We start from the raw sequence: 72089 nt of genomic DNA on the forward strand, positions 1-72089 counted from the left end.
TCCTCAAACCTTCCTTCCAGCTCTCTCCTCAAACCTTGTTGCCTCTGTTCCTGGGTTTCTACATTGATATGCCTCCACCCACACGCCAGCTCCTCTGGGAATTGTAGTCCCTCAATTAGCAGCCTTCTAACAAAGTCCTGCAGTTCAGCCTACAAAGTCCATAAAGCATTTCACCAGGATGTGTGCCACTGAGTTGCAGGACACTGCCACCTTGTGTCTCTTTTAACATTCTGCAGCCTGAATAATAGCAGGGTGTTACATTCAGGTCCGAGGTTTTCCCATCTGGATTCTACTGTTCAGAAGGTTGTATGACTCGCCATACACATTATAATCTGACCATACAATCTCTGTACAAATAACTTTACATCTTCAAAAACTTTGTAATGAGGACTTACTGAAACCATGCAATTAATCTGTTTCCAATCATGCAGGCCGCATCGCTACATAATTCCTGGAAGGTCTAAGGGTCCTTTCATATGGGCGTTCTGTTTTTTTCCCTCAGTTCAGACACATTTTTTTCAAAGAAAAAACTAATCAGTTTACATCCGTTTTTCATCAGTTTGCATGCATTTTTTGTCCATTCCGTTACTTTAACAGAAAAAAAATAGGGTTTTCTTCTGTTCAAAAAATTGGATGCTAACCACTTGCCCTCCAGAGGATTTACCCCCCTTCCTGCGTTACTTCCTGCATTACTTTGACAGTTGCGCAGTCATGCAGCGCTGCACCCAAATTAAATTATCGTCCTTCTTTTCCCATGAATAGAGCTTTCTTTTGGTGGTATTTTATCGCCTGTGCGTTTTTTATTTTTTGCGCTATAGAAAAAAAAAGACTGACAATTTTGAGAAAAAAACAATATTTTTGAGTTTTTTGTTATTAAACATGTCCAGTAAAAGAATTTTAAAAATCAAATCTTATCATAAATTTAAACCAAATGTATTCTGCTCCATGTCTTTGCTGAAAACAATCCCAATTTGTGTAAATTAATTCGTTTACTTGAAAATTATAGCGTTTACAAATGGCGGTATATATACTGGATTTATTTTTTTATACATAGTAGTAATGGCGGTGAACAGCGACTTATAGCAGGACTGCAGGACTGCGACGGGCATTCTGACACTAACTGACACTGACTAACTGCCAAATGGCAACTTTACAAATGGCGGTATGTATACTGGAATTTTTATTTTTACTAGTAATGGCGGCGATCAGCGACTTATAGCGGGACTGCGGCGGGCATTCTGACACTGGGGGGAACTGACTTAGTGTCATGGGCATCCCCAGTGACACCAATACAGTGATCAGTGCTAATAAAAAGCACTGACACTATACTAATTGTACTGGGCAGGAAGTGGTTAACATCTGGGGTGATCAAAGGAGTTTGTACAATCAGATTGTAACATGTGTGGTACGCTTAAAGTGCTGGTGTTCTGATAGATTCAGGCTTTTTCAGAAGCAGGGGCGGACTGACAACTCATGGGGCCCCCGGGCAATAAGGGATCATGGGGCCCCTGTGTCCTTGCCCAAACTCAAAAAAGCCTATGAAAAAGGTACCAGGGGCATCTTATGGGGCCCCCTACTGACCCCGGGCCCTCGGGCATTGCAAATGGTCAGTCCGCCCCTGTTCAGATGTTCTTAGCTTGTACAAAAAGTTTAAAATGTTCTTAGTTTGGATAAACAAGAAAACTAATGCAGCCAGCACATCTAAGGACTGAAAGTTGTATTACATTTTTGTTCTAGAGTTTTATCACTCAAAGCAGTTTTAACCCCCCAAACCAAAAATATATTTTCTTGCAGCTTACCAATCATTAGATGTGGTGGCTGCATTATTTTTCTTTTTTTTTACTTTTCCTGTTTTCTCCTGGTGGCCAGTATCACACCTCCTATATTAGAGAGCCCCCACTCTGGATGAAGGAGCAACAGTGACACCTTAAAGCGGAGCGCCACCCTAAAGGGGAAGTTCCACTTTAAGGACTGGTCCCCCGCTCCCCGTTAAGGATTGGCACCTTTGGGGAGTGGAGGGGGAGGGGTACTTGAACTTGACAGGTACCCGCTCCCACTCCTGCTGCAATTGCCTAGGCAATCGGAAGTGGAAGTTGTCCTCCTACCCTTCCTCCGCGTAGTCTTCTGGGACTCGTGACGGGTCCCAGAAGACTACGGGGCAATTCACAAAGTGCAGCGCTTCTTGCACATGTGCAGTGGGCACCCGGCTGTGAAGCCGCAAACTGCCACAGCCGGGTGCCCACACTGAAGATGCCGGCGCCAAGAGATAGGATGATCATTCAACCCGGCCGATGTGAGGACACTGCGGGATCGAGGGACAGGTGAGTGTCCCGTTTCTGTAGCTGCTGAGTTTTATTTTTTATTTTTTTCTGACTGGAACTCCGCTTTAAGGCCTGGTTCATACCAATGACCCTCTGTCTAGACAGTGCTGATTGGCCCTGTGCTGATCACATGCACTCTTCCAAGAAAAGAAAAAAACTCTCTAGCAATACACACCAAACTAGATTGTAAGCTCCCAGGATCAGGCCCTCCTATCCCTCTTGTATTGAACTGTATTGTTGCTGTATTGTCTCCCGTTATATTGTAAAGCGCTGAGCAAACTGTTGGTGCTATATAAATCCTGTATTATAATAATAATAACTGAGCATGTGCAGCTTGGCCTGAAGGCTCTGTACTATCAGCAGATGGATTGGGGACAGTAGAAGAAGGGGAGGATCAGAGAAGACAGGATCCAACAGCCTTTTTACACAATGCAGAGGATTAACCCCCTTTTCTCATCAGCAGTATATAGCAGTCTTGTCATTTCTATCAATGTCCAGCAGAGCACTGGTTAAATCTTGTAGGAGGATTTTTCATTTTGCTCTAGGAGGATGCAGGACACCTGACCTCTATCTGAACAGTGCTCATTGGCCCTGTGCTGATCACAAGCACTCTCCCAAGAAAAAAAAAACCTCTCTAGCAATACACACCAAATTACATTGTAAGCTCCAAGGATCAGGGCCCTCCTATCCCTCTTGTATTGAACTGTATTGTTGCTGTATTGTCTCCCTTTATATTGTAAAGCGCTGAGCAAACTGTTGGCGCGATATAAATCCTGTATTATAATAATAACTGAGCATGTGCAGCTTTCCCTGAAGGCTCTGTACTAGCAGAAGAAGGGGAGGATCAGAGAAGACAATATCAAACATCCTTTTTACACAATGCAGAGAGTTTTAATTTTGCTTTAGGAGGATGCAGGACCCCTGACCAGTGCTGATTGGCCCTGTGCTGATCACAAGCACTCTCCCAAAGAAAAAAAACAAAACCTCTCTAGCAATACACACCAAACTGAGCATGTGCAGAGTGACTTCACTCGATATCTCTTATCAGGAGATAAGAGGGGGACACTGGAAGAAGGGGAGGATCAGAGAAGACAGGATCAAACAGGGCTTTTAAACAATGCAGAGAATTAACCCCCTTTTCTCATCAGCAGTATATAGCAGTCTTGTCATTTCTATCATTGTCCAGCAGAGCACTGGTTAAAGCTTGTAGGAAGAGTTTTAATTTTGCTCTAGGACAGTGGTTCTCAAGCTTCCTAATGCCGTGACCCTTTAATACAGTTCCTCATGTTGTGGTGACCCCCAACCATAAAATTATTTACCCAGTAATTATAATTCATGAAGTGTCGTTTTACCTCCAATACTGCTGCTTTCAGCACAGTAGCTGCTTTCAGCACAGTAGCTGCTTTTACCAGAGTAGCTGCTTTCAACACAGTAGCTGCTCTTTACACATCGGAAATATGTGTTTTCCGATGGTCTTAGGCGACCCCTGTGAAAGGGTCGTTCGACCTCCAAAGGGGTCGCGACCCACAGGTTGAGAACCACTGCTCTAGGAGGATGCAGGACCCCTGACCTCTGCCTGGACAGTGCTGATTGGCCCTGTGCTGATCACAGGCACTCTCTCAAGAAAGAAAGAAAAAACCTTTCTAGCAATACACACCAAATTGAGCATGTGCAGAGTGACTCCACACGATATGTGTTATCAGGAGATAATAGGGGGACACTGGTAGAAGGGGAGGATCAGAGAAGACAGGCTCAAACATCCTTTTTACACAATGCAGAGGGTTAACCCCTTAGGTTCCACAGCGAGTATAACAAGCATGCTTTATTGCATCTACAGACTGATATTACTGCTGTGGGTTCAGTAACACTTTAAATGGTGTTTCTATTTAACTTGTCTAGAATTTAGCTGTAGTACAGCCATAGAAGGCAGGAATGTCTTTAATGTATATGAAAAGGGTGCAAGGCAGGGTCTGATGAAGATGGATGAGATGGGGGTGATTTGCAGCGGCTCATTTACACATAGCTAGAAGATATACTGCAGGTGTGTGACATCACAGTCATCGGCTCTCCTGGAATAAAGACAGATTTCACTTCATTCCTGCCCACACTCCGGAGGTGACTGCTGCTCCTTGCTGCACCGGACACATCCACATAGGAGGCTGCCATTCATTTCTTCTGCATTTCCTATTTCCTCATTATTATGACTCCTACTGTTCTGATTAGACATGCATTAGAGCCATTGACAATGAGAAGTTGTTCCAATAACTCTGTAGCCGGCTGAAGGCTGTGTTGGGTAGTCAGTGTTAGGAATAATGAGCATCGCTGACACCTTTGTGCTGTCTCAACAAGGAGGAACGCAGCTAAACGCATACGAGCCAACGATGCCGAGGTGCGAGGACGTAGATCTGCCGCTCTGACGCTTCCTTCCGACGCAATTATTTTGTCATTGTAAACTTTCGGATTAAAATAAAAAGAAATCTAGAAGAACATTTCTTGGCAACTTCCGATAAAGAAGGAAGGATCTTATTTTTATTTACCTTTTTTTTTTTTCTTTTTTTTTTAATTTTATTTATTTATTTTTTTTATTTTATACTTTTTTTTTTTTTTTAAGTGGATGCAGAATGTTCTCTCCTGTATATTAGAGCAATCTGTACACCGCAACACTCATTTCTTGCTGTAAGACCACCACATGTGACAGTTCTGCATTGCTCTGGCTGGCTGTGTCTTTCCACTAAGAGGTGAGTGAGGTCCGTATTATTTTTTTTATTGCTGTTGTACCAAATTGCATGTGGGATGGTTTTATGAAAGCTTGGATAAACTTTTCTCTTTATGGGTGGATGTAGGTCAATTTTTAAAATTTTTGCACACGTTCTAATTTGCATTTTGAGCTAGAAATGACTGCAGACCCCTCAAAAAGTATATATTTTCTGAAAGCAAAGACCCTGGAGCAGGGGCGGACTGACAACTCATGGGGTCCCCGGGCAATAGGGGATCATGGGGCTCCTGTGTCCTTGCCCAAATTCAAAGCACACCCGAAAAAGCCTATAAAAAGGTACCGGGGGCATTTCATGGGGCCCCCTACTGACCCCGGGCCCTCGGGCAGTGCCCGAGTGTTCGAATGGTCAGTCCGCCCCTGCCCTGGAGAATAAAATGGTGGTAGGTGCCATTTTTATGGCTATTTTATAGCTACTTATCAAAGCATATTTTAAAGCAGAACTCTGGTCAAAACTTTCTTTTCCCATGCAGTGGTTCAAGTGCTCGTATTGTCCAGGGACTCAGGGGGAAGCTGTACTTACTTATTCCTCCGATCCTCCGGAAAAACCACGCTCCCCCACGTCCAGCGGTGGACTGTTCCTGCCGTCCTCATGTCCAGAGCTGGTCTATGGGTGTGATGACATTGGGAATAGCCCATTCACAAGACCGCTAACGTGCAGGGGGGAGGGTGGCAGGAAAGTCAACCAATCGTGTGCTCAGAGGATCAGCAGATTAGGTAAGTATATCTTTGCTTTCTGAACCCCTAGACAAAAAAGAGCATTTACCCCCTCCCCCAATGCATGGGAGAATAATTTTGCCCGTAATTCTTTTAGGGAAAAAAACAGTAAAATGAATTTTAGCACAAACAGAAAATTATACAATTATTTGGGTAAAATATGAAAATAGGGTTGCGTCAAGTAAGTAGATAGCAAACATGTCAAGCCTTAAAGTGGTTCTAAAGGCAAAAGGTTTTTTTGACCTTAATCCATTCTATTCTACTTACCTGAGCTCCAGCCCGGTCCAGTGATGTGCATGAGAGCATCTACTCTGCTGGCTTTCTCTCCTCATTGGCTCGTACAGCAGTGGGAACCAGTGAGCCAATGAGGAGAGTGGGAGGCAGGGCCAAACCACGCTCTGTGAGTGAATGGACAATGACTATTCACAAGAGCGCAGCTTGGGAACGAGGTTTGCTATTTGGGAGCACTCGTCGGGGGAGGGGCCAAGACCACCGGTGGGGGACCCAAAAAAGATGATGATCAAGGCTGGTTTGTGCAAAACCATTGCACAGAGCAGGTAAGTATAACATGTTTATTATTTAATCGCCTCCCGCCCGCCATATAAGAAAATGACGAATGCAAGGTGGTTCTCTCGTTCTGGGAGGACGTCATATGATGCCCTCCCACTCTAACCGCGCGTGCGGCGGATCACCGTTCAACAGAAGGAGCCGAAGATGTTGGCTCTGTCATGTGATCAGCTGTGTCCAATCACAGCTGATGGTATGTAAATAAGGAAATGCCGGTTATCGGCATTTCTCTCCTCATGAGCTGTCACGCTGACGGAGGAGAGGAGAGGAGAGACGGTAATCGGCATTCCTCAGAGGGGACATATACACAGATCATCAGGGCACTGATGATCAGTGTGTCCTGATGATCAGTGTAGCCCCATCAGTGCCAACTGCCAGTGCCACATCAATGCCACATATCAGTGCCCATCTGAGCTGCCTTTCAGTGCCACCTATCAGTGCCAGTCAGTGTCACCTATCAATGGAAGTCAGTGCCACCTATCAGTGCTGCCAATAAGTGCTGCCTATCAGTGCCAGTCAGTGACGCCTATCAGGGCACATCAGTGCCCGCCAGTGCTGCCTATCAGTGTCGCCTATCAGTGGCAGTCAGTGCCGCCTATTAGTGCCACCTATCAGTGCTGCCTATCAGTGCCATATATGAGTGCTGCCTTTCAGTGCCCATCAGTGATGCCTGTCAATGCCCATCAGTGCCACCTACCAGTGCCTCATCAGTGCCCGTCAGTGCCCATCACTGCAGCCTCTCATTAGCGCACATCAGTGAAGGAGAAAAATCACTTATTTGCTAAATTTTATAACAGAAACCAAGAAAAAACTTTTTTTCTTTAATTTTCAGTTGTTTTTGTTTTTTTTAGCAAAAAATAAAAAACCCAGAGGTGATTAAATACCACCAAAATAAAGCTCTATCTGTCTAAAAAAAAAATGATAAAAATTTAATATGGGTACAGTATTGCATGACCGCGCAATTGTCATTCAAAGTGTGACAGCGCTGAAAGCTGGAAATTGGCCTGGGCAGGAAGGGGGTATAAGTGCCCTGTAGGCAAGTGGTTAAAGAAAAAAAATTACAACCTTTAGAATCGCTTAACCGCATCCCCGCCGCCCTAAAACACAAATATATATATACAGTATGTGTTATTTTGCATTTCCGGGTAGGAGGTGCAAACGTGCCACCCTACCAGCAAAGCCAGTGATCCAGGCCGGAGATTCCCCGCCGGCACCTAGGGATCGCCAAGGAACACTGAGAGGGGAGAGGTCTGTTTGTAAACCATACAGATTTCTCCCCTGTCAGCTCCAGAATGCTGCTTTGTTTTGCTCTACATAGCAGAACAAAGCAAAGCAGCATGCATACATAGTAAAACAGCACACAGTTAACCCTTTGATTGTCCCAGATGTTAACCCTTCCTGCCCAGTGCCCTTAGTACAGTGTCAGCGCCAGGGGCAGACTGACCATTTGGAAACTCGGGCACTGCCCGAGGGCCCGGGGTCAGTAGGGGGCCCCATGAGATGCCCCTGCTACCTTTTTCATAGGCTTTTTTGAGTTTGGGCAAGGACACAGGGGCCCCATGATCCCCTATTGCCCAGGGGCCCCATGAGTTGTCAGTCCGCCCCTGGTCAGTGCTTTTTATTAGCACTGATCACTGTATTGGTGTCACTGGGGATGTCAGTGGTAGTTAGTCAGTGTCAGTTAATGTCAGAATGCCCACCAGAGTCCCGCAATAAGTCGCTGTTGGCAACATTACTATTAAAAAAAAAAAATGCCAGTATATACCGCCATTTTTAGATGCTATAACTTTCACATAAATTAATTTACACGTATTGGGATTTTTTTTAACAAAGACATGGAGCAGAATACATTTTGGCCTAATTTATGATCAGATTTGATTTTTTTTTTATTTTTACTGGATATGTTTTATAGCAAAAAGCCAAAAATATTGTTTGTTTGTTTTTTTAAATTGTCGGTCTTTTTTTGTTTATAGTGCAAAAAATAAAAACCGCACAGGCGATCAAATACCAGCAAAGAAAGCTCTATCTGTGGGAAAAAAGGACATACATTTTATAAGTAACGCAGCGCCGTATCGCAAAAAATGGCCTGGTCAGGAAGGGGGGGGGGTAAATCCTCTGCAGGGCAAGTGGTTAAAATTGCACACATCCATAATATTGCAAGAAACTATGGTGTCCAAATTTCTCCATAGGTGATGTTTTAAAAGCCTTTACAGGTCACCAGTTTAAAGTTAACCATGAATTATGGGAATTCTAGGAAGACAGGTCCTCTTTATGGAGACTTTGGGGCTCAGCAGCTGTGAAATTGATTTAAACACTTGTCTACCATACTGTTTATAAAGTACCTTGGTAGACAAGTAGTAACTAACAGAAGGATTTTGGCTGGGTGGTATACCAGAGAAAATGATCAGAAGTTAGGGGGTGTATTTGAAAAAAACAATTTGCATAGCAGTTCACCCAATGAAAGTGCATGTCCATGTTTTTTTATTATTTATTTATTTTGTTTGTTACTGCATGACATTGCTGCTTGATGTAGCTTTTAAATATTCTGAATATTTATTTATTTTATTTGTTTGATTACAGTTTGCTGTAGCTTTTAACTATTATAGTTTTCATTTTAATTGATTACAGCTTGATGTAGATTTTAAATATTGTCAATATTTCTTTACTTTATTCATTTGATTAAGTTTGCTATAGCTATTAAATATTATGATTTTTTTTATTTTAATTATTTGATTTCAGTTTGCTTTAGCTCTGAAATATTGTCAATATTTCTTTATTTTATTAATCTGATTAAGTTTGCTTTAGCTATTAAATATTTAGATTTTTTTATTTTAATTGTTTGATTTCTGTTTTCTGTAGCTCTGAAATATTGTCAATATTTCTTTTTTTTTATATGTTTGATCACAGCTTGCTGTAGCCTTTTAATGTCAATATTTCTTTATTTTATTCATTTGATTAAGTTTGCTATAGCCATTAAATATTATGATTTTTTTTATTTTAATTGTTTGATTTCAGATTGCTGTAGCTCTGAAATATTGTCAATATTTCTTTATTTTTATATGTTTGATCACAGCTTGCTGTAGCTTTTTAATGTCAATATTTCTTTATTTTATTAATTTGATTACAGTTTGCTATAGCTATTAAATATTTAGATTTTTTTTTTATTTTAATTGTTTGAATTCAGTTTGCTGTAGCTCTGAAATATTGTCAATATTTCTTTTTTTTTTTTTATATGTTTGATCACAGCTTGCTGTAGCTTTTTAATATCAATATTTCTTTATTTTATTCATTTGATTAAGTTTGCTATAGTCATTAAATATTATGATTTTTTTTTATTTTAATTGTTTGATTTCAGTTTGCTGTAGCTCTGAAATATTGTCAATATTTCTTTATTTTTTATGTTTGATCACAGCTTGCTGTAGCTTTTTAATATCAATATTTCTTTATTTTATTCATTTGATTAGGTTTGCTATAGCTATTAAATATTTAGATTTTTTTTTATTTTAATTGTTTGATTTCAGTTTGCTGTAGCTCTGAAATATTGTCAATATTTCTTTATTTTTTTTATGTTTGATCACAGCTTGCTGTAGCTTTTCAATATCAATATTTCTTTATTTTATTCATTTGATTACAGTTTGCTATAGCTATTAAATATTATGATTTTTTTTATTTTAATTGTTTGATTTCAGTTTGCTGTAGCTCTGAAATATTGTCAGTATTTCTTTATTTTATTAATTTGATTAAGTTTGCTATAGCCATTAAATATTTAGATTTTTTAATTTTATTTGTTTGATTTCAGTTTGCTGTAGCTCTGAAATATTGTCAATATTTCTTTATTTTTACATATTTGATCACAGCTTGCTGTAGCTTTTTAATATCAATATTTCTTTATTTTATTCGTTTGATTACAGTTTGCTATAGCTATTAAATATTTAGATTTTTTTTTTATTTTAATTGTTTGATTTCAGTTTGCTGTAGCTCTGAAATATTGTTAATATTTCTTTATTTTTTATGTTTGATCAGAGCTTGCTGTAGCTTTTAAATATCAATATTTCTTTATTTTATCAGTTTAATAACAGCTTTCTGTTTTGTTTTTAAATATTTTTTTGTTATTTTATTTGATTACAGCTACAGAAATCAGCTTCCTAGCCAGTTGATCTTTTACTTGAATTACTAGAACTAGTCAGGGCAAGCTCTATCAAGTGCCTTTAGCTATTGGCACCACATATTCTGTATACTGCTGCTTACTATATACTACTGAGCTGATAATTGGACAAAATAATCTTTTGAAATGTTTATAAAAGTTTTCTTTACTGGAAATTGGCTTGGCTGGACATTACTTATCTGAATTAGTCTATTCTGCCATCCTTGATAAACACAACCTAAGCACAAGAACTACAGACAAACATAACACAATAAAAATGATCAGCCATTATAAGATAAAATAACAAAAACAGTTTGTGCTGCAATGTTCACCTTCCAACCAGAGATTTTGTTGCAGTACTTTTTTTCTCCCACTAGATGTCCTCAGTCTGATGGCCAGCATCATTCCGCCCACTTCCTCTGAGCCCAGGTTATCTTGTCATTGCACAGTAGATTGAGAAGCAGCACAGTGATGAGTTAATCTCTCTGTCACTCTGTTCTCTTCTCCTATCAGTACGCAACTTGACAAAGCATGAGCTGATTGGCTCCTTGTACTGTTTCTTCCTCTTACACCCCAGCCCTCGTGTACAGGGACTGCAAAGCGGCTGATATCAAATTGATTGAAAATACATTTAGTGATGTAGCAATGATTACAGACCTGCATTTATTTATATCTGTCTAGAGTTCAGTTGTGCTATTGAATTTATCTTCTACCGACTCATACATTATCGTGAGCCTGTGAGACAAATGGGAGCTGCCTGTGCTGTACCAACTTGTTTCTTTCTTCACCTAATGAGTAAAAGCATGCTGCCAGTGAAATCTACAGGGCTTGAGCTGCCAACCTTGCATGCTATGTTCTGGATCAGCATTTAATGGTAACATACCTAAAACGCAGAGCACCAAAAATGCACTGCACAGATGTGAACTGACCCTAACTGCCTTTTTAGCAATGTCCACACCCTAAACTGTAGCATGCAGCTCTCTGTTCTGGCTGCAGTCAGCCCGTGGTAGGGGGGGCGGTGTGGTGCGCATTTCCGCACATCACACAGTTTCCTTTTTATGTCATCCTTATTTGTATACAAAGTGACACTTCATTTATGTCACTGTACAGCAGCACGGAGCATTGCGCTTCCATAAGTGACATGCAGTCCCTTCTAGTACCATGTGATAAAACGATTTGCAGTGCATAGTTACATAGTTAGTCTGGCTGAAAAAAGACAAAAGTCCATCCAGTTCAACCAAAAAAAAAGTTATAATCCTATACCCACAGTTGATCCAGAGGAAGGCAAAAACACAGCAAAGCATGATCCAATTTTCTCCTGCAGGGGAAAAAATTCCTCCCTGATCCCCCGAGAGGCAATCCGATATTCCCTGGATCAACTTTACCTATAAATGTTAGTATCCAGTTATATTCTGTGTATCTAAGAAATACTCCAGGACTTTTTTTAAAGCAATCCACTGATCTGGCCAGAACTAACTCTTGAGGGAGTCTATTCCACATTTTCACAACTCTTACTGTGAAGAAACCTTTCCGTGTTTGGAGTTTAAATTTCCATTCTTCCAGACGTAAAGAGTGCCCCCTTATCCTCTGTGATGATCTCAGGGTGAATAACTCTACACTGAGTTCACTATATGAACCACTGATGTATTTATACATGGAGATCATATCCCCCCTTATGTATTATACATGGAGATCATATCCCCCCTTATGTATTATACATGGAGATCATATCCCCCCTTATGTATTATACATGGAGATCATATCCCCCTTATGTATTATACATGGGGATCATATCCCCCCTTATGTATTATACATGGTGATCATATCCCCCCTTATGTATTATACATAGAGATCATATCCCCCTTATGTATTATACATGGAGATCATATCCCCCCTTATGTATTATACATGGAGATCATATCCCCCCTTATGTATTATACATGGAGATCATATCCCCCCTTATGTATTATACATGGAGATCATATCCCCCTTATGTATTATACATGGAGATCATATCCCCCGTTATGTATTATACATGGAGATCATATCCCCCCTTATGTATTATACATGGAGATCATATCCCCCTTATGTATTATACATGGAGATCATACCCCCTTATGTATTATACATGGAGATCATACCCCCTTATGTATTATACATGGAGATCACATCCCCCCTTATGTATTATACATGGAGATCATATCCCCCTTATGTATTATACATGGAGATCATATCCCCCCTTATGTATTATACATGGAGATCATATCCCCCCTTATGTATTATACATGGAGATCATATCCCCCCTTATGTATTATGCATGGGGATCATATCCCCCCTTATGTATTATACATGGAGATCATACCCCCCCCCTTATGTATTATACATGGAGATCATATCCCCCTTATGTATTATACATGGAGATCATACCCCCTTATGTATTATACATGGAGATCACATCCCCCCTTATGTATTATACATGGAGATCATATCCCCCCTTATGTATTATACATGGAGATCATATCCCCCCCTTATGTATTATACATGGAGATCATATCCCCCTTATGTATTATACATGGAAATCATATCCCCCCTTATGTATTATACATGGAGATCATATCCCCCCTTATGTATTATACATGGTGATCATATCCCCCTTATGTATTATACATGGAGATCATATCCCCCCTTATGTATTATACATGGAGATCATATCCCCCCTTATGTATTATACACAGAGATCATATCCCCCCTTATGTATTATACATGGAGATCATATCCCCCCTTATGTATTATACATGGAGATCATATCCCCCCTTATGTATTATACATGGAGATCATATCCCCCTTATGTATTATACATGGAGATCATATCCCCCCTTATGTATTATACATGGTGATCATATCCCCCCTTATGTATTATACATGGTGATCATATCCCCCCTTATGTATTATACATGGAGATCATATCCCCCCTTATGTATTATACATGGAGATCATATCCCCCTTATGTATTATACATGGAGATCATATCCCCCCCTTATGTATTATACATGGAGATCATATCCCCCCTTATGTATTATACATGGAGATCATATCCCCCTTATGTATTATACATGGAGATCATATCCCCCCTTATGTATTATACATGGAGATCATATCCCCCCCTTATGTATTATACATGGAGATCATATCCCCCCCTTATGTATTATACATGGAGATCATATCCCCCCTTATGTATTATACATGGAGATCATATCCCCCCTCATGTATTATACATGGAGATCATATCCCCCCTTATGTATTATACATGGAGATCATATCCCCCCTTATGTATGAGAGAATACATTTAGTTCCTCTAATCTTTCCTCATAGCTGTACTTTCTCCAGTTCCCCAATGTTCTTTTTGTGAATTGGTGCCCAAAACTGAACTGCATATTCCAGATGAGGTCTTACTAATGATTTGTACCGGGGGAAATGATATCTCTCTCTCTGGAGTCTATACCTCTTTTAATACAAGAGAGGGTTTTGCTCGCTTTAGAACCCGCAGCTTGGCATTGCTGCCATTATTAAGCTTGTGATCTACCAGAACTCCCAGATCCTTCTCCACCATTGACCCCCCCAGTTGTACCCCCCCCCCCCAGTATGTATGATGCATGCATATTGCATGCATATTCTTAGCCCCCAAGTGCAGAACCTTACATTTATCAACATTAAACCTCATTTCCCACATAGTTGCCCAATTACACAGAGCACTGAGATCGGCTTGTAAGTTGGAGACATCCTGTAAGGACGTTATTCCACTGCACAGCTTGGTGTCATCTGCAAAGACTGAAATGGGATTTTTAATGCATTTTATCAAAGCTCACTGCATCACACCTCTGGGGCACACTACAGTGTGAACAGGACACACAGAAAACAATTGTTTTCTGTGTCCTAGCAGTGATCTTCATTCATCCAGTACGGTAAGGGCTCGTTTACACTTGTTTCAAAATGTGGCATTGGACACTGTTTTTTAAAGCACTCTGGATGCCAGTCAAAACACCCGTCACTAAATAAAGTGGGAAGCTTACAATCCTGTTTACACGTTGCGTTTGCTTTGCTTCAGAAATTATACCCCATGTTGCTTTCTTGGTGTTTCAAAGCATCTCCAAAGAATTCATAGAGGTCTATGACAAAGCTTGCTAACAGCACCTGCAACTTTTGAGAGGCTTTTGTTCACATTTCGCTTCGCTTTGTTTTTGAGGAATAGCAGATATGAGATCCAAGGATGCACTGGGAGACCAACAAGTGGACCAGAAAGACATCATCAGCAGTCACTTCCAGTTCATGTGTATATATTCTGGGAGTGTCTGGTGTAGATGTCATATCTGGTGTGCCATGAGGAGCAGTAGGAGGGGGAGACTGGAGCGGAGCAACTTGAAGACAGCACATGTGGTGTGTAACATGTGAGCGCTATAGCGGAAGGTGAGCAGGGACCGGATAGAGAGAGGACTGAGCGGCAGAGGATCAGCAGAGCTGAGGGACTGGAGCAGGAGAAACTACCAATGTCACACAAGGTGCACAGCATGGGGGCAATATAGAGGAAGATGAGCAGGGGCCAAGGCGAGGAAGATCAGCAAAACTGGGGTCACTACTGAGTGGGGGATTAGCAGAGCTGTGGGTAGTACGGAGCTGGGGATCTGCAGAATGAGGGTACTAATAAGCCAGGGATCTGCAGAATGAGGGTACTAATGAGCTAGGGATCTGCTGATCAGGAATACTGTTGAGCTGGGGTTCTACTGGGCCCCCTTAAAACAAATCAAAAATCAACACACACAGGGGGAATTTGCTATAGCTTCAAAAAAACATCACTGAAGCATCAAAATGCATCAAAAACCATACTGAAGTGGTGCTTTATTGTGTGTTAAAGTCAAAGCAAATCTAAATCAGCCTTAAGGCTAGGTTCACATCTGTGCGGGTGCTGCCGCTGCGGATCCGCACAAAAATCCATGCAGCCGCACCACCCGCACAGAAGAATGCGGACCCGCGGGCGGGTGCCATTAATTCTAATGGCAGGCCGCCCACACTGGAAATCGCAACTGCACTGGGAATCAAGGTTCCCGTGTGGGCTGCAGATTCCAAAGAAATGCAGGGACTTCTTCCTTGCATGTCCCAGGGCACGGGAGTCCATTCAAATGAATGGGTTCTTGTGCCCACGCAAAACACAGCCCGCACGTATGCATATATGTGAACCAGGGCTTAAGGCCCATTCACACAAGGTTTAGGAGGATGTCTATGGGAAGGTTTGACCATTCTTCCAGAAGCACATTTGTGAGGGTCAGGCACTGATGTCGGACGAGAAGGCCTGGATCACAGTCTCCACTCTAATTCATCCCAAAGGTGTTCTATGGGGTTGAGGTCAGGACTCTGTGCAGGCCAGTCAAGTTCCTCCACCCCAAACTCGCTCATCCATGTCTTTATGGACCTTGCTTTGTGCACTGGTGCGCAGTCATGTTGCAACAGGAAGGGGCCATCCCCAAACTCTTCCCACAAAGTTGGGAGCATGAAATTGTCCAAAAGGTCTTGGTATGCTGACACCTTAAGAGTTCCTTTCACTGGAAGTAGGGGCCAAGCTCAACCCCTTAAAACCAACCCCACACCATAATCCCCCCTCCACCAAACTTTACACTTGCCACAATGCAGTCAGACAACTATGACCAAACCCAGACACGTCCATCGGATTCCCAGACAGAAAAACGTGATTGGCCACTCCAGAGAACACGTCTCCACTGCTCTAGAGTCCAATGACGGCGTGCTTTACACAACTGCATCCGACACTTTGCATTGCACTTGGTGATGTGAGGCTTGGATGCAGCTGCTCAGCCATGGAAACCCATTCCATGTTGCTCTCTTTGCACTGTTGTGTAATCTGAAGGCCACATGAAGTTTGGAAGTGTTCAGCTATTTACTCTGCAGACAGTTGGCAACGTCTGCGCACTGTGCGCTTCAGCATGCGCTGACCCCGCTCTGTCATTTTACATGGCCTACCACTTGGTGGCTGAGTTGCTGTTGTTCCCAGTTGCTTCTACTTTGTTATAATACTATTAACAGGAATATTTAGTAGCCAGGAAATGTCACGGATGGACTTACTGCACAGGTGGCAACCTATCATGGTACCACGCTTGCCAGTCTGCATGCCTAGGTGCTTGATTTTATACACCTGTGTCCATGGAGGGGATTGGAACACCTGAATCCAGTGATTTGGAGGGGTGGCCCAATACGTTTGGCAATATAGTGTACATCCCTTATTACACAGGCGTTATCTTCTCTTCTCAGACAATTTAGAATGATACTGGGTACATCAGTTTAGTAAAACACATAAGCTGTTCAAACTCTGTGCACAACACGTTTGCTTACAACCCCTGTAGGCCAGAGAGCTGAAAAAAAAAAAAGCAGATTCCTCCAACACATGTGAGTTTCATGGAGGAATCCCCCCTGACAAAATGTATTTTGATAGCAAGACCCTCCACTGTCAGAATATACTGATCAGTAGTTGCAGCCGCTGATCAACAAAAATTTTCCAGCCTGTCTCTTTGGCAGAAATCCAGAACTGAATCAAACGGTCAGTTTACAGAAAGCTTTATTTTTCTTTTGTTCTGTCAGCAGGCTGAAGGACAAAAAAGGAAAAGTTTATCAAATACTTATCATGATTTCCCTTTCCTAGCACCAATCCATAGCAGCATACTACCAAATGTATGCTGCCGTGTTGGCTCCAAGAAAAATGGATTCTTCCATCCACACAAACAAGGCGGATGGAGGAATCCCCACCGGTGGGACATTGTATTCTGACAGTGGGATCCAGCTGGGATCAGCTGATTGGATATAGCTGCTGATTGAGAAAAAGTTCCCAACATGTCCACTCAACAGAAGTTGATGAAATGATCCTTACTGAACCAAAGCTGAATTTCAATCAGTGTATAACCATCTTTAGCCCTAAGGGTCCTTTCACAGTAGTGCGACTTGTCACGTGACTTTGGAATGGCACCCATTCTAATCTATACGATGTAAAGTTGTAGTGACTTTAACCACTTGCCTGACAGGCACTTTCCCCCCCTTCCTGCCCAGGCCAATTTTTAGCTTTCAGTGCTGTTGCACTTTGAATGACATATGCACGGTCATGCAACACTGTACCCAAACAAAATTTTTATAATTTTTTTTAGACAGAGCTTTCTTTTGGTGGTATTTAATCACCACTGGGGTTTTTTATTTTTTGCAAAACAAATTAAATATGTCTGAAAATTTTGAAAAATAAAATGTTTTTCTTAGTTTCTGTTATAAAATTTTGTAAATAAGTAATTTTTCTCCTTCACTGATATGCTCTAATGAGGCTGCAGTGATGGGCACTGATAGGCTGCACTGATGGGGACTGAAAGGCGGCAATGATGAGGAGGCACTCATAGGCATCACTGATGGGCTCTGAAAGGCAGCACTTACATATGGCACTAATAGGCGGCACTGATAGGTGGCACTGACTGACACTGATATGTGGCATTGATGGGCACTGGTATGTGACATTGATGGGCACTGATAGGCGGCACTAACTGGCACTATGTGGCATTGATGTGCAGTGATGGGAACTGGTATGTGACATTGATGGGCACTGATAGGCGGCACTGACTGGCACTGATATGTGGCATTGATGTGCAGTGATGGGCACTGGTATGTGACATTGATGGGCACTGACTGGCACTGATATGTGGCATTGATGTGCAGTGATGGGCACTGGTATGTGACATTGATGGGCACTGACTGGCACTGATATGTGGCATTGATGTGCAGTGATGAGCACTGGTAAGTGACATTGAAGGGCACTGATAGACGGCACTGACTGGCACTGATATGTGGCATTGATGTGCAGTGATGGGCACTGGTATGTGACATTGATGGGCACTGATAGGCGGCATTGACTGGCACTGATATGTGGCATTGATGGGCACTGACAGGTGGCAATTATGGGCACTGAAAGGCAGCACTGATAGGGCTACAGTGCCCTGATGATCAGTGTAGATGTCCCCTCTGAGGAATGCTGTTTACCGGCTCTCCTCTCCGCACGTGCTGTCATCGTGAGGAGAGGACTGCCGATAACCAGCATTTCATATTTACATGCGATCAGCTGTGATTGGAGACAGCTGATCACATGATAGAGCCTACGTCATCGGCTCTTTACCGATCGCCGCACCACGTGCCATACGAGGACGTCATATGATGTCCTCCCAGAACAAGAGAGCCACAACCAGCCCATCATTTCCTTATATAACAGGCGGTAGGAGGTTAAAAAGATTCCTGCACTACTCTGATGTGGCTTTCTTTAAAACTTGAGTACCAAACAGTGCAGTCACATGAAAGTTACGTTGAAAATCACACGACTTTGGAGTCGCACTAGTGTGACCCGAGCCCCATACACACCTGAACTTTTGTGACTTGAAGCTCAAAATTCCAAAACACTGAAGAAGCTGATTATTCAGATGCCTGTATCTAAACACCTTTTTCTCCGGGTACAAGAGCTATTTATGAAGAAGTGCATGGTATCTTTGGCCCTATTGACATCAATAAGAGATGTCAGGAGTCAGCGCAGGAGATGACCTAATAAATGTGTAAAGAACCTCCTGCGCTCCTAGCTAAGTCCCTACAATATTAATATAAGAGGTACAGCTGCCAACATCCAATCATGTACCTAATGATCTATATGTAAATATTACAAAAAATGATGTGGCGCTAATAACATGTGAAACCCAAAAACGTGAATACAAAAATAAAGCAATATATAGAAAATAATAAAATATATATGAAACATAATACAAAGTGATAATAATGACAGGTGTCAAACACACAGAAACGCGTGTGTACATATAATGAATAAAAGTGCCAAGAAAGAGTCCAACTGGGACCAATTAAATTAATAGTGCCCAAAAAGATCCTAAATGGATCTAAAAGTGATGTAAAAGACAAACTAAAACGTATGACAAGGAGTCCAAAATAGGACTGCACACAAAAGTGCTACAACCCCCCCAAAAAATGCACTGAAGGCATAGATCCCAATCCACATACATGCATATGTTACAGGATTATCATTGATCTGAGTGAGAGGTATGCCAAAGATGCAGTCTGCAGTATCCGTATCAAGAAGAGAGCACAAAACAGATGTTGCTCACTTGCTCATTATGAGTTTAATTTGTTAAACAGAAATGGATCACAATATACAAATAATTACTTTCTTTATAGTGGCCTCGCAGGCCACATGCCTCAATTTATGTTGGAGAGTTACCATTACTAACATAGGATACTAAACAGAGAAAGTGAATGTCAGAACAAACTCAAAACTAAAACAAAGATAGCACAAACCAAGTGTGACTAGCCTGTATCAAGAGGAGAGCACAAAATACATGCTGCTCACTTGCTCATTCCGAGTTTAAAGCGAAGCTCCAGGTTCCCCCCCAAAAAATTAAAAGTCAGCAGCTACAAATACGGTAGCTGCTGACTTTTAATATAAGGACACATACCTGTCCAGGAATCCACTGATGTCCTCACCCAAGCCGATTCTTCATAGCATCTACAGTAAGAAAAATTGGAAGTGAAGCCTTGCGGCTTAACAGCCTTTTTCCTTTTGTGCACGTGCGAAGCGTGCTGCGCTTTGTAAGTGGTCCTGCAGTCTTCTGGTACCTGTGAAGTGTCTCAGAAGGCTGTGGGGGAAGGAGGGGGCTGAACTTTGGGCTCAGATTGCCTCGTTGCATCTGACCGGAAGTGGGAACTAGTACCTGTCAAAACCAGGTACCCACTCCTCCCTCTCTCAAAAAGTGCCAAATGTGAAGGTGGAGGGGGGTGGGAGGAGGCAAACAAGTGGAACTCCCTTTTTGGTGAAGTTGTGTTTTTATGTGAGCTTGTTGGTATTAGTCTCCTGCAGTCACACTACACATCATTAGGACTCCCTCTAGCTACAGCCTAATCATAGCATTCCTGGGAAGTCCATTCATATTTGCTACACATAGAATGCATGAAGGTAAAAAGAAACTTCACCCTTTACAACCACTTTATGTAGATTTTTGGGGAGATGATGTTTTTGCATGTACTAATACCAACCAGGGGCGGACTGACAACTCATGGGGCCCCCAGGCAATAGGTGATCATGGGGCCCCTGTGTTCTTGCCCAAACTCAAAAAAGCCTATAAAAAAGGTACCAGGGGCATCTCATGGGGCCCCCTACTGACCCCAGGCCCTCGGGCAGTGCCCGAGTTTCCGAATGGTCAGTCCGCCCCTGATACCAACTGTTTATTTAAAACAGTCATGGATTAATCCACAATATCCTCATGTATTTCTATAACATTTGCTCTAAAATCTATGGTTATATGGAATTTACAGAGTTTCAAGTACGTAATATACATATAAAAAATAGAAACACTTGTTCGGTAATCCTTGGTGTAAATTAGGAGTCAAAGTCAGGCAGCGAAATGGATTTTATAGATCAACCAATTTAATAAATACGTTCTGTGTGTTTGTACGTTGTACGAGATTGTATTGCTGCATGCAGTAATTTCAGCTGTAAGTATAAACATGTAGTGCACATCTGTGGCACGCCTGATAGGTTGTATCACCGTAATTGCTTTGTGTATGTAGAATACCAATGACTTTAATTCAGGAGTACAAAATCCAATGAAGAAGGTACTGGTCATTTACAATGTACAGGGGAGACTAGAATACACAGAAGTCATGTTTAGGCTAGGTTCACACCTATGCAGGTTTCCTCTGAGCCGTTTCTGCACTGCGTTTTGCATTTTTGCACTTGCTTTTTTGATGCGTTTGTGCCATGTTTTTGATGCGTTTTGCATTTTTTCTTTTTTTTTTCTTGTTGCTGGGCAGATTTAAAACGCAAAACGCAGCAAAAACACATTACATGCTTTTCTACAGCGTTTACATTGAAGTTTATAGAACCGAAAACTGAACTTTTTGCATTCAAAAAATTCCCTGACCCTTTCCAAAAAACACACCGGGTGAAAACGCAGATCATGTTAAATGGACTGTACTGCATTTCTGCAAAACGCTGCAGAAAATGCTTAGGTGAGGAACCTAGGGTAAAGCTGAATTCCAGCTACGGCATTGTTACATTGCAACAGCTTGGACCAATGTGAGTATACAGTGTATGTACTATACCTGAGGGTTCCCTCTAGAACTTTTAAATCAATGTAGTAGTCCCTGCTACTCTAGTGATCCCCACTTGCTTTCGGGTCTTGTGCTGAGTCTGCTGCATTTTGAACGCATGAGGTCAACCACTTGGCACTGGCCCCATTCAGGGAACACTCTGCATTTTCTCACTAAAGGCAAATCATTTTCTGATTGGATGAGGTAGAGAGGCAGAGCTGTGACATCACACTTTCTACTTCATCCAATCAGAGAATGCTTTGCATTCTATGAATAGCGGAGGGGGACGGCAAGCGCAGGCATAGTGGGCACTTTTGACAAGTCCCTATGAGAGCTGCATATTATTATTATTACTATTATTATTATTACTATTATTATTATTACTATTATTTTTACTATTATTACTATTATTTTTACTATTATTATTACTATTACTATTATTATTACTATTATTACTATTATTATTACTATTATTATTATTATTATTATTATTATTACTATTATTATTACTATTATTATTATTATTTTTACTATTATTATTACTATTTTTATTATTAATAATATACAGGATTTATATAGTGCCAACAGTTTGCATAGCACTTTATACTTACATTGGTCCAGTGTAACTAATGCCCCGTACACACGATGAGAAAATCGTCCGAAAAATTTTGCGCAACCACTGATCGAATGATTTTCTCTTCGTTGATGAGCAGGATATTTTAACCGATAACTTTATTGTGAACGAAAAAATCCAGTTGAACAACAGTGAAAAATTGTGTTGTGATACATACGAACGACCGTTTTTCTATGCGGTGGTATGACGGCCATATGAAAAAATCTATCTAGCGCTATCACGCATGAGCGGGAACAGAAGATGACCCGGATGTTTATGTCCAAGGAATCTCCGTAAACATGAATGAAAAATCCAAATGTTAAAAGTAGATTGGCCTAATGAGATGATGAAACCAGAATTCTGCAGATTATATTTTATGTATCACTATTTATGTATATAGGTCATGTAATAAACGATAATATACTCATTGCTGGTCATTGTTGTGTATATCACTCGTTCTGGCCGGAAGGGCATGGCTACAAGGTCACACGCACACCGCATCACTTCCACTTGTATGGAAGACGTCAACACTACGTATTGCCCGACGAACGATTTTTTTAGATTGGTTAATGTGGGCCACGATTTTGACCAACGAATGAATGCCTCTTGGTCATCGGATGACCGATCGGTCGATTTTCTAATCGTGTATTCCCAACTTAAGTATAAAAGACCATACTTAGAATCCTTCTTTAGCGTGACTTCTGTATATACTCGTCTCTCCTGTACATTGTAAATGATCAGTGCATTCTTCATTGGATTTTGTAATCCTGAATTAAAGTCATTGGTATTCTACATACACCAATCAATGACGGTGTATTGACTCCTACAGCACCGGAATTACTCACAATTGCCCTAAAATCACCCATTTCCCAGTGTCTTCACTTCCATCTGGGCTTTTTTCTTTGAAACTCAAAGCATCTGATGCAATCCAAACCTTCTACAAATTGTTGCTGGGACTATCATACTTCATCTATCCAGAAGCACGACCCAAATCAGATGTAAGGAAAGTAAGAAAGAGAGGTCAGGGTTCTACAGGTGCAGCATATGACTGCAAAGCTTCAAGCATAATAATGGGTAAGTCTAGTTAACCTCCTCGGCGGTATGATTCTTTCCAATTTTTTTGTGCTGAAAGCGGTACCATTTTTTTGCATGGAAATATGTAGTTTTTTATTGTAGGCTGTAATTTTTAGGAATAACTCACTAAAATCTGTCCGAACAAGAGTCTAGTAAACATCCCGGGTATGATAAAATTTGAAACACGAAATCATAAATTATAATTTAATAAATAATCATAAAAAATAATAATATAATAATAATAAATTTAATTCAATAATATAATCAAACCAAAAACACTGAAATTTGAAATACAGAGGCAAATTCGCACATCGCTGAGCAAAGTCGCAAAATCGTTTTCAGTGTCTGATGACGAATTTCCCCACAAATCATTATCACTCAATTCTGCAAGTGGTTCTGATTTACTATCGCTGTTCTCTAGCCGGTCTAAAACCGCTTTTGACGTAAAGGGACGCTTTTTGGACACCATGGACTTTTCTAAGTTTCCAGGCAGAAAGAACATTCAAAATGCAGGCAGGGCACAGGACAAAGCAGTAGGGACAAAATATATGTGAAATGCATTGAAACAGCAATGACAGGAAAAATGACATTTTTTTAAAAAATTCAAATTTCCTGCCGGTTCCGGCGCCTGTACGTCCCGACGTCACAGGGACCGGAACACAGAAGCCGGATGCCGGCATCGGCCGGAGGAGATGTCTGGGGATGCTGTAGGGGACACATCGTGGGAGCGAAGGACAAGGTAAGCCCTGCAGGGACCCCCAGAGCAGCGCCGCATGGTAAGCCTGAGTGTAGCTCGGGGTTACCGCTCTTGGTATAGAAATTTTACCCCAAGCTACACTCGGGAATACCGCTAGGGAGGTTAAAGAATATGTAAGCCCACCATTTCGTATTCCTGATATGTGCCTCCTGTGCCATGTACTTGCATGAAAAAGTCTCCTGTTCTCTTTGTATTGCATCCTTTGTGTGAAATCCCTGGTGTTCCCGCCAGTCCCTCTGCTATTAGAAACTGACCAAATAAGCAGGAAAGCACAGCACAGTAAGTCTTCTAGCAGTGCTGAGAACTCCAATGATCAGACTTGTCCTAACACCCACCCTGCACAGCCATTCACTGGGAGGTTCAGTGTGATGCTGTTTCTCTTCCCCCATCTCTCTGAGGGAAAAAGGGTATTTATATCTATCTATCTATCTATCTATCTATCTATCTATCTATCTATCTATCTATCTATCTATCTATCTATACACAAATGTTTTGCCTTTCATTTCTATTTTAAACTTGAATGTATTGTTTTACAAGGTGAGGGTTTACATATACATGTAAGTCAAAGTCCAAGCTGGCCCAAACAAGCTATTTCTCTAAGATATTCTGCCACTGGCAGCGCTTTTTCATACTGTAGTAGCATCTGCTAGATGGTTGGCATCAAAGCCTGCAGCAATGCACAGTGGTTCAGCAGCTCATGTGACCTGGATGTAAATATTACTTCAACAAATGGAACTCACACCCATTTTCAGCTGCCCACCTTCTCCCCGGCAGCATGGTAAGTCTTCTAGCAGTGCTGAGAACTCCAATGATCAGACTTGTCCTAACACCCACCCTGCACAGCCATTCACTGGGAGGTTCAGTGTGCTGCTGTTTTTCTTCCCCCATCTCTCTGAGCTCCTTATGCAGCTGAGAACATAAGGTATGCAATCACATAGAAAAAAAGGGAAAAAAGGTATTTATATATTTTTTTTCTATTTCTATCTATACACAAATGTTTTGCCTTTCATTTCTATTTTAAACTGAATGTATTGTTTTACAAGGTGAGGGTTTACATATACATATAAGTCAAAGTCCAAGCTGGCCCAAACAAGCTATTTCTCTAAGATATTCTGCCACTGGCAGTGCTTTTTCATACTGTAGTAGCATCTGCTACATAGAGTATGCAGCTTTGTGTTCTGGCTGCCGCAACTTAATCCAGTTGAGTTGAATGCTTCTCTTTCAGAGTTTTCGCTTCTCTGCAACTGGAGTCTGTGTGATACCTGCCGCCACACCACACTTCACCTACCCACAAGCTGATGCTACTATGGTATGATTATTATTATACAGTATTTATAAAGCGCCAATAGTTCGCTCAGCGCTGTACATTATAAAGGGGGACAGAACATGTGACAGAACAATACCAATACAATGCAAAACATGAGGGGATCGAGGGCCCTGCTCTTTCGAGCTTACAATCTAGGAGATTGATAAAGTAAGTCAGAGGCAGAATAACTTAGTTATGGAAATAGTTTAATTGGGCCAGCTTGGCAAACTATTCAAAGTGAAAGGAAACTTGGACTTTGATTTAACTAGACATTCTATGAATGAACCTTTGCAGTCAGATACTGCATCTGTGGAATCCGAACTCCTTTCTTACTTCCCCTGAAAATGATTTGGGCAACGATTTGCAGAAGGGAAGGTCTGGGATGGGTTTGGGACAGCTTGGCTTTAAAAACAGGTAAATCTGAATCAGCAACACTTTTTGACCCTCCTCTATGTATTCATGAAGACTTGTCCAATCTGCAAAAAACATATGGTTGCTTGGATCCCTGAAATTTGTGATTATCAGCAGATCAAGTCAACCTGCCAATATTCAAGATCAAAAAGTTATGATTTGGATAATGGATTGGATTTGAAATGGATTGAATAATTTGTCTGAATCAGTCATTGCTATTTGTGCAACTGTTCTTATAGTGGACTACTCCCCCCCCCCTTTCCCCCCTTTAAAGTAGTTGTAAATCTCAGACATGAAACAAGAATATGAACAAAACATATCTCTCTATAGTGTGTATGTGTCTCTATCTAGAGCACTGTGTCATTTTTGTCCACTGCCTCATTCATCTGCTATAGAGTCATGAGGCATTCCTGAAGAGGTTTCCTGACACCAAGAGAAAAAGAGTGACAGGGGAAAGCACAGTCTGTGATTGACAGCCTCAGCTCTGTTCCTGTGTGCAGGAGGGTGTGTCCCTTGCCTCCAATCAGCTCTCAGAGCTCTCCTCACTGAGTGTAACTTTAGCTCCCGCCCCCCGCTATTCAGAGCAAAGGGATCCTGTGTAAATTCTGCACTTTGAATGGAAGTAGAGAAAGACAACTGTAGATAGATAGGTACAATTTATGAGTTTGTTTAATCTGTGTATCACCTACTTACAACCACTTTAAAGTGTTACTAAACCAAGGCCCCTGCATTCACTATATCTGGTCTTCCCGGACCCTGCATTCACTCTATCTGGTCTCCCCGGACCCTGCATTCTCTATATCTGGTCTCCCAGGACCCTGCATTCACTATATCTGGTCTCCCCGGACCCTGCATTCACTATATCTGGTCTCCCCGGACCCTGCATTCACTCTATCTGGTCTCCCCGGACCCTGCATTCACTCTATCTGGTCTCCCCGGACCCTGCATTCACTATATCTGGTCTCCCCGGACCCTGAATTCACTATATCTGGTCTCCCCGGACCCTGCACTCACTATATCTGGTCTCCCCGGACCCTGCATTCTCTATACCTGGTCTCCCCGGACCCGGCATTCACTCTACCTGGTCTCCCCGGACCCTGCATTCACTATATCTGGTCTCCCCGGACCCTGCATTCACTATATCTGGTCTCCCCGGACCCTGCATTCACTATATCTGGTCTCCCCGGACCCTGCATTCACTATATCTGGTCTCCCCGGACCTAGCATTCACTATATCTGGTCTCCCGGGACCCTGCATTTCCTATATCTGGTCTCCCCGGACCCTGCATTTCCTATATCTGGTCTCCCCAGACCCTGCATTCACTATATCTGGTCTCCCCGGACCCTGCATTCACTATATCTGGTCTCCCCGGACCCTGCATTCACTATATCTGGTCTCCCCGGACCCTGCATTGACTATATCTGGTCTCCCGGGACCCTGCATTCACTATATCTGGTCTCCCCGGACCCTGCATTCACCATTTCTGGTCTCCCGGGACCCTGCATTCACTATATCTGGTCTCCCCGGACCCTGCATTCACTATATCTGATCTCCCCGGACCCTGCATTCACTATATCTGGTCTCCCATAGTACACACAACATGGAAATGCAATTATTTTAGTAAACATAAACTGCTAAATACCTTTTCTCATCTGCAGTATATAGCAGTCTTGTGACTTCTATCAGTATTCAGCAGAGTACTGGTTAAAGCTTGAAGGAGGAGTTTTCTTTCTGCTCTAGGAGAATGCACTCTGTCTGGACAGTAGTGATTGGCCCTGTGCTGATCACATGCACTCTCCCAAGAAAAAAAAAACCTCTCTAGCAATACACACCATACTGAGCACGTACAGAGAGACTCCACATAATATGTCTTATCAGGAGGTAAGAGAGGGATACTGAAAGAGGGGGATGATCAGAGAAGACAGGATCAAACAGCATTTTTACACAATGCAGCGGATTAACACCTTAGGTTCCACAGTGAGTATAACAAGAATGCTTTACTCCATATACTGATTTTACTGTTGTAGGTTCAGTAACACATTAATGTTGATTGAGAGAGTTTAGTTCCACACCCGGCTGGCGAAACACGCAGTATATAGAAATAACAATTTGTCTGTTATATATATTCCTATATGTGTAAGATGAAACAATGAAAGTAATTTTTTTTAATTTTTTTTTAATTTTTTTGTATAGAAATGAATATCTCTAAAGAAGTTGGCATCAAAGCCTGCAGCAATGCACAGTGGTTCAGCAGCTCATGTGACCTGGATGTAAATATTACTTCAACAAATGGAACTCACACCCATTTTCAGCTGCCCACCTTCTCCCCGGCCGCCAAGGCGCGAGTGATCATTACATTTGTCATTTTCACGCTGTCGGCCTCCTGCAACTTGGCTGCTCTTTGGGCAGCTGCACGGACAAGCAGAAAGAAAAGGTCACATGTACGAATCTTAATCCTCAATCTCACCACCGCCGACTTGCTGGTAACATTCATCGTGATGCCGCTGGATGCTATTTGGAACATCACAGTGCAATGGCATGCTGGAGACATAGCCTGCAGAATACTGATGTTCCTAAAGCTTCTGTCTATGTATTCCTGTGCTTTTGTCACTGTGGTAATCAGTGTGGACAGGCAGTCTGCCATCCTCAACCCACTGGCCATTAACGATGCCAAGAAGAAGAACAAGATCATGTTGACAGTCGCATGGTTAATGAGCGTTGTGCTCTCTCTCCCACAGGTAAACACACTTTTCTGCTGAATTTACTAGGAAATTACAGAATTAAAGTGATGCTAAAGGCATTTTTTTTTTCAAAAATAACAAGCATGTTATAGTTACCTGCTCTGTGCAATGATGTTGCACAGAGCAGACCCAACACTCCTTTTCTTGGGTCCCCCTCCTCGCGCTCCTGGCCCACTCCTTTCCCGTCAAGTGTCCCTATAGCAAGCTATTTGCTGATATTTCTGCCAATTCTTCATAATTAAAAATGTCTTGCTTCTGGCAAGTTTTTGCAATGGTGTATCATCTACAGTCCCTAAAGTCTTATAACTAACTTGCTGGATAGACACAGACCAGCGTCAGGACAAAACTGGCACCTTACACAATAATGAAGTTTCACCAATGGCTACATTTTGAAATGTAAGCAAAATCCCTTTATTCATTCCTAATTATATTCACACGAATTCATGACTAAGGTACTTGCTTTAGTAAAGGTGGTGGAAAAGTGCAAATCATTTCTTTATACCGCTGTGGCTATAATATATAAGTATGTCTACAGGACAGCTGTACTATAGAACAGACATGGCCTACATAAAGACTAAACAACATATTGGGGTTGATTTATTAAAACTGTCCCCGCAGGCCAGGGTACTTGGTGTCATTCTGGACTCCATTCTATCCTTCCAGCCCCAAGTCCAATCTTTAACAAACTCATGCAGACTCCACCTCCACAACATCGACAAAATCCGCACGTTCCTAACCCCAGAAACCACTAAACAGCTCATCCACTCCCTCATCATATCACGACTCGACTACTGCAACTCCCTCCTCACTGGCCTGCCTCGCCGCTGGCTATCCCCGCTTCAGTCGATCCTGAACACGGCAGCCAGACTCATTCACCTTACCAACCGTTCCGTTTCGGCCACCCCCATCTGCCAATCCCTCCACTGGCTTCCGATTGCGCAACGGATCAAATTCAAAATCCTTACACTGACATACAAAGCTGTCCACCATACTGCCCCGAACTACATCACTGACCTAATATCCAAGTACCACCCAACACGCACACTCCGCTCCTCACAAGACCTCCTTCTCGCTAGTTTCCTACTCTCCTCCTCCCATGCCCTCCTCCAGGACTTCTTCAGGGAGTCACCCATACTCTGGAACTCCCTACCCCAATCCATCAGACTATCACCTACTCTCCTCTCCTTTAGGCGCATCCTGAAAACCCACCTCTTCAGGGAAGCCTACTCCACCCCCTGCTATTTCCCGACCTCCTCCACTCTTCCTACCACTCCATCCCCCACAGCTATTTCCTCCTGTACCACTATCCCCTCCCTCCTAGATTGTAAGCTCCAAGGAGCAGGGCCCTCGAACCCCTTGTGTATCACATTGTATTGTTATTGTACTGTCGCATGTTCTGTCTCCCGTTGTAATGTACAGCGCTGAGCGAACTATTGGCGCTTTATAAATATTGTATAATAATAATAATAATAAAACTGGATAGTACAAAATCTGGTGCAGCTGAGCATGGTAGCAAGTAAATGAATAAACCTCCCAGTAATGCTATCACTAATCTGCAGCTACAGGGAGCTCTAATGATTTCTATTTTGACCTCAGGAGACTAATGCCAACAAGCTCACATTAATCTTGGAATAAGCAAGTGAGCAACATGTGTATTCTGTTCTCCTTTTGATACAGGTTAGTCACACTTGGTTTATGCTATCTTTGTTCAGTTTTGTGTTTGTTCTGACACTTTCTTTGTTTAGTGTCCTATATGTTAGTAATGGTAGCTCTACACACTACAGACACCTCCCCAGCCTGAACCACAGGGAGATAGACCCTTCACCAAGTCACTTCATAAATATTTATATCCTCCCTCAACATGCCCGTGGTCAATAAGCTTCTCAGTAGTTGGCCAGGGGAAAAATAAATATTCAAAATCCAGCATCACAGCAGCCTCCCTGTCTCTTGCCAAGGATGCTGGTAACACCTATGGGCGGCTACCAGGAACAGCAGCAACACTGAGCTTAGGGGAAAGCCAAGTGAGATGCTACAAATAACCATTGGTAGATTATCACCAGATAGAACTAAATTTAACTAGATTGTAAGCTCGAAAGAGCAGGGCCCTCGAACCCCTCGTGTATTGTATTGTTACTGTCTTGTCTCATGTTCTGTCCCCCTTGCTACTGTACAGCGCTGAGCATACCCTTTGGCGCTATATAAATACTGTATAATAATAATAACTAGTCACCAGGTTCCACTCAGAACAGGCCTCACCATGGGCAACCAAAGAAGCTGAGTGCACGTGCTCAGTGTCATATCCAAAGGTTGTCTTTGGGAAATAGACGTATGAGTGCTGCCAGCATTACTGCAGAGGTTGAAGGGGTGGGGGGTCAGCCTGTCAGTGCTCAGACCATATGCCACACACTGCATCAAATTGGTCTGCATGGCTGTCGTCCCAGAAGGAAGCCTCTTCTAAAGAAAGCCCACAAACCGTTTGCTGAAGACAAGCAGACTAAGGACATGAATTACTGGAACCATGTCCTGTGGTCTGATGAGACCAAGATCAACTGATTTAATTCAGATGGTGTCAAGCGTTGTGTGGTGGCAACCAGGTGAGGAGTACAAAGACAAGTGTGTCTTGCCTACAGTCAACCCTGGTGGTGGGAGTGTCATGGTCTGGAGCTGCATGAGAACTGCTGGCATTGGGGAGCTACAGTTCATTGAGGGAACCATTAATGCCAACATGTACTGTGAAATACTGAAGCAGGGCATGATCCCCTCCCTTTGGAGACTGGGCCGCAGGGCAGTATTTCAACATGATAACGACCCCAAACACACCTTCAAGATGACCACTGCCTTGGTAACAAAGCTGAGGGTAAAGGTGATGAACTGGCCAAGCATGTCTCCAGACCTAAACCCTATTGAGCATCTGTGGGGCATCCTCAAACGGAAGGTAGAGGAGCACAAGGTCCTGAGGGTTAAGGCAGTTCTGGAAAATAATGGTGACCACACAAAATATTGACACTTTGGGCCCAATTTGGACATTGTCACTTAGGGGTGGACTCACTTTTGTTGCCAGCGGTTTAGACATTAATGGCTGTGTGTTGAGTTATTTTGAGGGGACAGCACATTTACACTGTTATACAAGCTGTATACTCACTACTTTACATTGTAGCAAAGTGTCATTTCTTCAGTGTTGTCACATGAAAAGATAGAGAGAACTTTTTTTGGTAATTACTCATACAGAGCATGGTAACATTATGTTATTCTACGATCTGTTTATTTAACCACTTGCCGACTGTGCTATAGCCAAAAGATGGCTGCTGCGCGGTCATCCAGTTTTGGGAAGGCGTTCATGGATATGATTCTCAGTGCAGCTCCATCATCAGTTCCTTCTATCAGTGCCCATCAGTGCTGCCTCCTTAGTGCTTATCTTTTTTTTTTCAGACTTCTCAGTCTTTTTTCATTTCTTTAGCAAAAAATAAAAAACTCAGTGGTGATTAAATACCACCAAAAGAAAGCTCTATCTGTCTCAAAAAAAAGATAAAAAATTCATATGAGTACAGTGTTGCATGACTACACAATTGTCATTAAAAGTGTGACAGCGCTAAAAGCTGAAAATTGGCCTGGGTGGGGAGGGGGGAAGAGGTGAAAGTGTCTGGTACTGAAGTAGTTAAACCAGTCATCATTGCGAGATCATCTCAGTATATCAGGTAAAACAGCATTACGAAGGAGCTCTTTCCTCCAACAAACCCCCCCCCCCCTGAGCCATCCTGTATTATATTATTATTATTATACAGTACTTATATAGCGTCAAAGGGTATGGTCAGCGCTGTACAATAGCAAGGGGGACAGAACATGAGACAAGACAGTAACAATACAATACATGAGGGGTTCGAGGGCCCTGCACTTTCGAGCTTACAATCTAGGAGGGAGGGGAAGCTGGTACAGGAGGAAATGGCTGTGGGGGATGGAGTAGTGGGAGGAGTGGAGGAGGTTAGTTGTTAGGTGAGGTCGGGTGTTAGGTGAGGTTGGGGTAGGCTTCCCTGAAGAGATGGGTTTTCAGGGTGCGCCTGAAGGTGAGGAGGGTAGGTGACCGTCTGATGGATTGGCGTAGGGAGTTCCAGAGGATGGGGGAAGTCCTGGAGAAGTCCTGCAATCGGGCATGGGAGGAGGAGACTAGGGAGCTATAGAGTAGGAGGTCCTGTGAGGAGCAAAGGTGGTATTTGGGTATCAGGTCGGTTAGGTAGTTTGGGGCGGCATTGTGAATGGCTTTGTAGGTCAGAATTAGCAGTTTGAATTTGATGCGCTGGGCAATCGGGAGCCAGTGGAGGGATTGGTAAAGGGGGGTGGCGGATGTGGAGCGGTTGGTGAGGTGGATGAGTCTCGCCGCTGCGTTCAGGATCGACTGGAGTGGGGATAGCGTTCGTTTGGGTAGGCCAGTGAGAAGGGAGTTGCAGTAGTCCAGGCGTGAGAAGATGAGGGAGTGTACGAGTTGTTTAGTGGTGTCTGGGGTGAGGAATGTGCGTATCTTGGAGATGTTGCGGAGGTGGAGCCTGCATGATCTTGATAGTAACTGGACGTGATGTTGGAAGGAAAGGTTTGAGTCCAGGGTGACACCCAGGACTTTGGCGTGTGGGGTGGGAGTGATGGTGGCGTTGTTAGTAGTGATGGAGAGGATAGGGGGGGCGCGGGCTGGGGGGAAGACCAGGAGCTTGGTTTTGGACAGGTTTAATTTGAGGAAATGGAGCGACATCCAGTCTGATATGTCATTCAGTAGGTGGGCGATGCGGGTGGCGAGTGAGGGGGTGAGGTGGGGGGTGGAGAGGTAAATTTGGGTGTCGTCGGCATAGAGGTGGTAATTGAAGCCATGGGAGTGTATTAGTTTGCCGAGGGAGGAGGTGTAGATGGAGAAGAGGAGGGGTCCGAGGACAGAGCCTTGGGGGACTCCGACAGAGAGGGGGAGAGAGGGGGAGGTAGCAGTGTTATAGGTGACGCTGAAGGAGCGTTGGGATAGGTAGGAGGAGAACCAGGAGAGAGCAGCGTCCCTGATGCCAAGGGAGTGCAGTTTAGTAAGGAGGAGAGGGTGGTCGACTGTGTCGAAGGCCACGGAGAGGTCAAGGAGCAGGAGGACAGAATAATGGCCAGTAGATTTGGCGGTTAGCAGGTCGTTGGTGATTTTAAGTAGGGCGGTTTCGGTGGAGTGTAGGGGACGGAAGCTAGGCTGTAGTGGATCAAGGAGGTTGTTATCAGTGAGGTGGGCGCTTAGGCGATTGTAGGCCAGGCGCTCAAGGAGCTTGAAAGTGAATGGTAGCAGGGAGATGGGTCTAAGGTTGTTTAGGTCAGTGGGGTCAAGGGAGGGTTTTTTGAGTATGGGGGTGATTTAAATGTTAAAAATGGATGACTAGAAGGCAAAAGCTAGCTAAAAACAGGTCCCACAGATCACATGCTTACAGGATTAGGCCCATGTTACCTGCAGGGAAGTGCCTTTTGCCTCTTTTATTACATAGAAAATACATGATAAAAAAGGGCATCTTGAGCCATATTAGGTTGTAAGATTACATTTTCTCAGACTTAATGATTTTCTGTCAATTTGTCTACAGTGGCTGAACTAAATCTGTCATTTTTTATTATGTACATTATTCCAATATTTCTTATGCAGCAAGACAGATGAAGACGTTGATCATTTGATTTTTGTAGTTTACATGCTTCTTAGTCTGTCCCTGTCCAGTATAATCGCATCCTAGCACATCGCAGTGTATGACTGGAGTGGGCACAAAACCAGATTTATTCAGCTGGTGAAATTCATAATTGCTGTTTTCCATCCTAGCAAAACCAGGGAACTGTAAGCGCTACATAAAATGATCACAAAGAGATAGGGGATTTGTACCTAAACTGGCAATCTCTGAATTGAAAAATGTAATGACCATAACGGGTAGCCCCATTTTCGTGGTAAAAAAATTAGCAAAAAAAAAAAAATAATAATATAGCGTTTACAATTTCGACTCAAAGCTGCCCACAGTTAGGTTGCCGGTGTCTGGAACCCCGAGGCTAGGGAAGAATTAGCCCAGGTCAGGACGGTGCTGGATCCTGGGACAGGTAAGTGTCCATTTATTAAAAGTCAACAGCTACAGGATTTGTAGCTGCTGACTTTTAATTTTTTTATTTTTTTACAGACTGAACCTCCACTTTAATGTGAAACTTGGGCTGACTTTTCTTTCTGCACAGATGCTTAGTTCTGGGTGTAACTTGGAATATGCGCACACAAATTTTATCTTCAACTGGAATTAGACAAGGGTGTCACCAGGGCAGAGCACGGGGGGGGGGGTCACCAGGACATAGCACAGGAGAGTCACAAGGACAGAGCACAGGGGGTGTCACCAGGACAGAGCACGGGTGGGGGTCACCAGGACAGAGCACAGGGGGGTCACCAGGGCAGATCACAGGGAGGGTTACCAGGTCAGAGCACAGAAGGGGCACAAGGACAGGGCACAGGGGTGTCACTAGGTTAGGGCACAAGGGATGTCACCAGGACAGAGCACGGGGGGGGGGGTCACCAGGACATAGCACAGGGGGGTCACCAGGGCAGATCACAGGGAGGGTTACCAGGTCAGAGCACAGAAGGGTCACAAGGACAGGGCACAGGGGTGTCACCAGGTTAGGGCACAAGGGGTGTCACCAGGACAGAGCATGGGGGTCACCAGGTCAGAGCACAGGGGAGTCACCGGGTTAGGGCACAGGGATATCACCAGGTCAGGGCACAAGGGGGTTGCCTGGTCATGGCACAGTGAAGTCACCAATTCAGGGCACAGGGGAACTGCATTACTGTTTTTTTTCCTCCACATGCAGAGTTGCGCAGTGAAGCTGCTGATCTGTTTTGGCACGCTGATCCCCGACAGTATTCTATGCCTGCTTGGATCAATAGCCATTGATGACAGAGGTAGGCAAGATGCTTCTCACAGGCTGCGTGCTCTCCTCTTGTCCCACTCTGCCCTCTGCACAGTAGCCAGAAGTATAGTGGAGACACAGGGTATCAATACGCCTTGACAGAACTCGCTGTCTCCCCTAGCATTTCTAGCTGTGGCCATCTTGAGTAAGGGAAGATGATTCATGTAGCAATTACTTCCTGAAATTCATCTGCCCTTAGCCAAGGCATGCAGGCAGAAGAGTGTGCTTAGTTGATGAAGCCCCTCCTCTCCTCTTCCAGATGATGGAAAAAAAATGCCCATGAAGACTCCTGGGATGTATGACACAATTTTAGCCTAGGCCAGAAACCAGGAAGCGACTGAAGAAATGTAAAAGAAAAAATTAAAACAATGGAAATGTGATCTACCTTCCTATGGATTTTACTTCTGTTTTCAGGTCCACATTCAGTATTTGGACTCTAGTATCTGACATTTGCATAGCTTGAAATGAGTGTTGAATGGCAGACATTTTCAATGCAAGCCCTGCTTTCAGACATCCACCTGTGAAAACTCAAGTAACTAAACGTATTACTTATCATTTCTACCAATGAGTCAGAGAGGAAATGACATTACTATACTATGATCCATTTATAAATTATTTCCCTGGAAAAGGCACACAGCTGGTATAAGGGAACACCTTCTTCCTGGCAGAATCAGATAAAAGCCATTCCATATAATGACATTGTGTAAACCTTTACGGCATACACCAGCCAAGTAACTGCTGGCAATGCAGGGTCCAGGAGAATGATACAATCAAACAACAATCCTCCAAAAATATAGAACTGTACTACTTGTGGGAGGTGATGAAGATTTATTTTTGCACTGATTGCTTTTACACCCATATAGGATGTAAATGAAATCATTTCTCTTTCTCTCTGTGTGCATTCTTGCACTTATTGAGAAGTACAGAGTGAGCTGTGATTGGTCACAGCTTGTCACATGGTACAAGGCTGTTGTGAATAGCCTTGTACCATGTGACCTCTGTGATCATTCACAGATTTCACACGTAGTAAGCAATGATGTCACAAGTGACATCTTGCTTACTACTTTGCATGTGATCACTGATTGGCCAATCAGTGATCACATGATCGGGACCTCGTACAGAGGTCCTGTCCGACGATCGGTGTTTCACTGTGTCCGGAGGACACAGCGGGCACCGGATCGCGGTGCTGCGCGCTCCCAGGGAGCGCGCACAAGCAGGGTGCGGGGAGGCCGTTTATAAACAGCCACCCGACCCTGCAGTGCCACCGTCCGGCCGTTTATATGCAACGGCCGGTCGGGAAGTGGTTAAAGATGATTTCCATCTTGCAACCTCAATTTTGGACTACAAGTGCATTCAGCCTGAAATCCAACACGTTTCAAATACCTTAGTACAGATTCTTCCTCAGGGGAAGGATACCACTCTAAAACAATAATTAGCAGTAATGAATCCTTTATACATTATAATATCAATGTGCAGCGCTAATAAAAATGTGTGTTATAATCAATGATAATCAATGACCAATGTAATAGTAAAAGAGAAAGGAAACATCATAAAAAAGAAATTGCGAATAGTGAATACTCCAATGAAGAAACAAAATGGATGATATAACAAATGAAAATATATAAGTCCTCTAAATATCATAATAGTCCCAAAAATAGTGATGTGATCAAATCAACAAAATGTAATGACTTCTGTGACTTCCGCGCTGCACCTCCACCATAATGCACTCACCAGAAGTAAGTAGCAAGCAAGCCCAGAGCAGAATGACACTAAGGGGTGTTCCTGCTTGTTCCTCCTGCCGGTGACTTGGTTGAAGGTGGGATCTCTCCAGAAGCCATTGATACACCAAATGAACAATCAAAAGTAGAGTAGCCAAGTCTCCATCTCCAGCCCACAGTGAACCAAGGAAAGGGATTCCTCCTAGAGGGCAAGCTCATTGACCGAGCCCGAAGACAGTATCATATAGTATAGTATGTTTTATTAAAAAAATAGCAACCACGTGGAGCATAAAATCATCAATATTTATTTATTTCAGGTACTTATATAGAGCTGTTAATTTATGCAGCATGTTACATATATATTGTACATTCACATCAGTCCCTAACCCTCAAGGGGCGTACAATCTAAGGTCCCTAACTCACATTCATATACAAGGGCCAATTTAGACAGGATCCAATTAACCTACCAGCATGTCTTTGGAGAGTAGGAGGAAACTGGAGTACCCGGAGGAATCCAACACAGGCACAGGGAGAACATGCAAACTCCAGGCAGGAGGTGCCGTGGTTGGGATTTGAACCAACGACCCTAGTACTGCCAGGCGGAAGTGCTAACCATTTAGCCACTGTGCTGCCCCACATTAGATAAAAAGCACTTACAAAAATGGCTGCTGGACCATCACGTGGACGTGGTGGCGTGACGTCAGCACGTAGGCTCCTCCCTGATGTGTCCGTGCACACGCGAAGGGATCCACATTGATATTATAGTGTTTTGTTTTGGTGGAGACAGAGGGTTTGCCATGTTGTGCTAGCTGCTTCACTTTTTCCTATTTTGTCTTGTGCTAACCATTTATCGTTTGATTAATCCATATTTCTCTATAGTTGAAAAATTGAAAAACCAACCATATACAGTCATGGCCGAAATTGTTGGCACCCTTGATATTTTTCCTGAAAATCAAGTATTTCACACAAAAAAGGTATTGCATTAACACATGTTTTGCTATACACATGTTTATTCCCTTTGTATGTATTGGAACAAATATAAAACAGAGGCAGAAAAGCAAATATGACATAATGTCACACAAAACCCCAAAAATGGGCTGGACAAAAGTATTGGCACCCTTAACTTAATATTTGGTTGCACACCCTTTGGAAAACATAACTGAAATCAGTCGCTTCCTATAACCATCAATAAGCTTCTGACACCTCTCACCCGGAATTTTGGACCACTCTTCCTTTGCAAACAGCTCCAGGTCTCTCTTATTGGAAGGACACCTTTTCCCAACAGCAATTTTAAGATCTCTCCACAGGTGTTCAATGGGATTTAGATCTGGGCTCATTGCTGGCCACTTCAGAACTCTCCAGCGCTTCTTTGCCATCCATTTCTGAGTGCTTTTTGACGTATGTTTGGGGTCATTGTCCTGCTGGAAGACCCAGGATCTTGGACGCAAACCCAGCTTTCTGACACTGGGCCCTACAGTGCGACCCAAAATCCTTTGGTAATCCTCAGATTTCATGATGCCTTGCACACAGTCAAGGCACCCAGTGCCAGAGGCAGCAAAACAACCCCAAAACATCATTGAACCTCCACCATATTTTACCGTAGGTACTGTGTTTTGTTCTTTGTAGGCCTCATTCCGTTTTCGGTAAACAGTAGAATGATGTGCTTTACCGAAAAGCTCTATCTTGGTCTCATCTGTCCACAAGACGTTTTCCCAGAAGGCTTTTGGCTTACTCAAGTACATTTTGGCAAACTGTAGTCTTGCTTTTTTATGTCTCTGTGTCAGCAGTGGGGTCCTCCTGGGTCTCCTGCCATAGCGTTTCATTTCATTTAAATGTCGACGGATAGTTCGCGCTGACACTGATGCTCCCTGAGCCTGCAGGACAGCTTGAATGTCTTTGGAACATGTTTGGGGCTGCTTATCCACCATCCGGACTATTCTGCGTTGCAATCTTTCATCAATTTTCCTCATCCGTCCACGACCAGGGAGATTAGCTACAGTGCCATGGGTTGCAAACTTCTTGATAATGTTGCGCACTGTGGACAAAGGCAAATCTAGTTCTCTGGAGATGGACTTGTAACCTTGAGATTGTTGATATTTTGCCACAATTTTGGTTCTCAGGTCCTCAGACAGTTCTCGTCTCCTCTTTCTGTTGTCCATGCTTAGTGTGGCACAGACAGACACACAATGCAAAGGTTAAGTGAACGTCTCTCCTTTTTATCTGCTTTCAGGTGTGATTTCTATATTGCCCACACCTGTTACTTGCCCCAGGTGAGTTTACAGGAGCATCACATGCTTGTAACATTCTTATTTATCCGCAGTTGTGAAAGGGTGCCAATACTTTTGTCCAGCCCATTTTTGGAGGTTTGTGTGACATTATGTCGAATTTGCTTTCTTTCCTCCCTTTTTTTGTTTTGTCCCAATACACACAAAGGGAATAAACATGTGTATAGCAAAACATGTGTTAATGCAATACGTTTCGTGAGAAATACATGATTTCCTGGAGAAATATCAAGGGTGCCAACAATTTCGGCCATGACTGTAGCTAGCAAGCTCATGCAGGCTCCACCTCCGTAACATCTCCAAAATACGTTCGTTCCTAACCCCAGACACTACTAAACAACTCATTCACTCCCTTATTATCTCACGTCTGGACTACTGCAACTCCCTCCTCACCGGCCTACCTCATCACAGACTATCCCCGCTTCAGTCTATCCTGAACTCAGCGGACAGACTCATCCACCTTACCAACCGCTCCGTATCCACCACCCCCCTCTGTCATTCCCTCCACTGGCTCCCGATTGCCCAACACATTAAATTCAAACTACTAACACTGACATACAAAGCCATTCATAACGCTGCCCCAAACTACCTCACCGACCTGATACCCAAATACCACCCAACCCGTACTCTTCACTCCTCACAAGACCTCCTACTTTCTAACTCCGTGGTCTCCACCTCCCACGCCCAACTGCAGGACTTCTCCAGGACTTCCCCCATCCTCTGGAACTCACTACCCCAATCCATCAGACTGTCACCTACCCTCCTCACCTTCAGGCGCACCGTGAAAACCAATCTCTTCAGGGAAGCCTACTCCACCCTCACCTAACTGCTGATCTCCTCCACTCTTCCTACCACTCCATCCCCCACAGTCACTTCCTCCTGTACCACTATCCCCTCCCTCCTAGATTGTAAGCTCGAAAGAGCAGGGCCCTCGAACCCCTCGTGTATTGTATTGTTACTGTATTGTCTCATGTTCTGTCCCCCACTATAATGTACAGCGCTGAGCAAACCTTTTGGCGCTATATAAATACTGTATAATAATAAAAACTATAAAATGTTATATAAATATAATATAATATAAATACAAATAAATAAAATATAATATAAATATAAGATGTGTGACTTACATACCACCAAAATTGTAAAGGTATTCTTAATGGCGTGATGTGGCGTTCTGCATCTTCTATGTAACCCAAGGTTGCTGTTTGCACAGGTGTCAGATGGTTTATAAAAGGTGCCATGGCGGTGGGTTTTCCAGGTATTTTTGTTTGGCACCTGCAGCATGAATTTTTAACATGGAAGCAACTTTGACCGTATCACATACCTGCTCGGCATCCCTGTAGCCACTTGCAACATTTTCACTTTCACTGTTAGGCTAGGCTTACACCTATGCAGGTTCTGGTGCATTTTGCAGTATGGATTGCAGTTTTTCACAAGCATTTTTCATGCTCTTTGTGTTTTTGGGATGTGTTCGATGTTGCTAGAGGGAGGTGTTCATTGCCATACAGAAAACGCACAAAAAGCGCATGTATATGCACAGATTTGAACATGAGCCATAGGAAATCTAAGAAATCATGTTAAATGGGCTGCAGTGCTTTTTTGCAAATCTGAAAATGCACTGGTGTGAACCTAGCCACAAACATCATGAGAAAATATCCCGTGTCTGTGCCAGCATGCCTTATTCAAACAAATATAACAAAAATGGGACTTCCACAGATACCTTCTAGATGCAGTCAGTGCAAAAAGAACCATCTAAAATGTCATCCTTTTTTATTTTTTATTTTATACATTGTATACGATAGTTGTACACATTAGTGCCCAGTCATACCAATGCAATTTCAGGTGCGATTTGGGAATTGAAATCACACCTGAAATCGCATCTAATGAATGTGAATTTCAGTGTCTTAACATTTGTGATTTGCTGCAGCGCGATTTCTAAAGTTCATGCATTACTTTTTCTGTAGTTTTCTTGCAATTTCACATATGTAGTAGGGTAGCACAGTGGCTAAATGGTTAGCACTCCCACATGGCAGTGTTAGGGTCCTTGGTTCAAATCCCAACCATGGCACCACCTGCCTGGAGCTTGCATGTTCTCCCTGTTCCTGTGTGGGTTTCTTCCGGGTACTCTGGTTTCTTCCCACACTCCAAAAGACATGCTGGTAGGTTAATTGGCTCCTGTCTAAACTGGCCCCAGTATGTGTATGTATGAATGTGAGTTAGGGACCTTAGATTGTACGCTCCTTGAGGGTTAGGGACTGATGTGAATGTACAATATATATGTAAAGCGCTGCATAAATTGACGGTGCTATAGAAGTACCTGAAATACATAAATATGATGGAAATTGCAATCTGTGGTGTTGCACAGAGCAGCCCAGATCCTCCTCTTCTCTGGTCCCCTGCTGGTGCTCCTGGCTCCTTCTTCCTGTTGGGTGCCCCCATAGCAAGCATATTGCTATGGGGGCATCCAAGCAGGCATACTCCCAAACCTCTACTTTATGTGTCCCCCACCCCCTTTGTCTCCTCATTGGCTCACTTGCTGTGATTGACAGCAGCAGGAGCCAATGACCTCCAATGAGAAAGCAGAGACCTGGGACAGCCCAAGGTTCTCCTGCACATCGATGCATTGCGATGCTGCTCAGGTAAGTATTAGGGGGGCTGGGGGGACTTCTGCAGACAGTAAATACAAATTTCTTCCTTTCCACAATTTAAAAAGAAGCCACCTGTCGTTTACAGGTGGGTAGGTGTAGCAGTAGTGACAACATAGAGTCCGGTTGCAGATAACTCAGAAACTTGTATTGAAGAGTATGCTCATCTACAAACAACCCGAGTGGGAGAGCACCGCATTGGGAAAAAGTCACAGTTGAGTGCAGAGAGGCAGCAGGTAAGATGCACCATCAGAGTCTGTCCTCAAAATGTGTCCTGGCCGGTCCAATCCCATAGGGGAGGCTTCCATGCAGAATCCCTACTCACCAGGAACCTTTCCGTGCCACTAATCACATTCCCAGACAGACGGATGATCTTGCCCTACTCTGGGCACTTTTCAAAAGCACGCCAAAGCCGGGAGGCATGGATCTATACCGGCTCTGCTGACCCAAGATGACCGCCAGGGGTCACCTGAATGCAGCGCAGCTAGGGGCGGACTGACCATTTGGAAACTCGGGCACTGTCCGAGGGCCCGGGGTCAGTAGGGGGCCCCATGAGATGCCCTTGGTACCTTTTTCATAGGCTTTTTTGAGTTTGGGCAAGGACACAGGGGCCCCATGATCCCCTATTGCCCGGGGCCCCATGAGTTGTCAGTCCACCCCTGAACTTAGCCAACCGGAACCCTGCCCTCAGGGACTAGGAAACCATAGAGAAACCAGGTGTCTCCTGACCTCCTCTTCACCTGTAGCACCACTCCAGTTGAGCACCACCTACAGAGGAGCAAGCTAGTGGCTGATGGTAGTAAGATCATACTTGTACATCCAACTGACTGCTCAGAGAGGTCTTACAGCACTTTGGGGGAATATACTAAAGGGAAAGCACAGTTGCTCCATAGCGTAGTAAATGAGGGGAAGCTCTGCTGACTTCCATCATCCAATCAGGTACAAGTAAAAATGCTTCTTTTTTTCCATGCGTGCGATTGGGTATTCATTGCAAAGTGAAATGTCACCTCATTTATCAAGCTCTGGAGCAACTGCGCTTACAAAGTGCAAAGTCTTTTTGTTAGGGATTCACTGAAATTTCAGTAGTTGAAACGTTTCGGCCGAAAACACCTCTGTCGTCCATTGGCCAATATGAAAATAAGCACCAATACAGGTGCCAAAAATAACCCTGCCCCCCTCGCTGCCCGCCACTGCCGCCCCTCTCCACTGTCCACCCGCCGCTGCCACCTCTGACCACCGCTCAGTAGTTCTTAGCCTTACATGAGAAACCACTGAACAATCCAGTTGCTGGTCATAGAGATGAGTGAAGGAAAGATGGTCTTCACTCATCTCTATGCCCTTTGAGGACCGGAGCGATGTCACTTCCGGTTCCAGATGCATTTTTTTTTTAAGGCACTAGATCAATGATTTTTTTTAATCTAATGCTTTACATTGTAGAGGAGAGAGGTGGGGTCTTATTTACCCTATATCTCTCCTTAAAGAGGACCTGCCACTACTTTTTTCTATCACAAAAGATGCATGCATTCCTTGTGATAGGAATAAAAGTGATTACATTTTTTTTTTTAAAGGTATAGTGCAAAAAAAAAAGAATAAAAAAGTTTAAAGCACCCCCCCCCATGCTCCCATGTGAACACATATGTAGGCCAAACCCACATATGTAAATGGTGTCCAAACCACACATGTGAGGTAACGCCACACACGTCAGAGCAACAGCAATCATTCTCACTCTAGACCACCTCTGTAACTTTACACTGGTAACCTGTAGAAATTTTTAAAGCGTCACTCGTGGAGATTTTTAAGTACTGTAGTATGACGCCATTCCATGAGCGTTCGCAATTTTAAAGCATGACAGGTTGGGTATCTATTTACTCAGCGTAAAATCATCTTTCATATTTTACAAAAAAATTGGGATATATATTGGGGGGGGTTATCATTAAAGTGTATTTTTTCCAAAACAAATGCATTTGAAAAATATAAACAAATTTTAAAAACTGTCCATTTCGGTTTTCATCCTGAATTTTTGGTTTCGGCACCAGAATTTTCATTTCAGTGCACCACTACTTTTTGTCTTTAATAAATCCACCCCCTTTATGTTCTCAGTGTAACTCTGAGAAACATGGATTAAAGTTGACCCATACTTCTTAGTATTTCCCTCTCTTAGAAAGGTTTTCCATCTAAAGATAACTTTTGACACAGAGAATGCACCAGAATTTCAGCATTGTCCATTTTGATGCCACATTCTCCAGTTTCAAATGAGGTTCCCAAACTTTTTAATAATATTGCTATAACATAGAGGCTAGGCCTCGCTCCCTGCTTTCTCCTCATTGGACCACGGGCTGTGATTGACAATGGCTCCCACTGCTGTGTCTCAGCCAATGAAGAGAGAGAGACCCGGGACAGTTGAGGCTCCTGTATATATCGATGAATGGAGAGGGGCTTAGATTTTTTTTTTAAACAAATAGAGCTTTCTTTTGGTGGTATTTGATCGCCACTGGGTTTTTTATTTTTCATTATATAAATGAAAATAAAAACAATATTTTTTGCTTTCTGCTATAAAATATATCCAATAAAAAAATTTAATTTCTTCATAAATTTAGGTCAAAATGTACCCTGCACTGGGGCCCCCGGGCAATAGGGGATAATGGGGCCCCTGTGTCCTTGCCCAAACTCAAAAAAGCCTATGAAAAAGGTACCAGGGGTATCTCATGGGGCCCCTTGCACTGACCATTTGGAAACTCGGGCACTGCCCGAGAGCCTGGGTCAGTAGGGGGCCCCATGAGATGCCCCTGGTACCTTTTTCTTAGGCTTTTTTGAGTTTGGGCAAGGACACAGGGGCCCCATTATCCCCTATTGCCCGGGGGCCCCATGAGTTGTCAGTCTGCCCCTGCCCCTGCAACATGTCTTTGGTGAAAAAAAAAATCCCAGTTAGTCTATATTGATTAGTTTGGATGAAACTTCTAGCATCTACAAACAATGGTACAGTATATACTGTATACTGGAATTTTTATTTATGTATTTAATTTTATATTGGTAATGGTAGCGATCAGCAGCGGGCAATCTGACACTGTGTGGGAACTGACTAACTGACACTGACATCTCCAGTAACACTAATACACTGATCAGTGATAATACTGTACACTGTCACTGTAGTAATGACACTGGCTGGGAAGGGGTTAACATCTAGGGGCAATCAAAGCGTTAACTGTGTGCCTAACAATGTGAGATTTGTATAATGTGTGCTGCTTTTACTACTAGATGTGTTTGTTTTTTAATCCTGCTTTGCAGGGACAAAAAACAGACACATGGCTGCTCCCATGCACAGAACCATGTGTTCTTAGAAAGCCAATCAGCAGATCACAATAAATCATTGGCTGGAACCTGCTGACTTGTGCTGTAGTGAACGACAGCACAGATCAGGTGGTGGGCACGTGTACCCCCTATCTGAGAATGTTGGTTGTATGTGATCCAGTGCAGCGGGGTCATTCTGCTGCAGTAAAACTGTGGTAGGCAATCCGCAACTGGTTAATAATATCCAATCCAGTTTGTTTAGTACAATGCTGTGTATTTGCTGCACATAAAATATATATAGTTCACATTTATCATTGATAGGCAGCTGTTGTCATAAAATTGTCAGTTTTACTCTAAGGGATAGTGAAAATGCACGTCTTCAAAATCTGCCTTAGGCCATATGAATACTTTCCATAAAGAAGCTAGGCATTCTTGTTGGGCATAAGTATTTCTGTAGGTCCCATATGAGTGCTCTTGCGCTTAGTCCTTGTTAGTACAATGTGTAATTTTGTCCACAACAGAAATAATTGCTCTCTTTGGTGAGAGTAGGGGTCAGTGCTTATTCTATTTCATTGTTTGCTGCCTGAAGCTCAAGCAAAGAATGAAAGGACAGTTGCAAAACTGTCAAGGAGCAATGATCATCTACAATAAATAAATCTAAACACGGGGGAACAGTAAGGTCAAGAGTCTCAGATAAGTGTATGTAAACCCCAACAAAAAACTATTTACATCCCTGTGGCCTGTTATATAACATTGAACATACACTATATTGCCAAAGGTATTGGGCTAGCCTTCCAAATCATTGAATTCAGATGTTCCAATCAAAGTTTGTAGAAGCAGTCTGCATGCCTAGGGGCTTGATTTTATACATCTGTGGCCATGGAGGCCACAGATGTATAAAATCAAGCCCCTAGGCATGCAGACTGTTTCTACAAACTTTTTTGAAAGAATGGGTCGCTCTCAGTAGTTCAGTGAATTCAAGCTTGGTGCCGTAATAGGTTGCCACCTGTGCAATAAGTCCATCTGTGACATTTCCTGGCTACTAAATATTCCACGGTCAACTGTTAGCGGTATGTAACAGAGTGGAAGCAACTGGGAACAACAGCAAAACAGCCACCAAGTGGTAGGCCACATAAAATGACAGAGCGGGGTCAGCGCATGCTGAAGCGCACAGTGCGCAGAAGTCACCAACTGTCTGCAGAGTCAATAGCTAAAGACCTCCAAACTTGGTGTGGCCTTCAGATTAGCACAACTACAGTGTGTAGAGAGCTTCATGGAATGGGTTTCCATGGCCGAGCAGCTGCATCCAAACCTTACATCACCAAGTGCAATGCTAAGCGTCCATGGACAGGCAGTGTGTTAGTCGGGGATCAGCCTGTCCATGGTTGCACGGCAGAGGAATCCCGGGATTTTGGAAAGAATTGGATCTGTTTTCAAAACGTTCCCTTAATGGGAACTCTGGATAATCCTGGTTCATCACCCCTAAATCCAAGGATCCATCCACTTTAAGAGGAGGTTTACTAGATTCCTACCTTATCCTATGATGACCATTAGATGACATCAGGATGTATTACAAAAACCGCGCACTATTTTGCGTGTTCTGGTGAGTGCGCATTTCTTATACACCTATATGCACATTCACCGCTTTCTTGAAGTCACAGGAACATTGAGCACTTCAGTCACCTTATGAACTTTTTTATAACTCTTGATATTTTAACCGTATGATCTTTATTCTGATCAATATTCTATGCTGTACGCCAATTTTTATATATTGATTATATCTATTTAGCGCTGCACACCATCATTTTTATTGCTCATTTTAAGGGTTTTTTTATTACATTGTGCACAGCTGCTTCTACTCATTTTGTGCTCTCACTTATATCTACCTTATACGGTGCTTAGTAATAAAAGCAGCTAGTACACTAAAAAGGAAACCGTAAGCCTTCTAAATAACAAATAGGAAGAAATGTGCAGCGCTAAAATGAATATATAAATAAATATAAATACCAAGAACGCATAAAGTGCTAAATCTCTCAATGATACTGCTGGTATTAATAAATATATCAAAACTGATTAAAAATGTCCAAAGTGCTCATAAATCTGAAAGTATAATATTAAAATAAATAATATATAAATAATAAATGTCCAAATAAAAATTCAAGTAAATAGCACTTAATCCAGATAAGTGAATCTTCTTATCCCAGTGGTGAACAGATAATCCGGTGATGTGCGGGGTATAGTAAAAATGCACACTCACCAGATGCGCATTTTTAAGTGCGCAGTATGTAATAATCAGCCAAAGGTCCCCTCTACAGTGGAATAGAATATACAGCCTGGGATGGAAACCCTCCTCTGTAGTTTTTGGTGGTGAGATGTCAGCCAGAGGTCCCCTTAATGGTAAGCTGCAATATGGCCTGATGTGGATCTCCCTCCTCTGGGTACTGGGATGGTCACCTGGGTTCCTGGGGAATTAAATGCTCGGTACAGAGCAAAAAAGGATGGTGCCACAGTGTAGTCATTTCAAATTATTAATAAAGGGTTTATTGAGTAATAGTTAAAAATCCAGACAATTTCCAATTTCTTTGGTGTGAAAAGCTGCCTAATACAATGACCAGCTGGTGTGTTAAGATGGCAGTCGGATCTCTGTGATCCGGCAGCATGATGTCCGGCATGCAGGCTCCTCCATAACACTTTTTGTACCAAGTACATTGTCAAAAGGGGTGTGCCCTTTTCACGCCGTCAGATCATGGACATGATACAAGAGATTGTGGCCATGGGAGTCTCCAGGAGCCATGGATGGATAGTGCAGGGGTCTGGTCTCTGGGACTCTGTGTGGCCATGCTCACAGTGGTGTGGTGGGAGTCTCCAGCAGCCGTGGATGGATGGTGCAATGCAGGGTTCCAGTCTCCAGGACTCCATGTCTGTGCTGCATGCTGGTGTTCATTCCAACATAGCACCAGGCAGCACCATGACATCACTGACTCACTGTATATATGCTCGCCCAGCTGAAAATGGCCGAGCATGTCCAAGCCCAGTTGGCTTTGGAACTGTGTATACGCAGTTCCAAGGACGTCCCAAGGCCATATTTTTTCCAGATGTTTTCCAACCCTGGTGTCACCTGGATGTGGTCCGCATCCCCAAGGCCACTAGGGGGACTGGAGGGAGTTGCACCCAGAAGGTAAAATACCTTGAGCCTTTAGAACCACTTTAATTTTGTCAAAGTGGTTGTTTGCATTGTCCAAAGCTCAGGCTTTCAATTGATAAATAGCATTTACGTTTTTAACATTTTTGGGGTGCCTGAGGATTTTGCATACTTTTTAAGCTTGAGAAACACTAGTTTTTAGAACACATTGATGCAACATCCTGGTTGAAGAGAATATTTTCCTTTAAAAGGAAAAGGTAATGTTTTAGAAAATTACATCTCACAGCTCACGGGTCTCTTTTTTTTTGCAGCTTTTTCTGTTTCATACAGTTACGATCACAGAGCCACGAAATTTCACCCAGTGTACGACGTGGGGCAGCTTCCAGGAGCACTGGCAGGAGACCTTGTACAACATGGTGAGCTTCGTGTGCTTGTTCCTGCTTCCTCTGCTCATCATGATCTCCTGCTACTCACGGATCCTACTGGAGATATCCAAGCGCATGAGCAAGGGAACGCGTAAGTTCTGTCTATATACCTACAGCAGTATAAGGCTTTGCAAAAAATATTTGGAGACTACATAAATTCTGTGAAGTTGTCTTTCTAATGGAATAGAGACTGATTATTTAGCAAAGTAAACGTACAGATTGGAAGGTAAACACTCACTTTGCAGAGAAAACAGTCTTTATTCCTTCAACCTCGCCATGAAAGCTACACATACACATACAAATATTCTGCCCCTGAAAACTCTGAATTAATTAATTGCATAGTTACATTGGCCCATTAGTATGTAGAGCTCATACCTGAGGGACCTCAAGGGAAGCTGGCAATCACTGTAGTAGCCAGCCCTACTTCAGTGACACCACCAAATCTACTTCAAAATGGTGGCCGTCTGCACACAGATACCAACGACCTGTTGAATAAATGTGAATGAAATTAGTAAAAATGGCTTCAGCTCCTGTTCTTCACCTGTAGAGAACTTCACAGATGCGTTTCGCATCTGCAACTCAGCCCCTAAAAGGGGCGAAGCGCATCTGAGGAGTTCTCTACAGGTGAAGAACAGGAGCTGAAGCCATTTTTACTAATTTCATTCTCATTTATCCAAAAGGGAGTAGGAGTCTGTGTGCAGTTGGCCACCATGGCCTGACAAGCTGATCCTATCTGTCTTGGACCAGTCTATTCACATGCTGATCTGACCAACAAAAGGCATTCAGGCGATACTATTTTCATTGTTTTGATCACCAAATCTCACTTCAAATTTCCCAAGATTAGAAGTCAGGTACAGCAGTGCCTTAGATCGTATGCTGCAGATAGACAGTTATGAGGCCTTAGATACAGGGGTGTTTGGACACCCACACATACCAGGAAATGCACTGATATTTTCAGATGAAATTCAGGACAAAAAGGTAGATCTTCAGAGGGCAACTTAGGCACAATTAAAATTACAAATGCTTTGTCTAATAGCAATGCTTCATTTTTGGAGTACAGGTCTACTTTAAAAAAAAGGTTCTTACTGTTTCTTCAAAAAAATACTGGGACTGCCCAATTAAAAGATTAGATGTAGCTATCCTATAGAGCAGTGGTCTCCAAACTTTTGCTCCATATTCTGCCCACTGATATCAACAATTGGGTATAATTCCTCCCACTGACACCAACAGTAGGGTACAATTCCTCCCACTGACACCAACAATGGAGCACTATTCCTCCCACTCATACCAATGATGGTCACAATCCCTTTCACTGACACCAATGATGGGGCACTATTCCTCCCACTGATACCAATTATAGGGCACTCTTCTTCCCGCTGATACGAATGATGGGGCACTATATCTCTACCTGATACCAATGATGGGGCACTATTCCTCCCACTGATACCAATGATGGGGCACTATACCTCCCCCTGATACCAATGATGGGGCACTATTCCTCCCACTGATACCAATGATGGGGCACTATTCCTCCCACTGATACCAATTATGGGGCACTCTTCTTCAAACTGATACTAATGATAGGGCACTATTCCTCCCCCTGATATCAATGATGGGGCACTATTCCTCCCCCTAATACCAATGATGGGGCACTATTCCTCCCCCTAATACCAATGATGGGGCACTATTCCTCCCCCTAATACCAATGATGGGGCACTATTCCTCCCCCTAATACCAATGATGGGGCACTATTCCTCCCCCTAATACCAATGATGGGGCACTATTCCTCCCCCTAATACCAATGATGGGGCACTATTCCTCCCCTTGATACCAATTATGGGGCACTCTTCTTCCCACTGATACCAATGATGGGGCACTATTCCTCCCACTGATACCAATTATGGGGCACTCTTCTTCCCACTGATACCAATGATGGGGCACTATACCTCCCACTAATACCAATGATGGGGCACTATTCCTCCCCGAAAACTAATGATGGGGCACTCTTCTTCCCCCTAATACCAAAGATGGGGCATTGTTTACTCCCACTGATGATAGGGCATTTTCTACTCTCACTGGCCACCCCCTTCTTCCCAAAGTCTGAAGGACAGTAAACCAGTCCTTTGTTTAGAAAGTTTGGAGACTCACTGGGGAGATTGTATAGGAACCTGTTCATTATTTTTTGCTTTCTTACCTCAAAAACATAGTAGGCAACATTGTAGGTGCCATTGTGGTAAAAACAGAGTAAAATTTATAAAAAATAAAAGTAAATGCATGTTGTCTTTTCATTCTCCAAATTAATACTGATGAAAAATAATGATTCTTCTTTTTTGTATTGGTATCAGGAATGTGTAAAATTGGGGTAAACGGTTCAGTTTTTATTGTAAGACTCTTTCCTTCATTCTAGTTTCCTCTAAGGAAGTTTACTTGCGACGCTCCAAAAACAACATTCCAAAGGCACGAATGAGGACTCTAAAGATGAGTGTTGTCATAGTCAGCTCCTTCATCATATGCTGGACACCTTACTTTCTCCTGGGTTTGTGGTACTGGTTCTACCCAGAGACAATGGAAGAGAAGGTGTCACAGTCCACCACACACATCCTTTTCATCTTTGGTCTGGTTAATGCATGCCTGGACCCTATTACTTATGGACTTTTCACCATACACTTTCGGAAAAGTCTTCAGCGATATTGCGGAGGTGGAAGGACATCAGACCCTGACACAAGCTCCTCAGTCACAGGGTCCTTTCGCTGTTCAATGTCTTCATTTCGTGCCAAAAAGATGATTGTCTTGAACCAGGAGCTACAAGTGCTACAGTCTTGCAATGGTAATTTAAACAACCCAGACTTCAGGTTGAATGGCCTTGGCACTAGTTGCCTCTAAGCTCTACAGAAGTCAGTTACAGATGTGTATGATATGAGGACGCCCTATGAAACATTAATTATAACATGCCCTACAGTGATCTCCCAACATAGCGTTTCCTATAAACCTTCTGCTCTCAAAGTTGATGCAAGCTACTTGCAGGAATCGAATCAATGTTAATAAAACAGCACAGCAAAACACATTTCATGTTGTTTCAAAGATATTGCCAAATGGATTATGTACTTGAAAATATTATTTTTAACTCCAGATGGAGTCATCAGTTTCCATGAAAATCTGTCATCTGACTCATGTTTGGGATTGGTGGTGGTTAGCTTTTCTCTAATCTCTTCTCTCTAACTTCTACCTCTTAAAAATCTAGTTGGTATAGTTTGAAAGTGAATTCAGGTCACAAAGTGTCCTCTTATGCTAAGTGGAAAAATGTATCATCTGTACTTAAGCCTCAGTAAAAAGCAAAACTTAACATTGTGTACTTTATGGCACTGAACATTTTTCTGTAAGATTTGTCTCTTTCCCTATGTATGAACTGTTATGACGAAAAAATGTACAACTATTGCATGTGAATATTCAGAACTATTTGTTACTGCTATTTATATAGCACCATCATTTTAAATAGCATTGTACATTTACATCCGTCCCTGCCCTTGAGGAACTTACAATCTAAAGTCCCTTATCTCACATATTAGAGCCAATTTAGACAAAAGCCAATCAAAATACTTTTTTGGTCTAACTGGTCTTCTTCTTGTCTTGTCTTCTGGATCACAGGAGTGCACACCTGTGACCCAGAATCAGCAGACAGTGGGATAGAGCCACATTAGGCTCTGGAAGGATCCTGACCATGTTGTCAAGATTCACCCAGCTGCCTGATTGACAGCTTACCCAGGCTCTCAGCTGAGATCCTGAGCCAGCTGCCCTCAATCCCCTCTCCAGCCCGGTGCTCCTCTGAGCACTGGGGGAGGCAGACAGCAGTGATTTTCTGTTCCGGGAACTGAGCAATCAGTGGTCATGTGATCATTCAGTTCTCAGTCTTAGTGCCGGTGTGGGACAGCTGCAATATCCCACTGATGAGGTGAGTAGACATGTTTGTTTTTTTACTTCTGCTTTAAAGTGGTATTATAGTATCGTTTTTAAAAATAAAAAGTAACAAATATGTCTATATTTATTTGCTCTATGCAGTGGTTTTACACAGAGCCAGCCCGATCCCTCTCTTTTCAGGTTCTCCACCTGGCTCCTCCTCTCGAGCCAAGCCCCCAGAGCAAGCGGTTGTATATGCAGCCATAAGACACATAGAACCGTGACTCGACCCCCCCGGCTCCCTCCTGATTGGCTCACTGGCTGTGATTGACAGCAGCAGTCAATAGCTTCCCACTGCAGTCTCAGCCATCGACGATGGAGAGCCCCCGCAGAGCAGAGGCTCTTGTGAACATCATGGGATCGAAGGGGACTCAGGTAGGGATTGGTGGGGGCTGGGGGGCTGAAGGTTTTTTTACTTCCATGCACAGAATGTATGAAGGTAGAAAAAAACCTTAGCCATTAATATCACTTTAACATACCAGCATGTATTTTGGAAGAAAACCTACATAAGCACAGGGGGAACATGCAATCATCATGCAGGTAGCGTCCCGACCTGAATTCGAACCAAAGACCACAGTGCTGCAAGGCAGACGCACCATCCACTGAGCTACTGTGCTGCTCCATTAAAAGTACAAAGGATTGTGTGGATTTGGGGTGTGGTTTGAGTCATTTGCAGTATGATGGTCCACTATAAATGAACAAAGAGCAATATTTCTGAAGCCAGATGGTTTGCTACCCAATCAGATCCTTGCCTATGGACAGGCTGTTCAAATGCTTACCTATGGACAATCATTTTAAAGTGGGTTTAAAGGCAGGTGGTCTATTCATGCAGGTAAAAAACCTTCTGAGTGCTGCCTCCTCTCAACCCCTCCCCCCCCCCCATACTCACCTAAGCCCGATCCCAATCCAGCAATGTGCTCGAGAACCATGATCTGCGACTCTTATGGACACAAAGAGGCAACTTGGTAGCAAGCATGGACAAGTGCCCCCAGAGCAAGCAGTTTGCAATGGGGGTACTCTGTGGGGGGAGGGGCTAGGAGAAGGATCTGGGTTGCTCTGTGCAAAACCATTGCACAGAACAGGTAAGTATGACATGTTTTTTATTTAAAAAAAAGTAAAGAATGAACCTTTAGAATCAATTTAATCTTATCCTGCCAATTCCCCATTTATTGGTACAAGCCTCCTTGTTGTCCAACATCCCGCACAGCAGCCAATTCCCCATTTATTGGTACAAACCTCCTTGTTGTCCAACATCCCGCACAGCAGCCAATTCCCCATTTATTGGTACAAACCTCCTTGTTGTCCAACATCCCGCACAGCAGCCAATTCCCCATTTATTGGTACAAACCTCCTTGTTGTCCAACATCCCGCACAGCAGCCAATTCCCCATTTATTGGTACAAACCTTCTTGTTGTCCAACATCCCGCACAGCAGCCAATTCCCCATTTATTGGTACAAACCTTCTTGTTGTCCAACATCCCGCACAGCAGCCAATTCCCCATTTATTGGTACAAACCTTCTTGTTGTCCAACATCCCACACAGCAAGAGAAAGCAGGTATACAGAATATCGGGTCCCAGGTGAAGTGAGGCCAGGATGTGACGTTACCTCTGTGATCTGCAATTGCACCTTCAGAGTAAAGCCGCTTCATTATAAAATAATTTGTTCTATGAATGTTTATCATTAAACTTTTCAGATGAGAACTATGTTGTGTCACTGCAATATCTTCTTCAGAGAATGCCAGTTGCTTGGCTTTTATGTTTTTGCTTTGATTTTAGTATTTTCTGAGTCACCGACTCAGAAAGAGATCCACGAAGGTAAATATGACATACTGCATTTTAACCACTTGCCCTCCTGAGGATCTCCTCCCCTCCTGACCAGGCCATTTTTTGCATTACAGCGCTGCATTACTTTAACCGACAATTGCACGGTCATGCAATACTGCACCCAAATGAAAGTTACGTCCTTTTGTTCCTACGAATTGAGCTTTCTTTCAGTGGCATTTGATCGCCTCTGCGTGTTTTATTTTTTGCTCTATAAAAAAAACCCGACAATTTTGAGAAAAAAAATATTTTTGACTTTTTGCTATTAAACATGTCCAGTAAAAAAAATTAAAAAAAAACAAATTTCATCATAAATGTAGGCCAAAATGTATTCTGTGACATGTATTTGCTGAAAAAAATCCCAATACATGTAAACTAATTGGTTTACATGAAAGTTATGAAAAGCATTGGCAAATGGCGGTATATATACTGGAATTTTTTTTTTTTTCATTTTTACTAGTAATGGTGGCAATCAGTGACTTATAGCAGGACTGCAGTGGACATTCTGACACTGGGGGGAACTGAATTGGTGTCACTGACATCCACAGTGACACCAATACAGTAATCAGTGCTAAAAAAAAGCACTGACATTGTACTAATGGCACTGGGCAGGAAGGGGTTAACATGAGGGACAATCAAAGGGTTAACTGTGTGCTGAGAGTGTTTTACTAGGGGGCGGTGTGTGTGTGTTTCACTGTAATTACACTGCTCTGCATGGCTGTGCTGTGCACAGCCATCCAGAGCAGTGTGCCCAAGCTGACTGTTAGTAAACAAAACAGTTCTCCTCCCCGTCGGTGATCATCGTAAATCACCAGGCGCCGGCGAGTAATTACTGTGTGATTGACAGCCGTGGCCGCAAATGGTGGCGCGGGTAGGGTGCATGCACGGCTCACACGTGCCCCCTACTCGGAAATGCAAAATCATGTATACCGCATATATGTGATTTTGTGCACCCGCGCTGCCCTGTAGCAATAGTTAATGCTACTCCTATTGTTTAGCCAGTAACTAGAGCTTTTAGTGCCTTTTGAGATATTTTCTACTTTCTCCTATTTTACTGTACTTCTTGTTGTAAAAAGCCTGCTGTTTATAGAGCTCAATACCTCAAGTTAAAATTTACACATGCAAGTAGATGAGCCCTCTGAATGACTCTACTTGAGGTTTCAAGCAGGCAAAGCATCTCTGTGGCAGGCAGCTTGTCCAATGTTATCACTTTAGCTAACCCATAGGACTCAGGGAATCCTTAGTTATGTATTAAAGCATAAGTATAGCCAAAGTTTTTTTGGCGATATTTCTCCTATGGATCACAGAAGTGTAATTCGTTCTGCACTCCTGTGACTCATTTTCAGCCATCAGCCTAAAGCCAGCTGTCAGCTGACGTCACAGAGCTGGTCCATACTCTAAAAAGATCTCAACCATATGGTGACTATGCATCTACTATACCTGGTTGACGCCCCTGGAAACTGGAAATCACTGAAGTAGACTAGTCCAGTGATCTCCACTTGCTTCCGGGTCCAGTGCTGAGCGGCTGCCCTGCTGCATTCTGAACACAGGAGGTCAGCTGCTCAGCATGAGCGCCATTCAGAGAATGCTTTGCAACTTCTGAATGAATGCAAAGTGTTCTCTGATTAGACGAGGTGGAGAGCTTGACGGCACCACCCTGCCTCTCCACCTCCGATCACAGAAAGCATTACATTCATTCAGAAAATGTAAAGCACTTTTTGAATGGAACCCACAAGGACCGAGTAACCTTCTGTGCTCAAAATGCAGCAGGGCAGCTATTCAGCATGGTACCCAGCAAGCGGAGCAAGTGGAGGTCGCTGGACTAGCTAAGTGATTTTCAACTTCCAGGGGCATTGACCAGGTATGCTATATACTGTACATAGCTACATTAGTCCAAGCTGATTTTATATATATGTACACACATATAGTAAAAAGACAAATATAAAACATCAATTAAAACATATCAGCTTGTAATTGAAATTTGAGATAAAATTGACCAAAAATCATTATCATTTCCTTTAGAACCTATTATAATACAATTTTATTATCTGATATTCTGATATTGTGGTTGAAGGCAGGTGCAGTTTGCTGTCTCCACTGTAAATGGCTCTCATCCCAAGCATTACCACAGCCTGGACAGGATGTCAGGAGAAACCTAGTTTCTCTATGGTTTCCTGGTCCCGAAGGCAGCGTTCCAGTTGGCTGTGCTGCATTCAGGTGACCCTTGGTAGCCATCTTGGGTCAGCAGAGACTTTATAAGTAATGAATAGAAAGAAAACAAACAGAGGGCGCACCAGCCTAGTGCATTACCTTAACCTCCTCGGCGGTCTGATTATTTCCGATTTTTTGTGCTGAAAGCGGTACCATTTTTTTGCATGGAAATATGTAGTTTTTTATTGTAGGCTGTAATTTTTAGGAATAACTCACTGAAATCTGTCTGAACAAGAGTCTAGTAAACATCGGGTAGGATAAAATTTGAAACACGAAATCATAAATTATAATTTAATAAATAATCATAAAAAATAATAATACAGTATAATAATAATAATAATAAATTTAATTCAATAACATAATCAAACCAAAAACACTGAAATTTGAAATACAGAGGCAAATTCGCACATCGCTGAGCAAAGTCGCAAAATCGTTTTCAGTGTCTGATGATGAATTTCCCCCACGAATCATTATCACTCAATTCTGCAAGTGGTTCTGATTTACTATCGCTGTTCTCTAGCCGGTCTAAAACCGCTTTTGACATAAAGGGACGCTTTTTGGACGCCATGGACTTTTCTAAGTTTCCAGGCAGAAAGAACAGTCAAAATGCAGGCAGGGCACAGGACAAAGCACTCGGGACAAAATGTATGTGAAATGCATTGAAACCGCAATGTTTTACTATGTAATAATGACATTTTTTAAAAATTTCAAATTTGCCGCCAGTTCCGGCTCCCGTACTTCCCGACGTCACAGGGACCGGAACACGGAAGCCGGATGCTGGCATCGGCCGGAGGAGATGGCCCGGGACGCTGCAGGGGACCCATCGTGGGAGCGAAGGACAAGGTAAGTGCTGCAGGGACCCCCTGAGCAGCGCCGCATGGTAAGCCCGAGTGTAGCTTGGGGTTACCGCTCTTGGTACTCACATTTTACCCCGAGCTACACTCGGGAATACCGCTAAGGAGGTTAAAAAACATTTAAGTAGGTATTGTACTCACAAACAGCTCTGAGGAAGAGGCAAGTCCTCGAAACGCGGTAGCCTGTTGGAAGTCCAGGGTTCCCATTGCAGATAAACACGTAGTGTGGATTGGACAGAGCTGTTCTTTCATGATGTTCCCTTTACATTATTGTCATTTGTGAGTACAATACCTACTTTTATTGCTTTAATAAATGTTTTTTAAGGTAATGCACTAGGCCGGAGTGCCCTCTGTTTGTTTTCTTTCTATTCAGTACATTTGGACTTCCCCGGTCCTCTGAGGACAGCAAGGAGTGCACATTCCAGAACATCTGCGATGCAGCCATATCCTTTATTGAGTCCATTCCCAAGCGCAGGAGTATTTGGGTCTGCTGTTTTTGAGACTTTATAAGTCCCTCGCATTTGCGAGTGGGTAGAGTAGGGACAGAACTAGCAGCAGGGAAAGGTTCCTGATGAGGAAGGAAAGCGTAGGGCTCGCAACTTCTCTGAAAATCTTCCCACTTGGGTACTAGACGGCCAGGCCGCGCTCGGCCCCTCATCACAGGCGCTGTCAGTTGGGCTGAAGCTTGCTCTTTACTTGCTGTTAAAATCTGTGAGTGTTCGAAGTTGGGGGGTCTTCCCACCGGGTTTGTTGTGACTGCATAGATTTAATACAAGTTCTTAGATCGCAGTTCTTACAGGATGTCTTCAACTTACAAGCCGAACTCAATGCTCTGTCTAATTGGACAACTATGTGGCAAATGAGGTTTAATGTTGATAAATGTAAGGTTCTGCACTTGGGGGCTAAGAATATGCATGCATCATACATACTGGGGGGATACAACTGGCGGAATCAATGGTGGAGAAGGATCTGGGAGTTCTGGTAGATCACAAGCTTAATAATGGCATGCAATGCCAAGCTGCGGGTTCTAAAGCGAGCAAAATCCCAAAATCCTCTCTTGTATTAAAGAGGTATAGACTCCAGAGAGAGAGATATCATTTCCCCCGGTACAAATCATTAGTAACACCTCATCTGGAATATGCAGTTCAGTTTCTGGCACCAATTCACAAAAAGAACATTGGGGAACTGGAGAAAGGACAGAGAAGGGCAACCAAACTGATAAGAAGCATGGAGGAGCTCAGCTATGAGGAAAGATTAGAGGACCTGAGAAGAGGAGATTAAGGGGGGATATGATCTCCATGTATAATACATAAGGGGGATATGATCTCCATGTATAATACATAAGGGGGGATATGATCTCCATGTATAATACATAAGGGGGGATATGATCTCCATGTATAATACATAAGGGGGATATGATCTCCATGTATAATACATAAGGGGGGATATGATCTCCATGTATAATACATAAGAGGGGATATGATCACCATGTATAATACATAAGGGGGGGATATGATCACCATGTATAATACATAAGGGGGGATATGATCACCATGTATAATACATAAGGGGGGGATATGATCTCCATGTATAATATATAAGGGGGGATATGATCTCCATGTATAATACATAACGGGGGGGATATGATCACCATGTATAATACATAAGGGGGGGTATGATCACCATGTATAATACATAAGGGGGGATATGATCAACATGTATAATACATAAGGGGGGATATGATCTCCATGTATAATACATAAGGGGGATATGATCACCATGTATAATACATAAGGGGGGGATATGATGTCCATGTATAATACATAAGGGGGATATGATCTCCATGTATAATAAATAAGGGGGGATATGATCTCCATGTATAATACATAAGGGGGGATATGATCACCATGTATAATACATAAGGGGGGATATGATCACCATGTATAATACATAAGGGGGGATATGATCACCATGTATAATACATAAGGGGGGATATGATCTCCATGTATAATACATAAGGGGGGATATGATCACCATGTATAATACATAAGGGGGGATATGATCTCCATGTATAATACATAAGGGGGGATATGATCTCCATGTATAATACATAAGGGGGGATATGATCACCATGTATAATACATAAGGGGGGATATGATCTCCATGTATAATACATAAGGGGGGATATGATCTCCATGTATAATACATAAGGGGGATATGATCTCCATGTATAATACATAAGGGGGGATATGATCTCCATGTATAATACATAAGGGGGATATGATCTCCATGTATAAATACATCAGTGGTTCATAAAGTGAACTCGATGTAGAGTTATTCACCCTGAGGTCATCACAGAGGACAAGGGGGCACTCTTTACGTCTGAAGGAAAAGAGATTTAATTTCCAAACACGGAAAAGTTTCTTCACAGTAAGAGCTGTGAAAATGTGGAATAGACTCCCTCAAGAGTTTGTTCTGGCCAGCTCAGTGGATTGCTTCAAAAAAGTCCTGGATTGTTTCTTAGATACACAGGATATAGCTGGATACTAACATTTATAGGTAAAGTTGATCCAGGGAATATCCGATTGCCTCTCGGGGGATCAGGAAGGAATTTTTTTCCCAGCAGGAGCAAATTGGATCATGCTTTGCTGGGTTTTTTTTGCCTTCCTCTGGATCAACTGTGGGTGTAGGATTATAACTTTTTTTTTTTTATGGTTGAACTGGATGGACTTTTGTCTTTTTTCAGCCAGACTAACTATGTAACTATGTAGCAGTTGGACTGTGTGTATTATTGCCGCCGCACAGGGGTGGACTGACCATTTGGAAACTCGGGCACTGCCCGAGGGCCCGGGGTCAGTAGGGGGCCCCATGACATGCCCCTGGTACCTTTTTCATAGGCTTTTTTGAGTTTGGGCAAGGACACAGGGGCCCCATGATCCCCCATTGCCCGGGGGCCCCATGAGTTGTCAGTCCGCCCCTGCCGCCGCACCACACTGGGGTAAACTGTTTTTTCCATGTCCGCTTTTAAATATTTTACAGCACACAGTTGACTCCAGACATGACATGAAAGAACAGCAAGGTCATATAAAGGTCTGAAAGTGAGCCTAGAATAGGAGTAATCCTCAGGGACATGTAAAGATAAATCTTCTGTCTCTGTAATGTCAATAAATTGAATTGAAGCCAATTTTATCTAAACCAGGAGAAGCAATACCTTACAGGCACAAGCGTCACACTGACCTAACTGCTTTCCTTAACTGTTACATTCTATTGTACACATCATGTTACTCCAAGCTTTTAATAAACGTCCTTTAAAAATTTACCAGTAGTCAAAAAAGGTTTGGACATTTCCATTTATGGCCTATACATAAAATTCCAGGTATTTTTTTGCTTGTGTATTACACTATTGATTTCCAATATGTATTGTAGAGGTACTTGTCCAAATTCACAATCAAGAATTGTCCTGAAAGTCAAGATCTTGATTGCCTGCACTCTTGGTTTAAAGTTGCGGAGAATTAAAAAATTTATTTTTTTTCTGCGTAAATCAAAATTGTGCAGGAAAAATATATAGATCCATAGGTCAAAACACTGTATAACCTACAAGGGTACATAAGCCGATGCACTATAAGACCAGTGAAATGAATAGTAAAAATGACGGGGGTTCTGTGTCTGGCCATATAAAAAGTTCAATTGAGAGATTTTAACATTTAATTTTTACTCAGACTATAAGACTTTGAGGTGATGTCTTCCATTAAATCTGCCAATTTGTAGGTATATGGAGACACTGAGATAGAATAGTATAGAACAGAATAGTAAACCTGAGAGGACCAGATACATTTGTACAGAAATGGTGACTCCAGTAGGGTAGCTCCATTGTTCAAAGTGTGTGGATGGTCTTGCCAAAGTGAGTCTGAGTTAGAGATGGGCATGACGGAAAAATGTGTCTCGTTTCATTTCAGGTTTGTTCTTTAACCCCGTGGCGCTGGCGCCTCCCGGCCCTTTAAGGGTTTCAGAAGCCGGGAGGCGGGGCGGGGTTTTAAGGTTATGTGACTGCCGTGATTTGCTGTCACGGCGGTCACATGATCTGGAAAGGTCCCGATCGAAAGAGGAGATCAGGACCTTTCCGTGAGTACCGGACATGTGTGCTGGGAGTGCGCAGAGTGCGCGCTCTCAGAACATATGTTTTTCTTAATTGCACGCAAATGTGCGGCCGCAAAGCGTCAAGGCCCAGACGCCGGGAGGCTGCAAAATTTGTGTGCGGCCAGCGCCAAGAGGTTAAATTAATGTCATTTTTTTCATATTCGTTTTATTAGAATGATTCATTTTCAGAATTCGTTATGTATATTTATTATTTACAAATCAGATCGAAAGTTTAAGTTAGAATTTTGGAAGACAGCCATATTCACTATTTTTTATTCTATTCTAACCTAATCCATTCCTTTTTCCTATTCTATGCTATTTTTTTTAATTGTCTATGTTATTCTATTCTATTCTTTTATGTTTTATTCTATTTTCTTCTTTTTTATTCTATTCTTTAACGAAGCATAGGTAGGAATCATCATCTTATTTCACTTTTATACCGTACTGTATTTATTGCAATATGTTTCCATTTCATATTCATTTTCAAATTAATTTTCAAATTCCTTTTTGAATTTGAAATTAATTATCCAATTCGTTTAGTTATAATTCATTTCGGATTTGTTGAAATTAGCTACATATATTTTTTATATTCACATCAGTAACAGCTGCTCTAGTAATATCAATCCCAGAAAAAATATATAAATTAAAGTCCCAAAATATAAATCAATATTAAAAGTCCCCAAAAAATATGTGGTAGTGAAAAAATAAAGATGCAAAAAAATTCCTTTTAGAAATAAAATCCACCAAGTGAATCCACCACCGAATGAACTGAATAAACTCACCAGAGCAATATGCTGATTATATTATAAACCAGCATAAGCGCTTTTAATATATAGTGAGGATAATCAAGTATAAGTTTCCCCTCTAGTAGGGGAATAAGCAGTCATATTGTTACGAAAGTAAGGAGTCATATTTTAGGAATCTCATTTTGGATCATTCAGCCCTTTGTGGATCACAGGTACAGCCAGATTCAGATCTCATTAAAAAAAACTCTGATCAAAATAAATGTTATGATGCTGTTGTTCATTTTGTTCTGGAACAAGGCTGTTTGTGCTCTGAGAAGGAGTCGTAAACTTGGCAACAGCCCGATCTCAGAGGATACATCTGCCTTCATCCTAAATAGGCACACCTGGTTTTAATTATGTTTAGGCCACATGTACATAGTCTAGCTCCCGTGCATCCAAAACCAATGTGTTCAAGCTCCCGGAGGTACAGGTGTAGTGCCCAGCCCCGCAACTTGCAGCCCGTCAAAGTCTAAGACAGGCTGAAATATGCTGAAGCTGGAGGCAGTATTGCGTAGTACTCACATTTAGGGACCTATGTGTTCCAGGCATACGTTCCAGAACACATACGTCCTTGAGTGCCACTTCCCACATGGAAGAAAAATATATTTTAAATATGTTTTAAAAATATTATTCCCAAATATATTGCCATATATTTGAAATGCTACAATTTTGGCAATATTCAATATATTTCAAAATATATTTCAATATATTTCATGTTGAAATGCGTTTTTATTACAAAATATATGAAAACTATTTTTAAAAATACATTTAATCTGCATTTTTGGAATGCATTTACAAATATATGTAAATATATGTTAAAATGACTTTTTTATATGCTAAAAAAAAAAATCTGAAGAATATATTTAAAAAATATATATTTTTACGAATATGTATTTTTTAAATATATTCTTCAGATTTTATTAACATATAAAAAAAGTCATTTTAACATATATTTTTACATATATTTGTAAATGCATTCCAAAAATGTAGATTTGTATTTTTAAAGACATACAGTATGTTTGAAATGTATTTTTAAATATAGTTTTCACATATTTTGTAATAAATACGCATTTCAACATGCAGTATAAATATATATATTTACTAATATATGTTTTGAAATATATCGAATATGGCCAAAATTGTAGCATTTCAAATATATGGCAATATATTTGGGAAGAATATTTTTTAAATATATTTCAAATATATTTTTCTTCCGTATGGGTTGGTAGAGCACCCAGTCCCTTCCAGCAGAGTATGCAGTCTGTCATAGACTAACAGGATGCAGGCAGCGAAGCTGTGCCTCCCGATTGCACAAAAATGATGGGACTGGATGGCCAGGAGCAGAGGCAGACTGACCATTGAAGCACTCGGCACTGCCCGAGGGTCCGGGGTCAGTAGGGGGCCCCATGAAATGCCTCTGGTACCTTTTATAGGCTTTCTTGGGTGTGCCTTGAGTGTGGACAAATAAGGTGTCTAGCTGACACCAGCATTAATCGCATAGGCAGGGTACCGCCCGTGAGGACGTCGTGGTGACGAAACGCGTAGGGCATGGTCTGTCGGATGCTGACATCAGGACGCTCCCTGCTATTGTCGGGAGACAGCTGAGTGAGCGGAGCTGTGGTTCTTTTCCCTGCCTATGCAATTGATGCTGGTGTCAGCTAGACACCTTATTTGTGAGTGGCTTTTAAACCTTTAATAAATAGATATTGTTAAAGACATGCTGCACCATTATATTCTTCTTTATTTTTGAATGTGGTCCCGATGTACATGGAGCTGTGGTGATTGCCTACTCATGGGAGAGTGGCTGCAGAGTATTCCTCCTTATTACATGCCTATACTACAGAGGGGTGTCTTTCAGCTGGAATTTAATACTGCAGAATATTGCATCCAAAGTCTGGAGGTTGCTGTTTTCTTCGCTCCCAGAGCAAAAGCGCTAAGGCTGGTCTATAATTTGATCAGCACTTAGCTCTGGTGAGTGCATTCGATTTCTTTGGTGGTGGATCATTCACGGTGTTATACAATTTTTCACATGAGGAATATATATATTGGACTTTCACATATTGATTTATAGACATTTATATGTTTTTTAGTGCACTCTTATCTTTGATTTGATTTATCCCAAATATTTTTTGGAGTTAGAGTTGCTGTTGTATCAGTAGAGGGTGTGCTGATTCTAAAAAATCAACTTGTTTCACGGTGTTATATATTTGTCACACGAGTAATAAATATATTGGACTTTCACATATTGATTTATAGACATTTATATGTTTTTTAGCGCACTCTTATGTTTGATAAGAAATTAGAATGGTCAGGAACACACACAGGAGACCAACTCTCACAGTGACACTGACACAGGTGATGATGACACCTCACCGCCATGACACGTCCCCTCCTGAGTCACAGTGATAGTCTTTCTTTACACCAGGTGGTCCCTTCACTCCACTCCAGCCCAAACAGCACTGACAGTCCCGTTCCCAGCTTGCCTTGCTCCTAGTCCCGTTCCCAACTTGCCTTGCTCCCAGTCCCGTTCCCAGCTTGCCTTGCTCCCAGTCCCGCTCCCAGCTTGCCTTGCTCCCAGTCCCGCTTCCAGCTTGCCTTGCTCCCAGTCCCGCTCCCAGCTTGCCTTGCTCCCAGTCCCGCTCCCAGCTTGCCTTGCTCCCAGTCCCGCTCCCAGCTTGCCTTGCTCCCAGTCCCGCTCCCAGCTTGCCTTGCTCCCAGTCCCGTTCCCAGCTTGCCTTGCTCCCAGTCCCGTTCCCAGCTTGCCTTGCTCCCAGTCCCGTTCCCAACTTGCCTTGCTCCCAGTCCCGTTCCCAGCTTGCTTTGCTCCCGTCCCACAGACCTGCACACGAAGACCTGCACATGAAGCTCCGGCTGCTCTGCTTGGCTCTGTCAGGGCTCCGGGTATGACCAGAGGTGTGTGGACTGACACAGGGAAACGCAGGCTTCAGATATAGTATAAACAATATAATTTATTTAAGACTAAACAATACATAAATGCAGTGCAAGACTAAACATAAACACAGTGCAAACAAACCAAACCAAAACCCCCAACAGATAACAAAAGAACAATACTAAGCGTAGTCGGGCAGGCCGGGTAGGTAGCAAACGGGCAGGCAAGGTGCAAAGGAGCAGGCAGAGCGTAGCCAGACGGGCCGGGTCAGGAACAATCAGGCAGACAAGGTACCAAAGGAGCAGACTGGAGAGTGGTCAGGAATAGCAGAGGTCAGGAAAGGTGGAGTTCAATCAGAGTCAGGGATCAAGCAGGATCAGACAGGAAGCCGACAGGATGCAGGTACAGGGGCTCTGAGAGCTGCTTTGAGAGCACCCGCTGGCCAGTCCTGGTACTGCAACCCACAAGGCAGGTGAGTCCCACCACTATTGGCGAGTCCATTGCTGACAGGCTCCCTTGCACCACGACATCACATGACACGCTCACATACCACCTCCGCCAGACCCGCCGACACCGCCTAAACACACTGTAGCAGGCACTCGGATGGTCTCAGCCAGCTCCAGACCAGAAATGCGCATGCGCAGTTGCAAGCCAAGAATCACAGCCATATTATTTATTGGCAACCTAATTTCATTCCACGGGCATTTACTGTGCCCTTTTCTACTGGCTGCCAGTAAACATATGTTCTGTCCCCACATGAAGGCGAATAAAGGTATAACTGATAATGGCTGTGTAACTTCCTACCTTCGTATCCAAGCAGTGGAGCAGACCGGACCGGCAGATGCTCAGGTTAGACGGATCCAAACGTATACACGGAAATGAAATCAGCGTGGGTTTATTTGGTCCAAATACAGCGACAAACAGTGATACAATACTGTAATGTAGTAGAGGTATTCATGCTGTCCTGTTATATGTTTCCTGAGGCTAACTGCTGGTCAAAAACTGATGCCTTCACAAGCCCAGGGTATTGAATGTCCTGTCACACAGCTATATAGCAGATAAAATGGCTGCAGGAAGTGACCAGAACCAAGGCTTGCCTAAAACCACACCCAGCAGAGAAAACACTTACTAGCTATAACAAAGGCATGCAGCATGCAAATTCTGGCCAGCAGATGGCAGCAACAGATAAAGACATAGAAACAAACATGGTGAAATAAAAATTGGTGATACAATGCACAGTTAAATAACAAATATGAGGGGAACAGCACACTCCCCGTCTGAAATTCCATAAGGGATTTCACTATGACGAATGTCCATAAAATATAAAACAACCTGTAACAAAGAACATGTTAGAATGCAATAAACATAACAATATAGTAGATTCCGAGTTGGAATAGAGAAGAACCACAAAGTTCAAGTTCAGGAGAGTTCACCCAGCAGGAATGTTCTCGATGGGTAGTATCAAAATGAGTTCGTTAATTGGCCTTGTGAACATTTTAAGCTCACCCTTTCTGAAGATCTTCAACTCCACTTTACGGACCTTGCCATCCTTGCTAGGAAGAACCTTTGTAATTAGTCCCATAGGCCAGTCAATCCGTACGGTATGTTGCTCCTTCATCAACACGAGGTCACCTTCTTTTAGGTTTGGTTTGTGGTGTTGCCACTTTCTTCTTCCTTGAAGAATATTGAGATACTCCTTTCGCCACCTGTTCCAGAAGTAATCAGCTAGGTATTGTACACGTTTCCAGTGTTTTTGGTAGATATTCGCATGAGTAAATTCTCCACTAGGCATTAGTGTAATCTCAGCTTTTTGGGTAAGTAGGATAGCTGGAGTCAGTACGGCTGGTGTTTCAGGATCCATAGATACTGGCACGAGGGGTCTAGAATTGATGATGGCTGAGACTTCAGCGAGAAGGGTGACTAGAGTCTCATGTGTGAGTCTTGAAGAGTTTACATCCATCAACATAGAATTCAAGATGTTGCGTGAGATTCCGATCATTCTCTCCCAGGAGCCCCCCATGTGGGAACTATGAGGAGGATTGAAAATCCAGGTGCAACCCTTTTCCGCCAAGTGATCTTGAATGGATTTGGTGTCTATGTTCAGTTCTCTACAGGCTCCAATGAAGTTGCTTCCACGGTCAGACCTCAACTGTTTCACTGGTCCTCTGATTGCGAAGAACCGTCTTAAGGCATTAATAAGGCTGGATGTGTCCATGGATTCTATGACCTCTAAGTGAACGGCTCGCACACTCATGCAAGTAAATAGTACAGCCCAACGCTTACTGTTTGCGTGACCGCCACGGGTCCTGCGACACCATCCATGGCCCGAAGACGTCTAGGCCAACGTAGGTGAAAGGCGGCTCTGTACATAGTCTGTCCGCAGGCAAATCAGCCATTTGTTGGTGTAGTTGTTTTCCTCTAGCTTTGCGACAGTGAACACAGTCATGCAATACTTGGGCCACACGTCTTTTCATACCTATAATCCAAAGGCCAGCAGACCGTAATTTGCCCTCAGTGATTTGCCTGCCCTGGTGTTCAGTCTTTTTGTGGTAGTGTCGGATCAGCAAGACGGTGATATGGTGTTTGCTGGGAATGATGAGAGGATTTTGTTCTGCAACTCTTAGGTGGGCTTGATTCAAACGACCACCAACTCTGAGCAAGCCAAAACTGTCAATAACTGGATTTAAGTTGGCAAGAGGGCTTTTTATTGGAATCTGCTGTTTGTTATACAAGCACTTCCATTCTACATTGAATTCCCCTTGTTGGACGTGACGTATTATGAGGGACTCACTATGAGAGATGTTCTCCGCAGAGAAGGGTTTATGGCAGACATGCCAACCGTGACAATCCTTATCTTTGTGAGTATTGTGATAACATTTCGCAATGTGCACTAACCTTGCGATAGTCCTGACGAGTCTCATCCAACTGGAGAAACGTTCAAAGCGCTGGCTACCGAGGCTGGAGGTTTGCTTTGTTCCAGTGACCAATACACTAACTTCAGCGTGGATTTCTGGATCATTATCCGGATCCTGGATGCTGAAAACTTCCTGTACACATTCGTCCGCCTGTCTCAGCAGAAACTCCGGACCTGTAAGCCAAGTAGAGTTAGTAAAGGAACCTACAGACATAGGTCTAGTGGCATGATATACTCCGAATGAAGGCAAGTACCAGCACTTGTCGTTCTTCCTTAAGGATGAAGCTGGTTCTGCATGGTTGTTACGGAATATTTTATCCATAAAGGCAACAATGTGTTCTCTCATTTCAGGCTTGCTGTTCATGGTACGCTCAAGAGAGTTAAATCTAGACAGAGCTTGTTCCTGGTTGTTCGGGAGTCTTACCCTGGTAGCTCGGAAGGGTAATGGAGAAACCCAGTGATTGGTTTCGTCTTTAAAGAACTCACTGTCCATTATCTTGACAAATTCTCTGTCCTCTACTGACAAGGCTACTTTATCGTCGTCCTTGGTTGTATGAAAGACTGATCTCCCCAAGTTGTCGGCAAAGAGGGGATTAATGACGTCAGGTAGTTGTACGAGGCCTGGAGACTTCTCCTTCACCTCATAGTGATGAGGACACGGCTTAATGCAAGTTGTGCGTCCATCTGCACGCACGTACGTTTTGAAGGAGTTGATTTTTGGTTGATCTAAGCATACATTTCCTATGATTACCCATCCCAAGTCCAGTCTCTGGGCGTATGGCGCGTAGTCAGGACCATTACACTGTTGACGCACCTTGTGTACCCTTAGATTGTCTCTGCCGAGCAGGAGTAAAATCTCGGCGTTGATGTCCATAGGTGGGATAACGTTGGCTAGGTGCCTTAGGTGAGGTTGGTGAAATGCAGCTTCTGGGTTAGGAATCTCATCCCTATGGTTGGGTATTTGATCACATTCGATCAGCGTCGGTAAGGGTATTTCCGTATCCCCACTGACAGGAGAAGCGATGAATCCTTGTGCCCTTCTGCCGCTAGTCTCTATGCGGCCCGAGCAGGTGTTTAAGGTATAGGGTTCGGATGGTCCCTTTATTCCAAAGGCTTCAAAGAATTTAGGACCTGCTAGGGACCGGTTGCTTTGGTCATCAATGATGGCATACATTTTTACTGCCTTTTCTGGTAGTCCCTCTGGGTAGACCTTGATCAGGCATATTCGGGCACAACATTTCTCGCACTGGCCCTCCCCACATACATCCAAGCATGAGCAGGAAACAGCAGTCGCTGCATTAGCGTAATTTTGGGACTCCCCGCCATGACTTGGAGCAGGACTGGTGGTGACGGCAGTGGGTGAATCTCTGGAGAGTGGGATTGGGTGCATAGCTGAGGCATGTCTTTCACTATGACACTCCTCACACTTGATGACAGATTTACAGTCCTTAGCTATGTGCTCCAATGAAGCGCAGCATCTGAAACATACCCCGAGCTCGGTGAGGATTTTCTTGCTCTCCAGTATGGTTTTGGATCTAAACCCTCTACATTTGTTCAGAGAGTGTGGTTTTTTATGAATGGGACATTTACGATTGAAGGTCTTATCTCCTGATGAGGTGGTGTACTGTTTACCCGTGGGTACTGCAGGAGATGGTAGGTTAGTCTTTCTAACACTCACGCTGCTCTTGAAGTCTCTGTGTTTATGCATGACGCTTTCATACCTTGGTGATGATGTCGCTGAAGCTGTAGTGTTGAACTCCAGGAAGTCGAGGCTGGGGTCATTCCTCATCTGGGAATGTTCATCGATAAATCTACAGAAGTGAATAAATGGGGGAAAGGTGATGTCATGCTCTCTTTTGTACCTTGAGACTGATGCCGCCCACTTTTCTTGTAGACTGTATGGTAGCTTCACGACAATTGGGTTCACTCCATGAGCTGTATCCAGGTAGCACAGCCCGGACAGACGAGGGTCACCCTTGGCAAGCTCCAGTTCCATGAGCAGATCACTTAAATCCTGAAGCTTCTGGACATCCTTGAGATTGATCCTTGGAACGTTCTGCAGTCTCTTGAATAGGGCCTTCTCTATTGCTTCTGCACTGCCGAAGGTACGTTCGAGTCTCTGCCAGGTGGCAGCGAGACCTGCTTCTGCTTGTCCCATGTAGACAGTTCTGAGGCTCTTGACGCGATTTGTGGAGCCTGGGCCCAGCCATTTGATCAAGAGGTCAAACTCCTGCTCTGCGGTTAGGTTGAGGTTAGCGATGGCGGCCTTGAAGGTTGCCTTCCAAGCTCTGTAGCTCTCTGCACGGTCATCAAATTTTGAGAGACTGGTGTTGATTAGCTCTCTGCTCACCATAAACCTGGCAAACTCAGACATATCTGATTTCTCACTGCTTGTTGCCATGACAACTCGTGATGCCCCTGGGGCGTATGGGCTGCCTGGCGTGAAAGGGCGAGATGCTTCCGGGTAGAATGATGTAGCTGCAGGGTTAAGCTTTCGTTTAGCCTCTGTGGATTATGATGACTGCTGCTTGAGCTGTGGAGGTAGGCCAGAAAACGCCTGATAGCGATCTTTCTGTAATAACCGTCCTTGAGAGGGCACTTCTGGGTAACGGTTATTAGGTTGCTCGGGTGCTGTGGGTGGCACTGGTACCGCAGGTAGAGGTGACCTGTGGTAGCGAGCAGACTGGATCAAGACCTTGGCTCAATGCTTGCTCAAGTAGTCTTACTTTAGCTAACGCAATTTCCTCCTGCATCTCTGATTCGAAAATCTTTATTCGAGCCTCTGCTTCCACTTCTGCCTTCTTGGCCTCTGCCTCTGCCTCTGCCCTCTTGGCCTCTGCTTCCGCTTCTGCCCTCTTGGCCTCTGCCGCTGCCTCTGCCCTCTTGGCCTCTGCCTCTGCCCTTGCAAGAGCTTCTTTTTCTGTGAAGGAGCGTCTCGCTTTGGATTGCTCTGCGTTTATGCGGGCCTCTAGTAATCTGTCGCTCAAGGCTGAGCTTCTTGAGCACGATGATTTGTATGACCGAGAGGAATGTTTAGATGAATTTGATCTGTGTGATCTAGTTTCTTGCAAATGCGAGATACGGAGTTCCGCTTTACCTTTAACATCCAGCACCATGACGTCTCTTTGTCTGGCTATTGATTCTGCCTTGCTCAGTTCTGATAGGGCTTCATCGATATTAGAGTCTTTTAGAAAGGTTATATACCTTGTGGACAGTCTCTTGTATCTTTCTTGAGCTGTGTCCAGCCGCCCGATGGCAACTTGTAAGCTTGTGGCATCACCTGAGGAGGATTTAAGTCCGGACATGAGGGAGGAAACTCGTTCCCATTGCTCCTCCAGGTTATCACATAGCTCATCTTTCGTGGTGTGATAATTTTCAATGACCTTTACTGTCGGTTTGAGAGAGCGTCTTGGTCGCACGACTTGTTCTGCTGGAAGTGTGGATTCTGTTCTCTGCCCTTCATAATGATCAGTATCAGGTTGCGTTTGCTTTATT

The 72089-nt window shown here is 43.1% G+C and overlaps 1 protein-coding gene across 1 annotated transcript; it reads left to right on the forward strand.

Moving 5' to 3' along the window:
- The first annotated feature begins 28051 nt into the window (after positions 1-28051).
- LOC149446053 (gonadotropin-releasing hormone II receptor-like) lies at positions 28052-54683 on the forward strand. The gene is made up of 3 exons (XM_089653104.1): positions 28052-28594; positions 48914-49118; positions 51435-54683. The coding sequence occupies exons 1-3, from the start codon at positions 28052-28054 to the stop codon at positions 51908-51910; spliced, it is 1224 nt and encodes a 407-aa protein (XP_089509230.1). The 3' UTR covers positions 51911-54683.
- Positions 54684-72089: the final 17406 nt, after the last annotated feature.

The sequence above is a fragment of the Staurois parvus genome, unplaced genomic scaffold, assembly GCF_062004578.1.
Source record: "Staurois parvus isolate SC_StPar_1 unplaced genomic scaffold, SC_StPar_1.0 ptg000698l, whole genome shotgun sequence".
Classification (NCBI taxonomy): domain Eukaryota; kingdom Metazoa; phylum Chordata; class Amphibia; order Anura; family Ranidae; genus Staurois; species Staurois parvus.

Bases quoted from the DNA above. Each gene is read 5' to 3' on its own strand.
- LOC149446053 (XM_089653104.1), top strand. From the start codon at position 28,052: ATGAATATCTCTAAAGAAGTTGGCATCAAAGCCTGCAGCAATGCACAG. The intron at 28,595-48,913 runs GTAAACACACTT...TTTTTTTTGCAG, and splicing joins TTGTGCTCTCTCTCCCACAG to CTTTTTCTGTTTCATACAGT. The intron at 49,119-51,434 runs GTAAGTTCTGTC...CCTTCATTCTAG, and splicing joins GCGCATGAGCAAGGGAACGC to TTTCCTCTAAGGAAGTTTAC.